Source organism: Ranitomeya variabilis, chromosome 3 (assembly GCF_051348905.1).
Source record: "Ranitomeya variabilis isolate aRanVar5 chromosome 3, aRanVar5.hap1, whole genome shotgun sequence".
NCBI lineage: Eukaryota > Metazoa > Chordata > Amphibia > Anura > Dendrobatidae > Ranitomeya > Ranitomeya variabilis.
Genome location: NC_135234.1, coordinates 508635266 through 508707354, shown reverse-complemented (window position 1 = coordinate 508707354; position 72089 = coordinate 508635266).

Below are 72089 nucleotides of genomic sequence, written 5' to 3'. Positions count from 1 at the left end.
AGGCTCCAACAAAATCTCAAGGGGTGCGGTCTCCTGATCCACAAGCCCGGAGATTAAAGGTGACCCATCCACTGTTTCCATGGTAATTGGAGAGGCTCTTTGCTGAATTTCAATACCATGTTCCTTGGCAAATGAGATATCCATAAAATTGCCACCTGCACCAGAGTCAATCATAGCTGCACCGGAAATCCACTGTCCTGTACACAGGATCTTAATTGGGAGAGAACAGTGAGAGTTCTTTTCATGTAGCTCCTTGGCTGGTGAAGTCATAGAAAGTGAATGGAATACAGCGTTTAAAGGCAGGCTACATTCAGAGATGTCAGATTCATCATCATAGTTGTCATACTCCCCTACTGCTGCTAGCACCTTGTTAGGCCGCTTGGGACACTTGGGACAGTTGATTAGAAAGTGGTCAGACTGGCCATAGTAGAAACATAGACTTTCTCGAAGGCGATGCTCCCGGCGCTCATTACTGTCGCGCCACTGAACAGAATCAATTTGCATGGGCACCTCCTCTACCTCTCGAGATGTTTTACCTGCAGGCTCTTTGGAAGGAAGGGAAAAGTTAGAAATACGGTTATATGCAGCAAACTTCTCCTGCCTACGCTCAATGTCAATGCGCACACAATGCTGTATAAATGTTTCTAGCTCTTGTGGTGATTCAGAACAAGCTAATTCATCCTTCACAATGCTAGACAGACCCCTTTTAAAAATAGGTAATTGAGCATAACTGTCCCAATTAGTATCTACCACTAATCTCCTGAATTCTTTAGCATACTCAATAACAGAACGTTTAGCCTGGCGTAAAGACAATAAAGCAGATTCAGCGGTTGCACGGCAATTATAGTCATCAAACATTAATGCCATAGCGGCCAAAAAATTGTCCAAATTATTTAACCGTGGGTCACGAGACTCAATCATCAGATTCACCCAGGCGAGCGCTCGTGCGGTCAGCAGCATTATTGCACACAATACTTTGGATCTATCATTAGGAAATCGGTCAGCATGCACATCAAAATATAGCATACATTGATTCACAAAGCCACTTAATTTGACGCGATCACCATTAAATTTGAATGGGGGCAACTTAGGTGGGCTAGCTGGTGGCGGTTGAGCAGATGGTAAAGTCGCTTGTGCAGCCATTTGCGTGCTTATGTCCTGAAAAGCCCGTCCATACTGGGACTCTTTGCCAGCAAGTTTGTTTTCCTGGGCTGCCATGCGGGTGCTTAAGTCCTGCAAAGTTTGTCCAAACACTTGTTGATTGTGTTCAAAGCTTCCAAACTTCTTTTTCAGACCTTCCACATCTTTCTGCAGTGATCAAATCATGGAGAACACCTGCTCTAGTCTGCTTTCTGCAGTCATTGTTCCAGCAGTCTCCTCTTTTGAGGCTAGAGTATCCTGTAATGATTATAAGGGATAACTCAGGAGACTCTTTGCATGGAACAAGACAAGTATAGGACACAGTTTTATAAGTGGTAAAGTCTATATTATCACACGCTGATTCAAACAGGTGCAGAGAGAAACTCAAGTCCACAACACTTGGAGTAAATATTAAACGCAGCTTAGCAGTCTATAGGAAACTTAAGAGGAAAATGCAATCACACAGAAAGTCTATGAAGCACAATTATTCTTGAGGATACTTGACACGAATAATTCCTTGGTAGTCCAAACACAGATAGATATGCTTATAAGGCAGTTCAAATAATATCTAAGCACAACCAGTGCAATTTCTTAAGTTCTTGTAGCTTCGACCACTGCACACCAGACAATTCCATGTCTGCCATCCAAGTGCCTGCCCATGTATGTGTATCCTCCCACAAATAAATTACAGCACTCCTCTGTTCACACAGCCTCTGAAGCATGTGCAGTGTGGAGTTCCACCTTGTTGCAAAGTCGATTATTATGTGGTGCTGGGGAAGGTAGATAGTTCAGCATACGGCTGGAGTGTACAAGTGACTGGCGGATGTGCGAGCAAAGTCTTCGCACCTTCTGGAGCAGGGCTGGTAACCTTGGATAATTTTTCAGGAAGCACTGCACCACCAGGTTCAAGGTGTGAGCCAGGCAAGGTATGTGTTTCAGTTCTGAAAGGGCTATGGCAGCTATAAAATTCCTGACTACTTTGCCTGCCTCAAGATGTACACTGCCCAGCAATGACTGAGTTTCTTGCTGCAAGTACTCGGCCAGTACTTCCGCGGTGTGTCTGTTGTCGCCCAAACACTTCATTAGTAACACAGCCTGCTGACGCTTACCACTAGCTGTTTGATAATGGGACACCTCGTGTGCAACACTGGCAGCTGCGGATGGAGTGGTCGTGCGACTGCACTCTGTGGACGAGCTTTCGCTTCTGGAGGAGGAGGAGGAGGGGTGGCGAACGCCTACAGCCAATTGTTTCCTAGACCGTGGGCTAGGCAGAACTGTCCCAATATGGCTGTCCCCAGTGAACCCTGCATCCACCACATTAACCCAGTGCGCCGTGATGGACATGTAACGTCCCTGGCCATGCCTACTGGTCCATGCATCTGTTGTGAGGTGCACCTTTCCACTGACTGATTGCCTCAGTGCATGGACAATGCGGTCTTTGACATGCTGGTGGAGGGCTGGGATGGCTTTTCTCACAAAGAAGTGCCGACTGGGTAGATCATAGCGTGGTACTGCATAGGCCATCAGGTCTTTGAAAGCTTTGCTTTCAACCAACCGGTAGGGCATCATCTCTAACGAGATTAGTCTAGCAATGTGGGCTTTCAAACCCTGTGTATGTAGATGAGAGTATGAGTACTTTCTTTTCCTAATGAGAGTCTCTTGTAGGGTGAGCTGGACTGGAGAGCTGCATATGGTGGAACTAGCGGTGGTGGTGGTGGACATGGCGGATTGAGAGAGGGTTGGTGATGCTATTCTTGATGTTGGCCTACATACAGTGTTTTCTACCAATAACCTTGTGATTCCCTGACTGCTTTGGCCTTGCGACGATACCTCCACATTTGCTGCTTTTGGTGTCCTAACCAGTGGGCTTACAGTAAGGGAAGCAATGGAGCGTTGCTGACTACCTTCATTCTGAGCAGGTGCACCAACGGTAAGTGACGTTTGGTAGTTAGTCCAGGCTTGCAAATGCATGCTGGTTAAATGTCTACGCATCCACGTTGCATTTAAATTTTGAAGAATCTTCCCTCTGCTAAACATCTTTTCTTACAGATAACTTTTGACTGATCATTTGGATCTTGGTTAAAAAATGTCCACACTGCACTCTTCCTACTATCGAATACCTTTTCAGGCATTGCACGCTGTGCTACTTTCACCAGTTGGCCACACTGTCCTAAAACTGTTTTTGTTTTTGACACATGTTTTTGGGCTCATACGTGCCTGCCAGATGACAGCTGTTATGATATAGATGGCTGCTGCGGAGTAGATGGCTTCTGAGCTACTGGCAGCGGCACCCTCTTCCCCCAATGGCTGCCAATCTGGGTCAACAACTGGGTCATCTATCACCTCCTCTTCAATGTCATGTGCACCTTCCTCTGTGTCACCGTGTAAGGTGCTATAGCGTTTGGGACAGGGCACCATAGTCTTATCAGGGTTAGATTCTGGCTCAGTACACTGCGAGGGAAATGTAGTGATCTGAGTCAATAGAACAGCATCATAATCTAGCTGTGGCTGTGCATCAGTGCACTCCATGTCCGATTCATCTTGTAATGGGCAATTAACAATTTCCCTTTCTAACCCAGGCACGATATGTGTAAAGAGCTCCATGGAGTAACTTGTGGTGTTGCCTGACGCATCCTTCACTTTTGGTTTGGATGAAGGACACAAGGAAATGTCTTGTTCCTGACCGGGAGCATCCTCTGACGACTCGCTGCTTTTATATTTTGAACTTTCTGAAGAGGAGGCGAAAGAGCTAGAGGCTTAGTCAGAAAGGAAAGCCAAAACTTTTTCCTGCTGCTCCGGCTTTAAAAGCTGTTTTCCTACTCCCAGATAAGGGAGCCTTCGAGGCCTTGTGTAGCCAGACGATGACGCTGGCTCATCACCTCCAGCCTTAGGTGCTATTTTGCTTTTCCCACTACCACCAGATGCTCCACCACCATCAGTGCCAGCTGGCAACGACCGTCCACGGCCTCTTCCACCAGACTTCCTCATTTTTGGGAAAATGTAACCAAAAGAACAACCATTATATGGTACTGTAAAACAAGGTAGAAGGTGTATATAAACTTGTTGAGAATTTTAATCTCCCTTTTTATTTTGGGGAGACTGAAACAAAACTCAGGCCCAGTGTATAACACAACACAATGTAAGTGGCAGAACATGGCTGGCTGATATACGACAAACTAACAGAACTGATGTATATCCACTTTGTGACAATTCTAATCTCCTTTTTTGGGGGGAGACAGCACCACAACTCAGGCCCAGTGTATAACACAACACAATGTAAGTCGCAGAACGTGGCTGGCTGATATACGACAAACTAACAGAACTGACGTATATCCACTTTGTGACAATTCTAATCTCCCTTTTTTTGGGGGGGAGACAGCACCATAACTCAGGTCCAGTGTATAACACAACACAATGTAAGTGGCAGAACGTGGCTGGCTGATATACGACAAACTAACAGAACTGACGTATATCCACTTTGTGACAATTTGAATCTCCCTTTTTTGGGGGAGAGACTGCACAACTCAGGCCCAGTGTATAACACAACACAATGTGAGTAGCAGCAAGTGGCTAGCTGATATACAACAAACTAAGAGGACTGAGGTATATCCACTTTGGGAGAATTTGAATGTCACTTTTTTTGGGGGGAAGACGGAACCCAAACTCAGGCCCAGTGTATAAAACAACGCAATGTGAGTGGCAGCAAATGGCTGGCTGATATATGACAAACTAAGAGGACTGAGGTATATCCACTTTGGGAGAATTTGAATCCCACTTTTTTTGGGGGGAGACTGAACCCAAACTCAGGCCCAGTGTATAAAACAACACAATGTGAGTGGCAGCAAGTGGCTGGCTGATATACGACAAACTAAGAGAACTGAGGTATATCCACTTTGTGAGAATTTGAATCTCACTTTTTTGGGGGGGAGACTGAACCCAAATTCTGCCCCAGTGTATAAAACAATGCAATGTGAGTGGAAGCAAGTGGCTGGCTGATACACAACAAACTAAGAGGACTGAGGTATATCCACTTTGTGATAAGTTGATTCTCACTTTTTTTTTGGGACACAGAACCCAAACTCAGCCCCAGTGTCCAAATCTTACACATGGTGAACGAATAGAGAACATGGTGCAGGAGTATCTAGAACTGAATATAAATACCATCAAGGAGGGTTTGGACCCTTTCATATTTTGGTCTTCCAAAATGGATGAGTGACCTGAGCTTGCCACACATGCCTTGGAAGTTTTATTGTGCACGGCAGCCAGCATTCTCTTAGAACATGTCTTCAATTCAGCAGGTGGTATCCTGACGGATAAGCCCAGCCAGCTGTCCCCTGAAAGCATATACCTCCTAGCTTTCATCAAGATGAACAAGTCATGGATGTCCAAGGACGTTTACACCCCAATCGCAGACTGTACAGAGTAGATGCATTTTTTATTGCATTATTTAGTGTGATGCATTAATATCAAGTAACTGCAATGTGTGATATATTTAGTGTGGCTTCTGTGCCTGCTGTGGTTGCTACTGCCGATGTTAACTCAAATTTGTGGAAATGTGAACAGTCATTGTTGGTCTACATTTGCTGGGTTAGTTGTAGTGGAACACATAGTTACATAGTTACATAGTTATTAAGGTTGAAGGAAGACTTTAAGTCCATCAAGTTCAACCCATAGCCTAACCTAACATGCCCTAACATGTTGATCCAGAGGAAGGCAAAAAAAACCCATGTGGCAAAGAGTAAGCTCCACATTGGGGAAAAAAATTCCTTCCCGACTCCACATACGGCAATCAGACTAGTTCCCTGGATCAACGCCCTATCAAGGAATCTAGTGTATATACCCTGTAACATTATACTTTTCCGGAAAGGTATCCAGTCCCCTCTTAAATTTAAGTAATGAATCACTCATTACAACATCATACGGCAGAGAGTTCCATAGTCTCACTGCTCTTACAGTAAAGAATCCGCATCTGTTATTATGCTGAAGCCTTCTTTCCTCCAGACGTAGAGGATGCCCCCTTGTCCCTGTCTCAGGTCTATGATTAAAAAGATCATCCGAAAGGTCTTTGTACTGTCCCCTCATATATTTATACATTAACATAAGATCACCCCTTAGTCTTCGTTTTTCCAAACTAAATAGCTCCAAGTGTAATAACCTATCTTGGTATTGCAGACCCCCCAGTCCTCTAATAATCTTGGTCGCTCTTCTCTGCACCCACTCTAGTTCAGCTATGTCTTTCTTATACACCAGAGACCAGAACTGTGCAAAGTATTCTAAGTGTGGTCGAACTAGTGACTTGTATAGAGGTAAAATTATGTTCTCCTCATGAGCATCTATGCCTCTTTTAATACATCCCATTATTTTATTTGCCTTTGTAACAGCTGCCTGACAATGGCCACTGAATATGAGTTTGTCATCCACCCTTACACCCAGGTCTTTTTCATTGACGGTTTTGCCCAGAGTTTTAGAATTAAGCCCATAGTTATACATTTTATTACTTCTACCCAAGTGCATGACCTTACATTTATCCCCATTAAAGCTCATTTGCCATTTATCAGCCCAAGCTTCTAGTTTACATAAATCATCCTGTAATATAAAATTGTCCTTCCCTGTATTGATTACCCTGCAGAGTTTAGTGTCATCTGCAAATATTGAAATTCTACTCTGAATGCCCCCTACAAGGTCATTAATAAATATGTTAAAAAGAAGAGGGCCCAATACTGACCCCTGTGGTACCCCACTGCTAACCGCGACCCAGTCCGAGTGTGCTCCATTAATAACCACCCTTTGTTTCCTATCCCTGAGCCAGCTCTCAACACACTTACACATATTTTCCCCTATCCCCATTATTCTCATTTTATGTATCAACCTTTTTTATGGCACCATATCAAAAGCTTTTGAAAAGTCCATATACACTACATCTACTGACATCTACTGACCTACATTCATTCTCCGAATCCCTCCTCCCTCTCACAGACATAAGTTCCATACACAATGCGGATGACGCTGCCGCTCTATATAACACCACAATAGCTGTAGCTTTGGAATCTGCTGCACCACTTACACATACCAAAGCTCGCAAAATCAACAGACAGCCCTGGCACACCAGCCTGACCAAAGAACTGAGGCGAGCTTCCAGGGCTGCTGAGCGCAAATGGAAAAGATCCCACTCCAACGACCACTTCATCGCATTCAAACAGTCCCTCACTACTTTCAAGACCACACTCGCCACAGCTAAACAAACCTACTTCTCATCTCTCATATCCTCCCTGTCTCACAACCCTAAACAGTTATTCAACACTTTCAATTCTCTCCTCCGTCCCCCAGCACCTCCTCCCTCCCCACTTATCTCAGCTGAAGACTTTGCCTCATTTTTCAAGCAGAAGATTGATAGCATCAGAGACAGTTTTGGTCAACAAGCCCCAGAGCCCTTCCTCCCGACTTCCCAGCCCTCCACCTCCAAAACCAACTTCTCCACCATTACAGAAGATCAACTCTCCACTCTACTCTCAAGATCGCATCTCACCACCTGTGCACTTGACCCGCTCCCATCCCACCTCATCCCAAACCTCACCACAGTCTTCATCCCAACCCTAACCCATCTCTTCAACCTATCACTAACAACTGGTGTTTTCCCCTCAAGCTTTAAACATGCCTCCATCACACCTATCCTCAAAAAGCCCTCTCTTGACCCATCCTCTGTATCTAGCTATCGCCCTATATCACTTCTCCCCTATGCCTCCAAACTACTGGAACAACACATCTACCTTGAACTGTCCTCCCATCTCTCTTCTTGCTCCCTCTTTGACCGCTTACAATCTGGCTTCCGGTCACACCACTCCACTGAAACTGCCCTAACTAAGGTCACCAACGACCTCTTAACCGCCAAGAGCAAGCGACACTACTCTGTTCTCCTCCTCCTCGACCTGTCGGCTGCCTTTGACACAGTGGACCATTCCCTATTATTACAGACCCTCTCATCCCTTGGCATCACAGACTTGGCCCTATCCTGGATCTCATCATACCTAACAGGCCGGACATTCAGCGTCTCCCACTCACACACCACCTCCTCACCTCGCCCCCTATCTGTCGGAGTCCCGCAAGGTTCAGTCCTTGGGCCCCTGCTCTTCTCCATTCACACCTTTGGCCTGGGGCAGCTCATAGAATCTCATGGCTTTCAGTATCACCTCTATGCTGATGACACACAGATCTACATCTCTGGACCAGATATCACCTCCCTACTAACCAGAATCCCTCAATGTCTGTCCACTATTTCATCCTTCTTCTCCGCTAGATTTCTAAAACTTAACATGGACAAAACAAAATTCATCATCTTTCCCCCATCTCATGCGACCCCCCCAACGAACCTAACCATTACAGTAAATGGCTGCCCACTCTCCCCAGTCCCACAAGCTCGCTGCCTCGGGGTAATCCTTGACGCTGATCTCTCCTTCAAACCACATATCCAAGCCCTTTCCACTTCCTGCCGACTTCAACTCAAAAATATTTCACGAATCCGTTCATTCCTCAACCAAGAATCTGCAAAAACCCTAGTCCATGCCCTCATCATCTCTCGCCTTGACTACTGCAACCTCCTGCTCTGTGGCCTCCCCTCGAACACTCTCGCACCCCTCCAATCTATTCTAAACTCTGCTGCCCGACTAATCCACCTGTCCCCCCGCTATTCCCCGGCCTCTCCCCTCTGTCAATCCCTCCTCTGGCTCCCCATTGCCCAGAGACTCCAGTACAAAACCCTAACCATGACATACAAAGCCATCCACAACCTGTCTCCTCCATACATCTGTGACCTCGTCTCCCGCTACTTACCTACACGCAACCTCCGATCCTCACAAGATCTCCTTCTCTACTCCCCTCTTATCTCCTCTTCCCACAATCGCATACAAGATTTCTCTCGCATATCACCCCTACTCTGGAACCCTCTACCACAACACTTCAGACTCTCTCCTACCATCGAAATCTTCAAAAAGAACCTGAAGACCCACCTCCTCCAACAAGCCTACAACCCGCAGTAACCACCGATCAACCAAACCGCTGCACGACGAGCTCTATCCTCACCTACTGTATCCTCACCCATCCCTTGTAGATTGTGAGCCTTCGTGGGCAGGGTCCTCACTCCTCCTGTACCAGTTATGACTTGTATTGTTTAAGATTACTGTACTTGTTTTTATTATGTATACCCCTCCTCACATGTAAAGCACCATGGAATAAATGGCGCTATAACAATAAATAATAATAATAATAATAATCTACTGGGTTCCCTTGGTCCAGTCCGGAACTTACCTCTTCATAGAAGCTGATCAAATTAGTCTGACATGAACGGTCCCTAGTATACCCATGCTGATACTGGGTCATGAGGTTTTTCCTCTTCAGATACTCCAGCATAGCATCTCTTAGAAAACCCTCCAGGATTTTACCCACAGTAGAGGTTAAGCTTACTGGCCTATAATTACCGAGTTCAGTTTTTGTCCCCTTTTTGAATATTGGCACCACATTTGCTATACGCCAGTCCTGTGGTACAGACCCTGTCATTATGGACTCTTTAAAGATTAAAAATAATGGTCTATCAATGACTGTACTTAATTCCTGCAGTACTCGGAGGTGTATCCCATCCGGGCTCGGAGATTTGTCAATTTTAGTGATTTTTAGACGCTGCCGTACTTCCTGCTGGGTTCAGCAGGTGACATTTAATGGGGAATTTTTGTTATCACTGATCATATTGTCTGCCATGGGATTTTCTTTTGTAAATACTGATGAAAAAGTCATTTAGCATATTGGCTTCTCCCTCATCCTCATCCACCATTTCACCTAGACTATTTTTAAGGGGGCCAACACTATCATTTTTTAGTTCCTTACTATTTATGTAGTTAAAGAATATTTTGGGATTATTTTTACACTCTCTGGCAATGAGTCTCTCTGTCTCAATTTTTGCTGCCTTGATTTGCGTTTTACAGAATTTATTTAAATTTCTATATTTATTTAATGCCTACTCACTACCTACTTCCTTTAATTCTCTAAATGCTTTCTTTTTGTCATTTATAGCTCCCCTTACAGCTCTATTTAGCCATATTGGTTTCCTCCTGTTTCTAGTATGTTTATTCCCATACGGAATATACTGTGCACAGGTCCTATCCAGGATGCTAATAAACGTCTCCCATTTTCTTTGTGTATTTTTATGTCTCGGGATATCATCCCAGTTAATTGCACCAAGATCCTCTCTCATCCGTTGGAAATTTGCCCTCCTGAAGTTTAGTGTCCCTGTAACTCCCCCTACTACCCATCTTGTTAAAGGATACATTAAAACTTATTATTTTGTGATCACTATTCCCCAAGTGACCCCCAACCCTTATATTTGATATGCAGTCTGGCCTGTTAGTTAATATTAAGTCTAGCAGTGCCCCTCTTCTTGTTGGGTCCTGAACCAATTGTGAAAGGTAATTGTCTCTCATAGTTGTCAAAAACCGATTACCTTTGCTGGAACTGCAAGTTTCTGTTCCTCAATCTATTTCAGGTTAGTTGAAGTCCCCCATAATAATGACTTCTCCTTGAGTCGCAGCTTCATCTATTTGCTTTACGAGGATATTCTCCATTGATTCCATTATTTTTGGAGATTTATAACAAACCCCTATCAGTAATTTATTATTTTTTCCCCCTCCCCTTATCTCCACCCACAGGTATATTTTCATTAAATTCACATATATTATCACGCCGGATGGGTTTTAAGGACGATTTTACATACAGACACACCCCTCCCCCTCGCTTATCTGTACGGTCATTTCTGAACAGGCTATAGCCCTGCAAGTTAACAGCCCAGTCATGGCTCTCACCCAGCCATGTTTCAGATATCCCCACCATGTCATAATTATGCTCCAACAACATTAATTCTAATTCATCCATTTTTTTGGCGAGGCTTCTGGCATTAGTATACATGCACTTGATGTTTCTCTCTGTACCTCTATTCTTTCTTAAATTATTAACTGTTCTAACCCCACCCCCCATGCCACCGCCACCCCAAACTTCCATATTTGTGCCAAGGTCTCTATCTGCACTATCTTCCCCTCCTATAAATTGAATACCCTCCCCCCAAACCTGTTGTGAATTCCGCTCTTGGGCTCCCTCCGGTGGTTGTAAGTAGCACTTTTGTGAATTCTGCTCTTGGGCTCCCTCCTGTGGTTTTGAGTGGTATAGCTGCTTCTTGGATTTAGCATGAGCAGCTGCTTCCACTGATCATCTTTCTGGCTCGGCTATTTTAGTATGGCCTTATTCCTCAATCAATGCCAGTTGTCAATTGTTCCTGCTTGGAGCCACTGCTCTTTTGGATTTCCCTGACACTCTGTCCAGTTCAGCAAAGATAAGTCCTTGCTTGTCCTTTTGCAGTCCACTTGTTGTGGACTTGATTGTTCAGCACATTCTATGTTTTGCTCATTGGTCCAGCTTATCAGTATGGATCTATTCAGCTAAGCTGGAAGCTCTGGGCTGCAGATTTTGCCCTCCACACCTTTAGTCAGGTGTGGAGATTTTTGCATATCTCTGCGGTGGACTTTTTCTAGTTTTTATTACTGACCGCACAGTGTTCTTTCCTTACTATCTATTTAGCTAGAAGTGGCCTTCTTTGCTAAATCTTGTTTCATACTACGTATGTCATTTCCTTCTCCTCTCACAGTCAATATTTGTGGGGGGTTGTCCTATCCTTTGGGGATTTTCTCTGAGGCAAGATAGCTTTCCTGTTTCTACCTTTAGGGGTAACTAGTTCTCCGGCTGTGACGAGGTGTCCAGGGAGTGACAGGAACATCCCACGGCTACTGCTAGTGTTGTGTTAAGATCAGGAACTGCAGTCTGTATAGTTACCACCTGCTCAGAGCTAGTCGCATGTCGCTCCTAAATTACCAGTCCATAACAGTACAACTGGCCAAAAATAAGTTGAATGCATCTCAAAAGAAGGTAAAGAAAGAGTTCTGAGCCATTTTTTTTTCTTTAGTCTGTTTTGTCTTTTTCCTTCCTCTTAATCTCTGGGTGGATTTAGGCACGGACATGGATGTTCAGGGATTGTTTTCTCGTGTGGATCAGCTTGCTGCAAGAGTTCAGAGTATCCAGGATTATGTTGTTCAGACTCCAGCCTTAGAGCCTAGAATTCCTACTCCAGATTTGTTTTACGGGGATAGATCTAAGTTTTTGAACTTTAAAAATAACTGCAAATTGTTTTTTGCTCTGAAACCCCGTTCCTCTGGTGACCCCACTCAGCAAGTTAAAATAGTTAATTCTCTGCTGCGTGGTGACCCTCAGGACTGGGCATTCTCCCTTGAGTCAGGGGATCCGGCATTGCTTAATGTAGATGCATTTTTTCAATCGCTCGGATTATTGTATGACGGACCTAACTCTGTGGATCATGCGGAAAAAACCTTTTTGGCTCTGTGCCAGGGTAAGGAAGCGGCCGAATTATACTGCCAGAAATTAAGAAAATGGTCTGTGCTCACTAAATGGAATGAGGACGCTCTGGCAGCAATTTTCAGAAAGGGTCTTTCTGAAGCCTTTAAAGATGTTATGGTGGGGTTCCCCATGCCTGTTGGTCTGAGCGAATCTATGTCTTTAGCCATTCAGATCGATCGGCGCCTGCGCGAGCGCAATGTGGTGCACCATATGGCAGCATCCTCTGAACAGAGTCCTGAGCCTATGCAATGTGATAGGATTCTGACTAGAGCGGAACAGAGGGGATACAGACGTCAGAATGGGCTGTGTTTTTACTGTGGTGATTCAGCTCATACTATCTCTGATTGCCCTAAGCGTATTAAGAGGGTCGCTAGATCTGTTACCATTAGTACTGTACAGCCTAAGTTTCTCCTGTCTGTGACCCTGATTTGCTCATTGTCATCTTTCTCTGTCATGGCATTTGTGGATTCAGGCGCTGCCCTGAACTTAATGGACTTAGAATTTGCCAGGCGCTGTGGTTTTTCTTTGCAGCCTTTGCAGAGCCCTATTCCTTTGAGGGGTATTGATGCTACACCGTTGGCCAAGAATAAACCTCAGTATTGGACTCAGCTGACCATGTGCATGGCTCCAGCACATCAGGAAGATTGTCGTTTTCTGGTGTTGCATAATTTACATGATGTTGTTGTACTGGGTTTTCCATGGTTACAAGTACACAATCCAGTGTTGGATTGGGAATCGATGTCTGTGACTAGTTGGGGTTGTCAAGGGGTACATAGTGACGTTCCTTTAATGTCAATTTCCTCTTCCCCCTCTTCTGATGTTCCTGAATTTTTGTCAGATTTCCAGGATGTATTCGATGAGCCCAAGTCCAGTTCCCTTCCTCCACATAGTGACTGTGATTGTGCTATTGACTTGATTCCAGGCTCTAAGGTCCCTAAGGGCCGACTTTTCAACCTGTCTGTGCCAGAACATACCGCTATGCGGAGCTATGTTAAGGAGTCCTTGGAGAAGGGGCATATTCGGCCGTCTTCGTCACCATTGGGAGCGGGATTCTTTTTTGTTGCCAAGAAGGATGGCTCCTTGAGACCCTCTATTGATTATCGCCTTCTTAATAAGATCACGGTCAAATTCCAATACCCTTTACCTTTGCTCTCTGATTTGTTTGCTCGGATTAAGGGGGCTAGTTGATTTACCAAGATTGACCTTCGAGGGGCATATAATCTTGTTCGTATTAAGCAGGGTGACGAATGGAAAACTGCATTTAATATGCCCGAAGGCCATTTTGAATACCTGGTGATGCCTTTCGGGCTTTCTAATGCTCCTTCTGTATTTCAGTCCTTCATGCATGACATTTTCCGCAATTATCATGATAAATTCTTGATTGTGTATTTGGATGATATTTTGATTTTTTTCCAATGATTGGGAGTCTCATGTGAAGCAGGTCAGGATGGTATTCCAGATCCTTCGTGATAATGCTCTATTTGTGAAGGGGTCTAAGTGCCTATTTGGAGTTCAGACGGTCTCTTTTTTGGGGTTTATTGTTTCTCCTTCGTCTATAGAAATGGATCCTGTTAAGGTCCAAGCCATTCATGACTGGATTCAACCTACATCTGTGAAGAGCCTTCAGAAATTTTTGGGCTTTGCTAATTTTTATCGCCGTTTCATTGCCAACTTCTCTAGTGTGGTTAAGCCCCTGACCGATTTGACGAAGAAAGGCCCTGATGTGACAAATTGGTCCTCTGAGGCTGTTGAGGCCTTTCAGGAGCTTAAGCGCTGATTTACTTCTGCCCCTGTCTTGCGTCAGCCGGATGTGTCTCTTCCTTTTCAGGTTGAGGTTGACGCTTCTGAGATTGGGGCAGGGGCTGTTTTGTCACAGAGGAATTCTGATGGTTCCTTGATGAAACCATGTGCCTTCTTTTCCCAAAAGTTTTCGCCTGCGGAACGCAATTATGATGTCAGCAATCGGGAGTTGTTGGCTATGAAGTGGGCATTTGAGGAGTGGCGACATTATGGCGACGTATTGTGGTCTTGACCGATCATAAGAATCTGATTTACCTCGAGTCGGCCAAGCGGCTGAACCGTAGACAGGCTCGATGGTCCCTGTTTTTCTCCCGTTTTGATTTTGTGGTTTCATATCTTCTGGGATCTAAGAATGTTAAAGCGGATGCCCTCTCTAGGAGTTTTTTGCCTGATTCTCCTGGAGTTCTTGAGCCGGTTGGCATTCTTAGGGAAGGGGTGATTCTTTCTGCCATCTCCCCTGATTTACGGCGGGTGCTTCAGGAATTTCAGGCTGCTAAACCTGACCGCTGTCCTGTGGGGAAGCTGTTTGTTCCTGATAGATGGACAAGTAAGGTAATTTCTGAGGTCCATTGTTCGGTGTTGGCCGGTCATCCTGGGATTTTTGGTACCAGAGATTTGGTGGCTAGGTTCTTTTGGTGGCCTTCCTTGTCACGGGATGTGCGTTCTTTTGTGCAGTCCTGTGGGACTTGTGCCCGGGCTAAGCCTTGCTGTTCCCGCGCTAGTGGGTTGCTTTTGCCTTTCCCTGTCCCTGAGAGGCCCTGGACGCATATTTCCATTTTTTTGTCTTTTTCTTCGGCGTTCCATCCTCAGACAAATGGCCAAACTGAGCGAACTAATCAAACCTTGGAAACCTATTTGAGATGCTTTGTGTCTGCTGATCAGGATGATTGGGTGGCTTTCTTGCCGTTGGCCGAGTTTGCCCTTAATAATCGGGCCAGTTCGGCTACTTTGGTTTTGCCTTTTTTTTGTAATTTTGGTTTCCATCCTCCTTTTTCTTCAGGGCAGGTTGAGCCTTCTGATGGTCCTGGTGTAGATTCTGTGATGGACAGGTTACGGCAGATTTGGACTCATGTGGTAGACAATTTGACGTTGTCTCAGGAAAAGGCTCAGCATTTTGCTAACCGCCGTCGGTGTGTTGGTCCTCGGCTTTGTGTGGGGGATTTAGTCTGGTTATCTTCTCGTCATGTTCCTATGAAGGTTTCTTCCCCTAAGTTCAAGCCTCGGTTTATTGGTCCTTATAAAATCTCTGAGATTATCAATCCAGTGTCTTTTCGTTTGGCCCTTCCAGCCTCTTTTGCCATCCACAATGTTTTCCATAGATCTTTGTTGCGGAGATATGTGGTACCCGTTGTTCCCTCTGTTGATCCTCCTGCCCCGGTGTTGGTTGAGGGGGAGTTGGAATATGTGGTTGAGAAAATTTTGGATTCTCGTTTTTCGAGGCGGAGGCTTCAGTATCTTGTTAAGTGGAAGGGTTATGGCAGGAGGATAATTCTTGGGTGGTTGCCTCCGATGTCCATGCTGCCGATTTGGTTCGTGCTTTTAACTTGGCTCGTCCTGATCGGCCTGAGGGCTCTGGTGAGGGTTCGGTGACCCCTCCTCAAGGGGGGTACTGTTGTGAATTCCGCTCTTGGGCTCCCTCCGGTGGTTGTAAGTAGCACTTTTGTGAATTCTGCTCTTGGGCTCCCTCCTGTGGTTTTGAGTGGTATAGCTGCTTCTTGGATTTAGCATGAGCAGCTGCTTCCACTGATCATCTTTCTGGCTTGGCTATTTTAGTCTGGACTTATTCCTCAATCAATGCCAGTTGTCAATTGCTCCTGCTTGGAGCCACTGCTCTTTTGGATTTCCCTGACACTCTGTCCAGTTCAGCAAAGATAAGTCCTTGTTTGTCCTTTTGCAGTCCACTTGTTGTGGACTTGATTGTTCAGCACATTCTATGTTTTGCTCATTGGTCCAGCTTATCAGTATGGATCTATTCAGCTAAGCTGGAAGCTCTGGGCTTCAGATTTTGCCCTCCACACCTTTAGTCAGGTGTGGAGATTTTTGCATATCTCTGCGGTGGACTTTTTCTAGTTTTTATTACTGACCGCACAGTGTTCTTTCCTTACTATCTATTTAGCTAGAAGTGGCCTTCTTTGCTAAATCTTGTTTCATACTACGTATGTCATTTCCTTCTCCTCTCACAGTCAATATTTGTGGGGGGCTGTCCTATCCTTTGGGGATTTTCTCTGAGGCAATATAGCTTTCCTGTTTCTACCTTTAGGGGTAGCTTGTTCTCCGGCTGTGATGAGGTGTCCAGGGAGTGACAGGAGCATCCCACGGCTACTGCTATTGTTGTGTTAAGATCAGGAACTGCGGTCTGTATAGTTACCACCTGCTCAGAGCTAGTCACATGTCACTCCTAAATTACCAGTCCATAACACAAACCCTAGTTTAAACACTCGTCCAACCTTCTAGCCATTTTCTCCCCCAGCACAGCTGCACCTTCCCCATTGAGGTGCAGCCCGTCCCTAGCGTAGAGCCTGTAGCCAACTGAGAAGTTGGCCCAGTTCTGCAGGAACCCAAACCCCTCCTTCCTACACCAATTCTTGAGCCACTTATTAACCTCCCTAATCTCCCATTGCCTCTTTGGCGTGGCACGTGGTACATGCAGTATTTCGGAAAATACCACGTTGGAGGTCCTTGCTTTCAGCTTGCAGCCTAATTTCCTGAAATCGTTTTTAAGGACCTTCCACCTACCTTTAACTTTGTCATTTGTGCCAATGTGCACCATAACTGCTGGGTCCTCAACGGCCCCTCCCAGTAATCCATCCACCCGATCAGCGATGTGTCGGACTCGAGCGCCAGGTAGGCAGCACACCGTTCGACGATCCCTGTCTTTGTGACAGATTGCCCTATTTCGGTCTCAATTATGCTATTTCTATTCTTGTGACAGTTATTCCACTTTGGTGGTGTCAGGCCCTCATTTTTTTAAATGTGAACACTCCTGGTTGAGTGACCATCTGTTGGATTGGATGTAGTGGAAGACCTGTCGAACCCTATTATACTATCTATACTGTTGTGAAATTGTTGCCACTTTTGTGGTGTCTGCCAGTAATTTTTGGAAATATTAACACTCCTAGTTGGGTGTCCATCTACTGGATTGGGTGTAGTGTAAGACCTGTCAGTCCCTATTATACTATTTCTACTGTGGTGAAATTGTTGCCACTTTTGTGTTGTCTGCCAGTAATTTTTGGAAATGTGAACACTCCTGGTTGGGCCTCCTTCATGTGTATTGCCAGTAGCAGTAGGCCTTCGAGACCGTCAGGCCTCCACTTCCTTGGACTCAACTACCTGTGTTACTATCCTTAAATTTTTCTGACAATGGTAGTTTACCAAACTGATAATTGTGCCACCTGATTGTGGCTCAGCATGAAAGCAGTTAGAGGTATTGCATGTGGCATCAGGTCTCCCAGCAAAGGAGTCCTACCTTGATCCCTCACCCACCTCATCTTACTGTGACGTTCAATTGAAAGCTGTAAATGCTGTCCCAGACCCTGATACCTCATGCCTGGCTGATTGCTGCAGTTCCATGCTGCAATTTGTACTGTGGGTGAATTGAGGCAATTTACTTCGTGTCTGTCCCTCATTTGATGTGTTTTGCCCGCATTTAGGGCCGTTATAAGGTGTTGTGAATGCGTTTGTTTTTGCCTACCATTGAGTTGAATGACTTTCAGTTATGTTCGGTGAATAATCAACAAATTAGTCGGCAAATATTGCAAACTCGGCGGTCATAATCCAAACCTTAACATTGAAATATTTGCTCATCTCTAATTATAAATATTTAAATTGGATACATCATAATAAAATGCAATATAATTTAAATCTAGTTTTCATTATAAAACTTCTTTTAAAAACAAAATTGTTTCCTATAAAGAACTTGAATTTCAATTTTCCCACTGGCCACTACAGCCATTAGATAAGGCATTCTGTGTACTTTAGCTGATATAACAGTTTTGCTTTATGGTTGAGAATATTATAATCTCTTTAATATTATTATTAATCTGGGCTAAATTTGATTGTACTATTGAAGGCTTAGATAAAGCAAGTAAAGTAAAGTAACAGTCTGTATCATATTCATAAATTATGTGTCGTATGCATCTTCTCTATGCTTTGAGAGAGGTGACTGTACTTCACCCTGTCATGGAGCCTTTATAATTAAGAAATATCTCTGTTATTTGACACCCATTAATTTTTAATTATGATAAAGTGCACACCTGCTATAGTCTATGCAGGCAATAAACAAATGCATCTATACTGACAAAGTTGAAAAATGTGAGTCTTTAATTTACCATCCCTTTCAGGGTAGCTTTTAAAAACTTTCCTGAATCCTGGCCATTGGATCTTTTGTTAAATTATTGCATTTTTCAAATATCTCCTTTCTTTGGATATAAAAACACAATCACTTGCCTTAAAAATTGCATTACATTTTATACAATTTTTTTAGTTCAAGTTATTGTCATAATTTGTTGAATGCATTTTTTTCAGAAGCGTAACTTTTTCAATGAATCATTTTTAGAACTAGTAATGGGAATTGTTTGCAGCTTTACAACTATAATATACGTAATGGTGGCAAGATAGTGTTAATATCACGCTATAGTTTACTAAACGTTTTCCAGGAAAACTTTCAGTAATTACTTGTTTGTTCCAAAGTAGTCAAAATCTGATTTTATTGCTTTAGGTTTTACTGTTTTGTTTTAAAGTAATATTGAAGAAAAATGAATATAGTTTTTAGCTGGAAAAAAATTGCACCTTAAGGTATTGACTATTGAACTAAAGCAGAAAAATATATTTTTTCACTTCAACATCTCATAGCCACATAGCTTTTTGTAGCATGGCACACATACAAGTGCTTCTCACACAATTTGAATATCATCAAATAGTTAATTTATTTCAGTTTATCAATATAAAAAGTGAAACTCATATATTATATAGTTATTACAAAAAAGAGTGATCTATTTCAAATGCTTATTTCTGTTTATGTTGATGATTATGGCTTACAGAAAATGAAAACCCAATTGTCATTATCTCAGTCAATTAGAATACTTTATAAAACCAGCTTGAAAATTTATTTTGAAATTGACCTACTGAAATTTATGTTCAGTAAATGAACTCAATACTTGGTCGGGGCTCCTATTGCATCAATTACTGCATCAATGCCGTGTGCCATGGAGGCGATGAGCCTGTGGCACTGCTGAGGTGTTATGGAAGCCCAGGTTGCTTTGAAAGCAGCCTTCAGCCAGTCTGCATTGTTGGGTCTAGTGTCTCTCATCTTCCTCTTAATACCCCATAGATTCTCTATGGAGTTAAGGTCAGACTAGTTTGCTGGAAAATCAAGCTCAGTGATACTGTTGTTTTTAAACAATCTATTGGTACTTTTAGCTGTGTGGACAGGTGTCAAGTCCTGCTGGAGAATTAAATTTCCATCTCCAAAAAGCTTGTCGGCAGAGGGAAGCATGAAGTGCTCTAAAGTTTCCTGGTAGGCGGCTGCGCTGACTATGGTCTTGATAAAACACAGTGGACCTACACCAGCAGATGACATGGATCCCCAAACCATCACTAATTGTGGAAACTTCACACTAGACCTTAAGCAGCTTGTGTGCTTCTCCACTCTTCCACTCTGGGATCTTGATTTCCAAATGAAATGCAAAATTTACTTTCATCTGAAAACAACACCTTGGACCACTGAGGAACAGTCCAGTTTTTTGTCTCCTTGGCCCAGGTGATATGCTTCTGGTGTTGTCTATTGGTCATAAGTGGCTTCACACAAGGAATGAGACACTTGTAGCCCATGTGCTGGATACTTCTGTGTGTGAAAAAAATCACAGAGAAAAAAGCAGAGATGGTTACCTGCTGAAGCCTTTTTCACCTGTGTTGTTGCCATCATTAATCGGGTCCTATGTGCCCTGCTGGTGCATTTGTTTGGAGGCTTCAGCAGGTAACCATCTCTGCTTTTTTCTCTGTGATTTTTTTGTCAATTTTCTGGAGGATTTTTAAGTCCTCTTTGTGCGTCTGTGAGCTTATACTTCTGTGTGTGGTGGCTCTTGAAGCAGTCTACACCTTGTGAATCTCCCCCAAATTTTTGAATGGCCTTTTCTTAGCAATCCGTTCAAGGCTGCAGTTATCCTGGTTGCTTGTGTGCGTTATTCTACCACACTTTTTCCTTCTACTCAACTTTCCATTAATATGCTTGGATACAGCACTCTGTGAACAGCCAGCTTCTTTAGCAATGACCTTTTGTGGCTTACCCTCCTTGTAGAATGTGTCAATGACTGCTTTCTTGACATCTGTCCAGTCAGCATTCTTCATCATGATTGTGGAGCCTACTGAAACAGACTAAGGGATCTTTTTAAATGTGTAGGAAGCCTTTGAAGGTTTTTTTGTTAATTATTCTAATTTACTGAGATAATGACTTTTGGGTTTTCATTGGCTGTAAGCCATAATCATCAACATTAACAGAAGTAAACATTTGAAATAGATTATTCTGTTTGTAATGACTCTATATAGTATATGAGTTTCACTTTTTGTATTGAAGAACTGAAATAAATTAACTTTTTGGTGATATTCTAATTTTGTAACAAGCACCTGTATGAAGGAGGCTTTTTGCTATTTTTTATTAATGCTGGAGTTGACTTGCCCTTTATCCTCTTCACAACATATGATGTACATGTTTGATGGGTTATCATGTCAGCTGAAGGTATGCTGAAGACGTCCATGTTTGTCATGACGATTCTCCAGTGAAAGTCAGCCTGCAACTGGCATTAATAGAAGGTCATATTAGCTATATGATGCCCTGTTATGTAAATCACAAGCAATCAGACAATCACAGCTTCAATTACTTTAAGGTTACTATTAAATAGAGTAAAAAGTTAAAAAAAGTTTTTAAAAATATGAAAAAAAGATAAAAAGAGCAAAAAAGTTCAAATCACCCCCCCTTTTGCCCCACTAACAAGAAAGCAATAAAAAAATAGACATGTTTGGTATTGCTGCATTCATAGAAGTCTGATCTATCAAAATATTATGTAAATTAATCCAATTTGCTAAATGAGAAAAATATCAAAACACCAGAATTACATTTTAATGGCCCAACAACATTGCATTTTAATGGCCCCACAACATTGCAATGAGGTGCAATAAAAATAAAACTTTGTATTGACCCCAAAATTATGTCAGTAAAAAGTCAGCTCAGGTCATAAAAAAATAAGCCATCACACAACTCTATATCCTGAAAATTGAAAGAGTCAAAGGACTCGGAAAATGGTGTCACAAGCCAATTTTGTTTTACAAATTACTTAAAAACATTTCACCACTTAAATACAAAAAACCTATATTTTTTTATTGGTGTAATTGTACTGGCCTGGACAATCACATGGCAAGGTCAGTTTAAAAAAATTGTGGAATAGCACTTTTTTTTAGCAATTTCATCAAATTTGGCAATGTTTTCCCCATTTCCCAGTGTATCACATGATAAAATGAATGATGTAATTAAAAAGTTCAACTCGTTCTCTAAATAATAAGCTCTCATATGGCTGTATGGACAGAAAAAAAAAAATTATAGCTTTTGGAAGAAGGGAAGGAAAGAAAGAAAATGAAAAAGTGTAAAATCTCCTGGTTGTCAAGGGGCAACATTTTTAGACTTTTGGCCTAGGAGAAGAACGTATGTTAAGGTCTAGTGATGAGCGAGCATGCCACTACTCGGTACTCGCCAGAGCATCTCACTGCTCGAGATGCTCGGAGCTTGCCGAGTATTTCTGGGGTTGCTCACTGGAGTTCGGGTCCCCGCCCTGCATGTTTGGCATGCTTTAGAGAGCCAATGAACATGCAGAGATTGTCTGCCATACACTGTAATGCTTCTGCCATTTTTTGTGGCACTACCATGATTGGCTGGCCGCACAGCGTCATCAGGTCTATATCAGACCTGGCACCGCCATGCTCATCATAGTCTACTCCGGAACCAGACAGTGTAGTTGCTGCTGAGCTAGGGAGAGATTTGCTTGTGTCTTAGTTAGTGTAGGTATACCAGAATACATTAGACACATATTCATCTCAACTAACAGTTTTTCGGAGGACTAATCCAGCTGCATAGATATCAGTGCTAGGCAGGCAGGCAGTGTATGTGGCAGACTGTGTGCATATAGCAAGAGGGTCCATCCCAGTTCTGTCTGCTGCTGCTGCTTTTACAGATATTTCTAGACATAGCCCCAGGTATCATAGGCCAGGAATAATATTTTGTGGGTTGTTAATCCTAATTATTTGCTTAGCAAGCAATCCATAGAACAATGTTTTTCTGCTCCATTTGCTTGTTGGCATTGCAGAATACAACTATATCATTTCCATATTACAGCGCTAAAAATCCATCTATTTAAAACTGCAGTTTGTCCATCGCATGGATCACATCTAAAAAGTGCGCTCAAAATTCTGCCATTTCTGGCCTCCATTTAAATTTTGTTGCAGTGTGTTAGCAAAGATATTGGCACCAGTTTGCTGTTAAAAATAGTTACCTACAGTCTAGATATTTAAAACAGTGGTTTGTCCGTCACACCGATCACATATAAAAAATGCACTCAAAATTCTGCCATTCCTGGCCTCCATTTAAATTTTGCTGCAGTGTGTTAGCGAAGTTATTGAAACCAGAGTTTGCTGATAAAATAGTTACCTACAGGTCAGCTATCTAAAACAGTGGTTTGTCCGTCATATGGATCACATATAAGTTTGCTGCTAATTCATTTGTAGTCACCGTGGAAAATATTGTCCTCCATTTAAAATTGGCAAGTCACGTGGCAAGGGATGGGGAACTGGATGTGATGGTGATAGTGCATGCAGAGCAGGGCCGGCTCCAGGTTTTTGAGGGCCCCGGGTTAAAGAGTCTCAGTGGACCCCCCGGGCCCCCCCTTTAATGCATACCATGATTCATGATGCACAGATACAGCAGTGAAATATAGGTATAGTACAATGCCAGATTTCACCTCTTGCATGAGTGATAGCTATTGTAAATTCTACGATACCATACAGCAGAGGGGCTTTATATAAGTCAACAAAGGGGTACCGCAGTGAAGGATGTGCCCTAAAACCAGCAAACAGAAAAAGGGGGTGTTGTTAAAAAGGTACTACTGGCCTCTCAGATCCTCAATATTAATCTGACCTGATAGCAAAATGACTATAGTTGCCCATAGGATATGTCCTTGACTTGCCCAAGTAAGTCATAATAACATGTATGAGTTTGGAGCGGCCCCCATGCGCAGGGCAGCGGGGTACTTGGTACCGGGTCCTTCTGTCTCGGTTCTGGGGATGTCACGGTGGCCCGACCCGGTCCGTGGCCCTGCTAAGGGGCGCCCAATTAAAGGAGTAGGCGAAAGTTTGTCAAGTGTTCGTGACACCACCTGTGGTGTTCGGTCAGGGTGACCGACACTGCTAGGGGTCCACTGGGGTGATGGAATGGCAGCTAGATGGTGTAACTTCCCACAGGTGAAGTATGTCCCCAGGGCTTCCCTTGATGAGTAGATGGTGATGGTGTAGGTTGCAGTAAATGACGAGGACACAGGGTTGCAGTCTCTTTACCTTTTTACTGAAGGCTTCGGCATCCACAATCCAGAGCACTGCTAACAGGGCTGGCTTAGACCGGCCGGTCCAAAGGCACATCCAGAGTTCCCTTTGCAGGTGGAAATCAGTAGCCTTCCTACTAGTGCCTGTGTGTTGTAGTACCTCCCTGCTGAGCACCACGGGATAGTCCTCACAACTGTCGTGTATGTTTCTGTTCTCTCTCTCCGTCCCCCAGATGGTTTGGATAGGACGCACCCGTATGACGAGGTAGGCCTGGAGTTATTTTATAGGGACCCTAGAGACGCCCCTCTCCCACAATTGCCTCCGTTGTCTTCATTAGGTGAAAAAGGTGAGACAGCCAACCTAAAGTTAACTGCCCTGCCATAGTTCAGAGTAATGCGTAGAGTCTATTACTCCCTCGGCGTTCCGGCCGCCGGCTACGCGCCTCAGAAGGATGTTGCTGATCTCAGGGCACGACTCCTCCTGGTTCTATCTCCTTTGTGCATTGATCTCGTTTCTCACTTCTCCACAAAATACTCCACTTCATGTCCTTTCTTAGGATGCCGCCGCAATGAGGTGCAGGCGCGGCTCCGTAACGATCTGTCTCGTGCTTGGCCACTGCCAGGATCCCACCCCTGACAGGGACCTCCCTGAATCTTCCCAAGCAATGCTCCCCTCTCACTGGATGTTACCTGGGCAAAACCCAGTCAGCTTCTCCCTAACTTCCAATCCGACCCCCAGTTTTACCAGAGTGTGAAGAGTGGCCTAATACATAGAACCTTTTGCTCCCCCTGGTGGCCGGAGTGTGAAGTGTAGTGTGTGACTGTGATACCTGGTCAGGTGAACTCCTTTAGTGCCATCAGATGTACCATCACTCCCCCTTGTGGAAGAGCAACAATACTGCAACGACCAGGACTCTGGGGCGCTGCAGGTATAACATCCTTTTCTTATAAGCACCAATTATTTGTACCATATAAATGAGATCATGTATATACTATTCATCCTATGGGCAACTATAGGCATTTTGCTATCAGGTCAGATTAATATTGAGGATCTGAGAGGCCAGTAGTAACTGTTTAACACCCCCACCCCCTTTTCTGTTCATTGGTTATAGGGAAAGGAAGAACAGAGAGAGAGAAAGAAAGGAGAGGGAAAGAAAGAACAGAGAGAAAGAAAGAAAGAAAGAAAGAAAGAAAGAAAGAAAGAAAGAAAGAAAGAAAGAAAGAAAGAAAGAAAGAAAGAAAGAACAGAGAGAAAGAAAGGAAGAACAGAGAGAAAGAAAGAGGGGAAAGAAAGAACAGAGAGAAAGAAAGTATGAGGGAAAGAAAGAGCAGAGAAAGAAGGAAAAAAGAAAGTAAGAAAGAAAGAGAAAGTAAGAAAGAAAGAAGGGAAAGAAAGAAGGGAAAGAAAGAAAGAACAGAGAAAGAAAGAAAGAAAGAAAGAAAGAAAGAAAGAAAGAAAGAAAGAAAGAAAGAAAGAAAGAGGGGAAATAAAGAACAGAGAAAGAAAGAAAGAAAGAAAGAAAGAAAGAAAGAAAGAAAGAAAGAAAGAAAGAAAGAAAGAAAGGAAAGAAAAAACAGAGAGAGAAAGAAAGAGGGGAAAGAAAGAAAGTACAGATATAGAAAGAAAGAAAGAAAATAGAGAGAAAGAAAGGAGAAAGACAGAACACAGAGAGAAAGAAAGAAAGAAAGAAAGAACAGAGAGAGAAAAAAGAAAGGAGAGACAGAAAGAACAGAGAGAGAAAAAAGAAAGGAGAGAGAGAGAAAGAACAGAAAGAAAGAACGAACAGAGAGAGAAAGAAAGAACAGAGAGAAAGAAAGAAAAAGAACATAGAGAGAAAGAAAGAAAACAGAGAGAAAGAAAGATCAGAGAGAGAAAGAAAAAAAAATATTAGAGAGGGAAAGAAAGAACAGACAGAGAGAGAGAAAGAAACAGAGAGAGCAAGAAAGAAGAATTCTATAAAGATACTATAGCAGCCCAGCTCCTATTGTAATGCCCACCTGAGTCTCCCAGTGCAGGACATATGATTATCCACTCGCATGGCTGGCATCCCCGATTCCAAGGTGATACCGCTGTCGGAGGAGGACACGGTGATGGACCTGAAGCATTCCCTGAAGTGCCTCCATGGTTCCGTCTCAATTTCCACCCAAAATTACCTAATTTCTGGTCAGCTTCCAGCACGTCACTTCCAGTGGAAAGTCATGTGTGAGTTTTAAAGTGCTCCTCGGGGCTCCGCTGTGTACTCCTGTGTATGTGGGAAAAGTAATCTCCCGGCTGGGACAGCGGGGCAGACTCTCAAAATTGTGACTGTCCCTCTGGATCCGGGACGGTTGGGAGGTATGAAATTTGCTCCTCACCATACACCGACATCGTACACCACAAACCTTATACACACGGTTCCGCTTTGCATGCCTCGCACACACACACGGCTCCACTCAGTACACACATGGCTCCACTCTGTAAACCTCACACATATGCGGCTCTGCTCTGTACACCTTTTACACACGTGACCACACTATGTACACCTCGTACACACATGGCTTCACCCCGTAAACCTTGTACACATGCGGCTCTGCTCCATACACCTCGTACTCAAGCTGCTCTTCTCCGTACATACATGGCTCAGCTCTATTCGCTTCATACACACACGGCTCCGCTCCGTACACCTCGTATACACGCAGCTCTGCTCCGTACACCTTGTACACACGTGGCTCCGCTCCGTATACCTTGTACACACATGGCTCTTCTCCGTATACTTCGTACACACATGGCTCTGCTCTGTATACCTTGTACACACACGGCTCCACTCCGTATACCTCGTACACACTCGGCCACACTACGTACACCTCATACACAGAAGGCTCCACTCCATAAACCTTGTACACAAGCGGCTCTGCTCCATACACCTCGTGCTCATGCTGCTCCACTCTGTACACACACGGCTCAGCTCCGTACACTTCGCACACACACAACTCTGCTCCGTACACCTTGTACACATGCGGCTCTGCTCCGTACACCTCGTACACACGCAGCTCCGCTCCGTACACCTCGTACACATGTGGCTCTGCTCCGTATACTTTGCACACATGTGGCTCCGCTCTGTACCCCTCGTACACACGTGGCTCAGCTCCGTACACCAAGTGCACATGCAGCTCCACTCTGTATACCTTGCACACACCCGGCTCCGCTCTGTACACCTTGTACACACTCGGCTCTGCTACATACACCCTGCAAACCCCTCCTGACCCCACACATAATCTTACCCTCATCCAGAACCATGACAACCAGCACAGCAGACTCCTACATACACGGAGGCCCCTGATCATGTGACTCCTGACTCCTCCCCTCCTGTGACCTCATCACAGGTCCTGTGTACACAGAACAGCCATATATGAGCAACCAGAGCAGATGCAGGAGAGGAGTGACTTCAGCTGCAGGACCTGTGATGATGTCACAATCACGTGACGAGTCACGTGAGCCAAGGAGGGCTGGATGAGGGGATACGGGATGGTTGGGAGCCCTGAATAGAGTAGTATCTGAACCTGCATCTCCGATGCAATTTCAGCTACTACACCAGCAGAATCTGCTGCCCCCTCTCTTAAGGACGGCAGTGCCGCATGAGGCAAAGTGCTCAACTTGCCTCATGGTAGCGGCACCCCTGGGTGACACTGAGCAGTGTGTGCTGTATCCCAGACAGAGTTAGTGGGCCCCCTCTATCTCGCCAGGGCCCCAGCACTTGCCCGGGTGCACCGGGTGCTGATGCTAGCCCTGATGCAGAGGCTGAGGCCGAGGCCGTGGGCAAGCTGAAATTGTGTCACAACAAACACCCGCATCTTCTCGCCCGACCTGTGCCATTTACTAGGGAACAGCAGCACACCACTATTGAACCCAGAGCACTGTCAAAAGGTTGCTGTTTGGATAGCGGATAATACTTCCAGTCACTTTGCCACCACCATCACCACCCTGTATTGCACACGGTCTAGTCATAGTAGCCGTGAGTCGGAACCGCATATTCCTCACCCTGATTCTCCTTTCTTCCACCATGCCAAGTGCCCAAAGACATCTGATCTCAAACTTGAACACTCCAAAGGGATGTTCACTTTTCCATTTATAGATACGGGCCTCTCGCCCAGTCCACTTAAAGCAGGGCAAGAAGAGATTGCATGCAGCAATGCCCAAATATTTGAACAGCCACAGTCACATGATGGCAAAGTTGGGAAAGTGTTACAAGAGGTGAACAATGATGAGACACAATTGCTAGAAAATCAGGAGGAGGACCAGGGTGCGGAAGTGGAAAACAAGGTGGTGGAGGCTATGGTAACTGACCCAATCTGACAGAAGGACATGCAGAGAGAGGACAGGAGCACACAGGGGGAGGGAGGCGTAGCACCGTAACAGGCAGAAAGAAGCAGTGTGGTGGCCGCAGACAGAAGGCAGCAACCGTTCCCCGTAACACCAAAACACCAATACAACGGAAGTTGCCAGTACAACTGTAAGGTCTTCTTGAGTCTGGTTGCTTTTTAAAGACTCTCCCGATAACCCCAAAATGGCCATTTGCACCACCTGCCAGGCCAGCATCAGCAAGGTAGCAAAACTACCAGCCTGACCACACCAGCATGATCGGGCACATGGCAGCAAAGCACTCAACTTTGTGGGCCAAACCCCTGGTTCCAGAAACACCACTGGGGGTGACACCACTGCTTCCTCCGTTGTTGTGCATGCAAACCAATCCCCTGTCCATGGTGCATGCAAAGATGCCTCCTGCCATGCATCTGTCATTGCACACACTCAACTAGCATCATCAGCAAGCATTCAGTTGTCCATACCCCAGTCCTTGGAATGCAAGTGCAAATATACAGGCAACGCCCCACAGTCCACACTACTGAATTCCAACAGTTCAGGACTGCATGCACTCAAAATGTTGCCTTTTAGGCTTGTCGAGATGGAAGCTTTCCACAACCTGATGGCAGTGGCCATCCCCAGCTGCCAATATTTCTTCTGGTGTGCCGTTCCCGCATTTCACAAGCATGTGTCCCACAGCATTAGCCATGCCTTCAACAATGCAGTTATTGGGAAAGTCCACCTAACCATGGACACGTGGACAAGTGCTTGTGGGCAGGGCTGATACATCTCGCTGACGGCACACTTGGTTATCATAGTGGAAAATGGGACCCAGTCAGACCTTGGGATGGAACATGTCCTCCTGACACCAAGGATTGCGGGCCCTAGGTCAATCAGGGATGCCCCAATAGTCTACAGCTCCTGCACCTCCTCCTCCTCTTCAACCTCCATCTCCAAAATGACCACATCCATCACAAGTTGGAAGCACTGCAGCACTGCCTCAGCCAAGCAGCAACAGGCTGTGCTGAAGCTAATTTGCTTAGATGACAAACTGCACAATGCTGAAGAGTTGTGGACAACTCTGAAAGAGCAGGCAGATCTAAACCTACAGAAAGACATGGTCATGTGTGACAATGGTTGGAACCTGGTGGCAGCTCTGAGGTTAGGTGAGCTGACACACATGCCATGCCTGTCACATGTACTTAACCTCGTGGTTCAGCAGTTTCTCAAAACCTACATGGAGCTGCTGGATCTGCTAGTCAAAGTACGCCATCTGTATTCCCATTTTAAAAAGTCAGCTACAGCTTCTGCTGCTGTTACTATTAGGGTTGAGCGAAACGGGTCGGCCATTTTCAGAAGTTGCTGACTTTTGGCAAAGTCGGGTTTCATGAAACCCGACCTGACCCCTGTGTGGGGTCGGCCATGAGGTCGGCGATCTTCTGAATCTGGTATCGGAATTCCGATACCGAGTTCCGATATGTTTGCGATATCGGAAATCGGTATCGGAATCCACATTTAAGTGTAAAATAAAGAATTAAAATAAAAAATGTTGATATACTCACCTCTCCGGAGGCCCCTGGACATCGCCGCTGGTAACCGGCAGCCTTCTTTGCTTAAAATGAGCGCGTTTACGGCCTTCTATGACGTCACGGCTTCTGATTGGTTGCGTGCCGCTCATGTGACCGCCATGCGACCAATCACAAGCCGTGACGTAATTCTCAGGTCCTAAATTCCTCATTCTAGGAATTTAGGACCTGAGAATTACGTCACGGCTTGTGATTGGTCGCGTGGCGGTCACATGGGCGGCCCCGACCAATCACAAGCCGTGACGTCATCTAAGGCCCTGAACGCACTCATTCTTAAGAAGGAAGGCTGCCAGAAAGAAGCAGGGCGCGTCCGAGGGTGAGTATATACCTAATAGGAATATACTCACCCTCGGCTTCTTTCCGGCAGCCTTCCTTCCTAAGAATGAGTGCGTTCAGGGCCTTAGATGACGTCACGGCTTGTGATTGGTCGCGGCCGCCCATGTGACCGCCACGCGACCAATCACAAGCCGTGACGTAATTCTCAGGTCCTAAATTCCTAGAATTAGGAATTTAGGACCTGAGAATTACGTCACGGCTTGTGATTGGTCGCGTGGCGGTCACATGAGCGGCACGCGACCAATCAGAAGCCGTGACATCATGGAAGGCCCTGAACACGTTCATTTTAAGCAAAGAAGGCTGCCCATTACCAGCGGTGATGTCCAGGGGCCTCCGGACGGGTGAGTATATCAATATTTTTTATTTTAATTCTTTATTTTACACATTAATATGGATCCCAGGGCCTGAAGGAGAGTTTCCTCTCCTTCAGACCCTGGGAACCATAGTATCCCATTGCACTGCATTGGGTTTCGTGTTTCGGCCGACCCCGACCCCGACTTTTTTATAGGATCGGCCGATTTCGCTCGACCCGACTTTTTTGAGAAAGTCGGGTTTCGTGAAGCCCGACCCGATCCTATAAAAATAAAAGTCCTCAACCCTAGTTACTATGCTTCAGCAATGTTTGCAGCTTCTGGCTCACTGGCTGGTGTGTGATGTCCCCACGAATTGGAACTCTACACTGCAGATGTTGGAAAGGATTTGTGAGCAGAAAAGGGCAGTCATTGACTACCAGCATCAACAAGGCCATCAATATTCAGTTCAGACTCCACACATAAGATTTTAGGAATGGACATGGATGTCAGACATATGTACCATCCTCCGAAACTTTGAGGACTCCACCACAATGGTAAGTGGAAATGACGCCATAATAAGTGTTACCATCCCGCTTCTCTATGTTCTGAAAAGCTCTCTGGTCACAATCAAAGAGGATGTATTGCAGGTGGAACACGATGAGACGGAGCAAGGAACCATACAGGGTGATTACACACAGCCCAGCCTCATCTCATCCCAAGGTGGATTGGATGACAATGAGGAAGAGGAGGAAGAGGAAGAGGAAGAACAGAAGCTAGTTAGTCGGTATAGATGGCACTAATTGCACAACTGTCATACCATCTGTTTTGCGTGAATGACCTGAGGACAGGGAAGAGGAGAGCATGGTCAGTCATCCTCTTGGTGAGGACATTGAATTCTTGCCTGTTATCAGTCTGGCACGCATGGCTGACTTTATGTTACGCTGCCTTTCCCATGACCCTCATGTTCACAAAATTTTGGGTGACAGTCATTCCTGGTTGGTGACACTTCTAGACACATGCTACAAGGAGAATTTTCTATCTCTTATTCCTGAGGTGGGCAGGTCTACTAAAATGGGGCAGTACCAGAAGGCCCTTGTTTTGGAATTATTAAAAAAATTCCCATCTGAAAAAGCTGGCGGCAGAGGTCACAGTTTGTTGGACAACCAAGGAGTACAGGTGAGAGAGACACAACTCCAATCCAGCAGAGGCAGGGAAACACTGGCAAAGTTCTAGGGGAGTTTTCTCAGACCCTCCCATCGCACTGGCCCTGAGGTGTGGAGTACTCTCACAAGGAGTGCAAAATTTTGGAAGATGCTGAGGGAGTACCTTGCTGACCGTACCAACATCATCCGTGATTCCTCTGTGCCTTATAATTATTTGGTATCCAAGCTGGACGCGTGGCATGAACTGGCTTTCTACGCCTTGGAGGCCCTGGCTTGCCCTGCCCTGCCGCTAGAATTTTGTCAGAGTGGGTTTTTAGTGCCGCTGGTGGAATTATAACTGATAAGCGCATCCGCCTGTCAACTGAAAATGCTGACAGGCTGACTGTTATAAAAATGAACAAGGGCTAGATTGGGCCAGACCTCTCAACACTACTGAATGATAGCAGTGTAACATAAACTCAATTCCAGTGTCTTTTTTTGGGAGGTCTAGTTCCATCCACGTCTTCACACCCACACATGGGTATACACTACCTGATTTTGGCTATTTGCTGTGGTCCTGCTCTTTTTCCTCATCCTCATCGTCACCACCTTATCACCAGGGTGACCGTGGTTCACGATGCAATACCCACATAATTTTTTTAAAGGGTGTTTATGATGCCTGTAAAAAAAATTGGTATGCAGCATGTTCATGTATATCCCCTGGGGTAAAAGTTTGTCAGCCCATACACTTAGTACATGGGCATTACAAAGTCTAGGAGACCCACTACTTTCTAATAGGAACATTTTTTTATGAGGCCCTTCTCTTTGGCAGTCCTTGCATTCACTGCATAGGCAAACACTATGGGAGACCCACTTCCTAATAATGGGAACATTTTTTCATGAGGCCTTCCTCTACGTCTCTTCACAGGGGCATTGGAGTGCCTCCAAATTTTTGGCAGCCCTTACATTCACTGCATAGGCAAACTGTATGGGAGACCCACTTCTTAATAATGGGAATTTTTTTTCATGAGGTCCTCCTCCAAGTTTCTACAAAGGGGCATTGGAGTGCCTCCAAATTTTTAGCAGCCCTTGCATTGACTGCATAGGCAAACACTATGGGAGACCAACTTCCTAATAATGGGAACATTTTTTCATGAGACCCTCCTCTAGGTCACTTCAAAAGGGCATTGGAGCACCTCTAAATTTTTGGCAGCCCTTACATTCACTGCATAGGCAAGCACAATGGGAGACTCACTTCCTAATAATGGGAACATTTTTTCATGAGGCCCTCCTGCATGTATCTTCAAAGGGGCATTGGAGTGCCTCCAAATTTTTGGCAGCTCTTGAACTCACTGCATAGGCAAACAGTATGGGAGACTCACTTCCTAATAATGGGAACATTGTTTTCAGGAGGCCCATCTCTTCAAAGGGGTATTGGGGTGCATCCAAATTTTGGGCAGCACTGCCGCTCACTGCACACACAATAACAGTATAGGAGACCCACTGATAAATAAGGGGAACAACAAAACATATCTGGCTGATGGCTCTTTAAAAATAGTGAGGGCTGACTGCTGGCCCTTTAAGAATAGTAAAGGCCACCTGAGGCCTATAAAAAATAGGCTTTATGACTTTCAGAGTCCCTCCTTCATAAATGAAACAGGTTGTGTCAGATGATGTGTCACACACCACATGGCCAGATAAGGTTGTAAAATGTTAAAATGACATTTCCCAGTGAATGCATTTATCTTGGTTGAAAGCAATGCTAAAGTTCAAAAACACATAAAAAACGCTGTGTGTGAACATAGCCCAAGGTGTAGAGGAGAATATTTGTTTTTGGTTATTTATTTTGCCTTATATACAAGTCATTACCCGGGAAAGGATGTTCCTTAACTTATTTCCCAGGAAAATCCATTTTGGCTTTGTTTTTGTATGTTTTATTGAGAGTCTGTAAAAGTGGTGTAAGACTCTGACAACATTGTTCACAGCAGTGACCTGGGACTTGTAGAAAGAAGAAGCAGCATCCGTTCCAGGTGAAAGAAGTAGTATCAAAAAGAGTCTTTATTCTGCCATAGAAACATACAACGTTTCGGCCATGTTGGCCTTTATCAAGTATAATATATACACCACCTGACCGCCTTAAATAGTGTGGAGCTACAACCAGCACCAATCACATACCAAGGGCAGTCATAATACAATTACAAAAATAAATACAAGAAATACATGTAAACCATCAGCCCCCACCATATCATAAACAGTGTATCATGGGACTCGCATAAAATATACAAAAAACAATGTATCAGAGTGGGTCCAATCAGCTGTAAACCTTGCAGTCCAATCGCAGCGTTGTTGCTTCGGTAGTCATAGTAACCAATCACCGATCGTTCTACTCCCAACTCTGGGGTGTACATCATCGAATCAACGCTGTCATCACGCTGCACAAGCCACCTGTAAAATAACAAATACCTCTCATCATAGACTACTGCACCGTCACCTTAGAGTCCACCGATCGGTGCCGCCAGAGACAGTGCGGGGGCTCGTCACGTGCACGCGGTCGCATGACCGCAGCACAGGCACGCCTCCCAACACATGCGTCGGCCACATCAGATCCAAATACACTCCCAGCGGTGTAAGAGCTCACATACGTACACATCAGAGGAAGGAGGGGCGGGAACACGTCCTATCCCAAACCTCTGCGCGGCGCAGTGTCACTCCTCACACAGCACGGGAAGCAGTGACCTGGGAGTCAGAAATGCTTCCAGTGGTCTTCCCCATGCTGTTCACATGTCATTTGAGCACTCTTCCCATCAATTTCCGCAATTTCTACTCCCTCTGAAGGCCGCCAGGGGGGGGGGGGGGCGCTGTAAAAATGCTCCAGTTTCCCATAGAGTTGTATTGGGCTCATTGCTCGGGTCGAGCACCCGAGCATTCCCATTTGCTCGACGCAAGCAATGAGCACCTGAGCATTTTAGTGCTCGCCCATCACTATTAAAGTCCCACCAAAGAAAGATATGCTTGTTGTGGCTGGTGGGCGCAAAGATATGCTTGTTGTGGCTGGTGGGTGCACAGAGCAAAAAATCGAGTCATAAAATGCAATTCACTGTTAGAAAGACCATACCTAAGATGCCAAACTTATTAATGTTGGATAGTGCATGATGAGTAGAGATTCCTACTGCCATGTATGGAGGGACAGTCTATTTTGTATACTATAGGAAGAGTATTTTATAATTATTGTTTCTTTTTTGTAAATCAGAAAACCAACCTTTTCATTTTCTAATTCTCCTACTCTAAAGTATCAGAAACATACTATGAAATTGATATATATTTTTATAAGCCAAAAACTTTTCAAAGTATTTCAATTATCATATTTATAGAATAAATATAGGCTTCAAAAGCATAACCGTGCATTCAGTCCCTTTCTGTGTTTCTGTTCTGAACACCCATTAACATGGAGCCTTCACTTTATTTTTGGTAAAGCTTTTTTTGTTATTTCAAAAGCCAAATAGGTTTTTTCTTTACAATGTATTTTTATAATTAAGGACAACTTTTGTCTCTACAAATGCTCTTTTAGTGCATGTATCCAGTATTTCTGAAGTGGGTATTGCAATTGATTAAAGAAAAGTTGCTTAAATCAGCACAGTACAAAGCTGCTTCCACAACAATTCTGCCCATGTTTTAGAAATTGGCACATCACTGTTTTCAATTTAGACTGCTTTAAGTCAGCAATGTCAGGGACAGAACCTACTGCAATATTGAATAAGGTGACTTCTAAAGTTACGTGTGCATGGTTTTAATCTCTTAAAATAAGGCTAGAGCTTTGAGAGATAGAGATTCTTCACATTTAAAGTCACAAATACAATATTTTAATTAAAAGGTGCAATATATATATATAGCAGCACACTTTTACATACTGAATGCAACAATTTAGTTATATAGTTTTATGTTCTGGTATGATAAACTAGTTGTAAATTTTCAGTGTTTATTCCCCAAGTGAATGGGATTTCATCATGTGTGAATTTATGTTGACGTAGTTCCTGGGCAGTTCAAAGATTATGGGCATATGATTGGGTTATTTAACTAGTGGGATATCTTGTGATCAGTCATATATAGAACACATAGGTTATCCAGTGCATGCTTAGGGGACAATGAAATGGAAAAAAATGACTGCATGTAGTGCGTCACAATTTCTTGTTTCAATGCTTTGCCCAAAATATGGCATTTAGTTCATATGACCCCATTCCTTAGACTCCTAAATAAATACATACTGTACATATTATACAATAAACAAAAATATATCAGGTGCAAAGGTATAATTCATTATATGACAAAAGATGCAGCACTCACCAGATTCTTGCTGAAGATAGTGTCCTTTATTCACTTTAAGCGATGTGAGACATGTTATACGGAGAGGCGGCAGGAAAGAGGATTAGGTGCGGGGGAGAGGAGAAGGACTACGGCCGTTTCACGCCAAATGCGCTTCCACGGGTCCAGGAAGCGCATTTGGCGTGAAACGGCCGTAGTCCTTCTCCTCTCCCCCGCACCTAATCCTCTTTCCTGCCGCCTCTCCGTATAACATGTCTCACATCGCTTAAAGTGAATAAAGGACACTATCTTCAGCAAGAATCTGGTGAGTGCTGCATCTTTTGTCATTTGAGCAAGTTGGAAAGTTTGTTTACTTTATATGCTAAGCACCACTCAGCGTCTGCAAATTCATAGACTGGTGGCTTGAAGTTTATGCCAAGACGTCTCCCACATTGTTACTGCCTGTGAAGATTAACACATCGAGTGCCGCTCAGTTCCTTTTCTACGGGTCAGTGATAATTCATTATATAATTAGGGAATAAACTGTGTATAATAATAAGATAAAACACTATATGATATACAGTCATGGCCTAAAGTGTTGGCACCCTTAAAATTGCTACAGAAAATGAAATATTTCCCCCCCAAAAAATATTGCAATTACACATGTTTTGTTATACACATGTTTATTTCCTTTGTGTGTATTGAAATAACACAGAAAAAAGGCAAATTGGACATAATTTCTCACAAAACTCCCAAAATGGGCTAGAAAAAAATTGTTGGCACATTTCCAAAATTGTGGGTAAGCAACTTTGTTTTAAGCATGTGATGAGTGTCCAGACTCACATGTGGCAAGTAACAGGTGTGGACAATATGAAAATTACACCTTTTACCAAACCATATAGAAAGGGTTCAGAACCTTCTATATAGTGATGGACAGTGCTATTATATAATAAAGGACATCCTCCTATCTCTGAATACAGAGATGAACGTATAAGTAGCCACTTTGCATCTCTCCATTGAAAATATGAATTAAGTAGCCAGCACTGAGCTTTCCAAATTGAATTGGTCACTTCTTTCCTACCATAAAAAATTGAACTCACTATCCAATGTGCACACCCACCTCATTGAATATATGAATATTTTTCCACTGTACCCCCAATTCATTGCTGACCATGCTCCCCCTCCCAATCTATTAGTCACTGTGCTCTTCCCAGGCTTTTCCAAATATATTGCCTACTGTGTTCTCCCCACTACATAGATAACCAATGTGTACTGCCAACTCATTACTCACTGTTTTTAACCACCCATTTCCTTTGAAATTATGCACACAGGCTGCAGAGCAATTAAAGAAAAAAATATCACTCAGTTTTTGATAATCTTGAGTGACATTACATGAGGCATAGACTTATGAGTCCTAGGGTCCCCTAAAGAGGACTAGCTGAATCATATTATATAAAAGAATGAATAAAATAACATACAATACAAGGTTCAGATTTTGCTACGGTTTTACTATTAAAATTTACGATGGCACCACAAAAATACTGCTAGCTGTTGGTGCAAATTACCTTCCATGAGTAGCAACATAGTTTTTTAGATTTACAGATGCATTTATTCAGAGTTCCCCTTTGAGTCTATTGAACCCATTTTAATCTCTTTAATGAAAACACAACATTTTTATTATCCAAGTGTCTGAGAAATATTTGCTAATGAAGGATGGATTATTTTTTTTACAATATATCTAAAAATTATCCTTTTAATAAGGGCGTCAAAACAGGAACATTTTTTTGAACATGAAGAATTTGTTCCTTCTCAACTAGAACTGAAAAATTGTCCATTTTTTGGGGTCCGTAACTGGTTTGATAATCTCAAAATGATTGGGCAATTACTAAGGCTTTTTATTAAGCCATAAAAAATTATTCCCTTTTAAAGGAAACAAAACTAAACAGCAGTACTGTTTTCATTGTGAAGAAGCTACAGCTTATTGTCACCAAGCCTTTCCAGAAATTAGCCATATTTTGGGAGTTAAATAGTTACCCCCAGCAATGAAGGACGCATCTACATTATAGTTAACAACCACCAATGGGAAACATGCCGCGTCCAAAATAACTGGAAATAAATAAATGTTCAACGCTATATAGATAGAATCAGATAAAGAAATTGCGTATGAAGAACAATTAATATAATTGTCTTTATTGAAAAAAGAGAAAAACAACAGGGGATCTAGTCCCTCTATAAAACATACAGCACATTTAAAATTGGTAGCCACAAGTGTGTCCCAATGATGAGCCAAAAGGATATCGGTGGCACCACTACTGAGTGAATATTATAACAGAGAAGTATAATAAGACCAATACGCCATGTTACTAGCACTGTAAGATGGTACTAAGTAACAATACAGGCACATAATCAAAACAATCGTGTCAGCCATTATATGAAACCACTATGGCGTGTGCCTGTAGCAACTGCACAGAACTATGTATAAAGAGTTAACAGTAACATGAAAAAAGGTTGCACATTCAAAAATGGAAATGCTTAGTACTTTACCAACACTCAGAAGATGGTGCCACGGCCCCTACGCGCGTTTCGGCAGCGTGCCTTTGTCAGGGGGAGTCTGTTTGTTTTGATTATGTGCCTGTATTGTTACTTAGTACCATCTTACAGTGCACCAACTTGCACCCCAAAATAGCATTCACCTCGTAATCGTCCGTAGACGAACCCGATGTCCCGGCAGATAACTCAGAAAACCGGGACATGTATACGGGCTTAAGGAGGGACACATGAAAGGTGTCGTGATACCTAGGCATGGAGGAAGGGCTAGACGGTAGACCACAGGATTAACCTGTTCGAGGACCTTGAAGGGACCCAAGTAGCGAGGAGCAAACTTAGTGGACTCAACACGCAGCCTGATGTTACAAGCAGAGAGCCACACTAAGTCGCCAGGAGCAAAGGTCGGGGCAAGGCGCCGATGTGCATCGGCGGAGGACCTCATTCTCTCCTTGGAGACCCGGATGGCATCCTGAGTGTGGTCCCAAATGTCTTGTGCCTCCACTGCCCAGTCTGCCACCCTGGAGTCAGCAGAGGACACGGGCATAGGCACAGGAACCCGTGGATGCTGGCCGTAATTAAGGAGGAAAGGAGCCTGACGGGTGGAGTCGGTTATAGATAGCGTTGTTAATGGCAAACTCTGCCCACGGTAACAAGGATGCCCAGTCATCCTGCCTGGCAGAAACAAAATGTTGTAAATAAGTGACCAGAGTCTGATTGCCTCTCTCAAACAACCCATTCGTCTCGGGATAATAAGCCAAGGAGAGATTTAACTAATTACTGAGTAGACGATAAAGCTCCCTCCAGAATCGAGACGCAAACTGGGGACCCCGGTCACTGACAATCTTGTCCGGTATACCGTGTAAGCGAAAGATATGCTTGATGAACAAGGCTGCCAGAGCCCGTGCAGAAGGTAGCCGTGGAAGAGGCACCAAATGAACCATTTTGGAAAAATGGTCGGTGATCACCCAGATAATGGTGCAACTATGAGACTTGGGTAAGCCCACCACAAAGTCCTTCCCGACCATCTCCCAGGGCCTGTCCGCCACCGGCAGAGGGTAAAGCAACCCAGCTGGCCGTTGCCGAGGGGACTTGTTCTTGGCGCAAGAGACACACGCCCAAACATAGTCTGTGACATCACGAGCCATATGCGGCCACAGTATGTCCTCACCAGTAACTCAGATGTCCTTTTGGAACCAAAATGTCCACCAACCCTGGACGAGTGTGCCCAAGAGAGAACCTCCGTTCGCAAACTGGATGGTACAAAAGTTTTGCCCGGAGGCACAGACTCTAGCGAAACCGGGGCCACAGTTCTCAGGCTCTCGGTGGAGACAATAAGCCGAGGCTCCTCTTCCTCCTCCACATATGACACAACAGAGCGAGAGAGAGCATAGGCACGAATGTTCTTCTCCCCAGAAAGAAAATGGAGGGTGAAATGAAACCGGGAGAAGAACAAGGACCATCTGGCCTGGCGAGAATTTAACCGCTGGGCTGTCTGCAGGTACACCAAATTTTTATGATCTGTGAAGACTTGGAAGGGAAAATGAGCTCCTTCCAAGAGATGTCTCCACTCCGAGAACGCCAACTTCATGGCTAGCAACTCCCTGTCCCCGATGGAATAATTCCTCTCTGCTGGTGAGAAGGTCTTAGAAAAGAAGAAGCAAGGATGCTTCCGACCTTGAGCATCTTTTTGGAAGAGGACTGCTCCAGCACCAACAGATGAGGCATCCACCTCCATGATAAATGGCTTATCTACATTGGGGCAATGTAGGATGGGAGCGCTAGCGAAAGTGTGACTTTATGGAGTTAAAGGCCTTTTAGACCTCCTCAGACCACAATTTGGGATTTGCCCCTTCTTGGTGAGGGCAACCAAGGGAGCTACCAAAGTTGAGAAGTGCGGAATGAACTGGCGATAATAATTAATGAACCCCATAAAGCACTGCTAAGAGAATGGGGTTCCTGCCAGTCCATCACAGCCTGTAGTTTGGCAGGATCCATAGCCAATCGCTGGGCGGAGATGACATAGCTTAGAGGGAGGGAGATTGCCCGTAGGAGGTCGAAGACTTTGCAAACATCTCTCCGGTGGGAGTCAATATCTGGACAGTGTTCTAGGCCACAGAATGGTGATGTATCCGTAAAAAACGGACGGAATACGGATGGTCCGTATTCCGTCCGTTTTTTTTCTCGCACCCATTGACTTGCATTGGCGAGTCTCGTCCGAGACTCGCAGCAAATCGCAGCATGCTGCGATTTTTTTCTCAGTCCGATTTCGGCTGAGAAAAAAATCGCAAATGAAAAGACACCTATTGAATAACTTTGGTCCGAGTGCAATCCAATTTTTTATCGGATTGCACTCGTCCGTTGTCCTCACCAGTGGAAATGAGCCCTAAGAGGGATGGTCTGGTGTGTTATCTGTGAGGGCAGTGTCGACCCATTCACCACTCGTACCGTAACTGGTTGAGCTAGCATAACCAGGGGTATTGCGTGACGTTGGGCGAAGACAGAAGACATAAAATTGCCCTCCGCCCCAGAATCCACGCAGAGCTCTACCGAGTGGGAGGATGAGCCTATAATAATTGTCCCCTTAAAGGACAATTTGGAGGCAAATGTCGCCGTGTCTAGTAGGGTTGAGCGACTTTCATTTTTTTAAGATCGAGTCTGGTTTTGTGAAACCCGATTTAGTCCAGAGTCGAGTCGAGTGAAGTCGGCCGATTATCGCTAAAAGTCGGGGATCGACCGAAACACGAAACCCAATGCAAGTCAATGGGGAAGCATAACCGGCAGTGAGTGGAGGCCAGGAAAACACCTACAGTGCCCATTTTACTGCCAAAAACATCCATTCTTGTTTTCTGAAGCTTGTCAATCTTAATTAACTTTATAATAATAGTTGGGCACTGGAAATTGGGGGTCATTTGGCAAAAGTTTTGGGGGGTAGGGCTGGTTCAAGGTTTTAGTGGGCCCAGGAAACGTGGACTACGTCATGGCGGTGGAGCAGGGAGAGGTAAGTATTTCAACGTTGCAAGTGCTGTGATCCTGAGCAAGCAGGGGGGGCCCACTCGTTCGCATTGGCACTGGCACAGGGCCCCTCAAAGTACGGCGGTGTGTTTGCATGGCGGGGGCGCCTCCCACCAGCAGCGACACTTTTGCGTACTCTGAGTGGCCCTGTGCCAGTGACGTCGCCAACGAGTATCCCCCCCCCACCTGATGAAGGAACCTGCACTTTCATCTGCACCTTCCTCTTTGTCCCTGTGTAAGGTGGTATAATATGCGGGAAGGGGAACCTTACTTTCAGCAGGGTCAGATTCTGGCTGTGTAGAGTACAAGGGGAATGTAGTGGTCTAGGTCAATGTACCAGCAGACTCATCTAGCAGTGGCTGGGCAATGGGCAGGATGAGGAGGAAACAGATATAGGGCCAAAGAATAAAGTAGGCTAAATGCAGATCAAAATTGGTAACAGGACTAAACAGGCGGCATTGCTTTGTTCAGTGGAGTAGCAAACCCAAGAGCAGCAGACACTGTTTCAAGGGCCTAACCACACTAGTAGGCCAAATGCAGTTTAATATCTGATAGTATAGGCCGAAAGCCAGAATGTGGAAGCTCAGCTTTGTTCAGTTGAGGACAACACCAGGGAGGGGCAGAAACCGTTAGTAGGCCCTAACCACCATTTTGTTTTTTAAAAAACACTTAATGAGAGCCAGAAGGTTGAAGCTCAGCTTTATTCAGTTGAGGACAACACCAGGGAGGGGCAGAAGCCGTTAGTAGGCCCTAAACACCATTTTGTTTTTTAAAAAACACTTAATGAGAGCCAGAAGGTTGAAGCACAGCTTTATTCAGTTGAGGGCAACACCAGGGAGGGGCAGACACCGTTAGTAGGCCCTAACCACCATTTTGTTTTTTAAAAAACACTTAATGAGAGCCAGAAGGTTGAAGCTCAGCTTTATTCAGTTGAGGACAACACCAGGGAGGGGCAGAAGCCGTAAGTAGGCCCTAAACACCATTTTGTTTTTTAAAAAACACTTAATGAGAGCCAGAAGGTTGAAGCCCAGCTTTATTCAGTTGAGGGCAACACCAGGGAGGGGCAGACACCGTTAGTAGGCCCTAAACACCATTTTGTTTTTTAAAAAGCACTTAATGAGAGCCAGAAGGTTGAAGCTCAGCTTTATTCAGTTGAGGGCAACACCAGGGAGGGGCAGACACCGTTAGTAGGCCGTAACCAAAGTTGAAGGCCAAATGCAGTTTAATATCTGATACTATAGGCTGAAAGCCAGAAGGTTGAAGCACAGCTTTATTCAGTTGAGGGCAACACCAGGGAGGGGCAGAAGCCGTTAGTAGGCCCTAAACACCATTTTGTTTTTTAAAAAACACTTAATGAGAGCCAGAAGGTTGAAGCACAGCTTTATTCAGTTGAGGGCAACACCAGGGAGGGGCAGACACCGTTAGTAGGCCCTAACCACCATTTTGTTTTTTAAAAAACACTTAATGAGAGCCAGAAGGTTGAAGCTCAGCTTTATTCAGTTGAGGACAACACCAGGGAGGGGCAGAAGCCGTTAGTAGACCCTAAACACCATTTTGTTTTTTAAAAAACACTTAATGAGAGCCAGAAGGTTGAAGCCCAGCTTTATTCAGTTGAGGGCAACACCAGGGAGGGGCAGACACCGTTAGTAGGCCCTAACCACCATTTTGTTTTTTAAAAAACACTTAATGAGAGCCAGAAGGTTGAAGCTCAGCTTTATTCAGTTGAGGGCAACACCAGGGAGGGGCAGACACCGTTAGTAGGCCGTAACCAAAGTTGAAGGCCAAATGCAGTTTAATATCTGATACTATAGGCTGAAAGCCAGAAGGTTGAAGCACAGCTTTATTCAGTTGAGGGCAACACCAGGGAGGGGCAGACACCGTTAGTAGGCCCTAACCACCATTTTGTTTTTTAAAAAACACTTAATGAGAGCCAGAAGGTTGAAGCTCAGCTTTATTCAGTTGAGGACAACACCAGGGAGGGGCAGAAGCCGTTAGTAGGCCTTAAACACCATTTTGTTTTTTAAAAAACACTTAATGAGAGCCAGAAGGTTGAAGCCCAGCTTTATTCAGTTGAGGGCAACACCAGGGAGGGGCAGACACCGTTAGTAGGCCCTAACCACCATTTTGTTTTTTAAAAAACACTTAATGAGAGCCAGAAGGTTGAAGCTCAGCTTTATTCAGTTGAGGGCAACACCAGGGAGGGGCAGACACCGTTAGTAGGCCGTAACCAAAGTTGAAGGCCAAATGCAGTTTAATATCTGATACTATAGGCTGAAAGCCAGAAGGTTGAAGCACAGCTTTATTCAGTTGAGGGCAACACCAGGGAGGGGCAGACACCGTTAGTAGGCCCTAACCACCATTTTGTTTTTTAAAAAACATTTAATGAGAGGCAGAAGGTTGAAGCTCAGCTTTATTCAGTTGAGGCCAACACCAGGGAGGGGCAGAAACCGTTAGTAGGCCCTAAACACCATTTTGTTTTTTAAAAAACACTTAATGAGAGCCAAAAGGTTGAAGCTCATCTTTATTCAGTTGAGGGCAACACCAGGGAGGGGCAAACACCGTTAGTAGGCCGTAACCAAAGTTGAAGGCCAAATGCAGTTTAATATCTGATACTATAGGCTGAAAGCCAGAAGGTTGAAGCACAGCTTTATTCAGTTGAGGGCAACACCAGGGAGGGGCAGACACCGTTAGTAGGCCCTAACCACCATTTTGTTTTTTAAAAAACACTTAATGAGAGGCAGAAGGTTGAAGCTCAGCTTTATTCAGTTGAGGCCAACACCAGGGAGGGGCAGACACCGTTAGTAGGCCCTAACCACCATTTTGTTTTTTAAAAAACACTTAATGAGAGCCAGAAGGTTGAAGCTCAGCTTTATTCAGTTGAGGGCAACACCAGGGAGGGGCAGACACCGTTAGTAGGCCGTAACCAATGTTGAAGGCCAAATGCAGTTTAATATCTGATACTATAGGCTGAAAGCCAGAAGGTTGAAGCACAGCTTTATTCAGTTGAGGGCAACACCAGGGAGGGGCAGACACCGTTAGTAGGCCCTAACCACCATTTTGTTTTTTAAAAAACACTTAATGAGAGCCAGAAGGTTGAAGCTCAGCTTTATTCAGTTGAGGACAACACCAGGGAGGGGCAGAAGCCGTTAGTAGGCCTTAAACACCATTTTGTTTTTTAAAAAACACTTAATGAGAGCCAGAAGGTTGAAGCCCAGCTTTATTCAGTTGAGGGCAACACCAGGGAGGGGCAGACACCGTTAGTAGGCCCTAACCACCATTTTGTTTTTTAAAAAACACTTAATGAGAGCCAGAAGGTTGAAGCTCAGCTTTATTCAGTTGAGGGCAACACCAGGGAGGGGCAGACACCGTTAGTAGGCCGTAACCAAAGTTGAAGGCCAAATGCAGTTTAATATCTGATACTATAGGCTGAAAGCCAGAAGGTTGAAGCACAGCTTTATTCAGTTGAGGGCAACACCAGGGAGGGGCAGACACCGTTAGTAGGCCCTAACCACCATTTTGTTTTTTAAAAAACACTTAATGAGAGGCAGAAGGTTGAAGCTCAGCTTTATTCAGTTGAGGCCAACACCAGGGAGGGGCAGAAACCGTTAGTAGGCCCTAAACACCATTTTGTTTTTTAAAAAACACTTAATGAGAGCCAGAAGGTTGAAGCTCAGCTTTATTCAGTTGAGGGCAACACCAGGGAGGGGCAAACACCGTTAGTAGGCCGTAACCAAAGTTGAAGGCCAAATGCAGTTTAATATCTGATACTATAGGCTGAAAGCCAGAAGGTTGAAGCACAGCTTTATTCAGTTGAGGGCAACACCAGGGAGGGGCAGACACCGTTAGTAGGCCCTAACCACCATTTTGTTTTTTAAAAAACACTTAATGAGAGGCAGAAGGTTGAAGCTCAGCTTTATTCAGTTGAGGCCAACACCAGGGAGGGGCAGAAACCGTTAGTAGGCCCTAAACACCATTTTGTTTTTTAAAAAACACTTAATGAGAGCCAGAAGGTTGAAGCTCAGCTTTATTCAGTTGAGGCCAACACCAGGGAGGGGCAGACACCGTTAGTAGGCCGTAACCAAAGTTGAAGGCCAAATGCAGTTTAATATCTGATACTATAGGCTGAAAGCCAGAAGGTTGAAGCACAGCTTTATTCAGTTGAGGGCAACACCAGGGAGGGGCAGACACCGTTAGTAGGCCCTAACCACCATTTTGTTTTTTAAAAAACACTTAATGAGAGCCAGAAGGTTGAAGCCCAGCTTTATTCAGTTGAGGGCAACACCAGGGAGGGGCAGACACCGTTAGTAGGCCCTAACCACCATTTTGTTTTTTAAAAAACACTTAATGAGAGGCAGAAGGTTGAAGCTCAGCTTTATTCAGTTGAGGCCAACACCAGGGAGGGGCAGACACCGTTAGTAGGCCCTAACCACCATTTTGTTTTTTAAAAAACACTTAATGAGAGCCAGAAGGTTGAAGCTCAGCTTTATTCAGTTGAGGGCAACACCAGGGAGGGGCAGACACCGTTAGTAGGCCGTAACCAATGTTGAAGGCCAAATGCAGTTTAATATCTGATACTATAGGCTGAAAGCCAGAAGGTTGAAGCACAGCTTTATTCAGTTGAGGGCAACACCAGGGAGGGGCAGACACCGTTAGTAGGCCCTAACCACCATTTTGTTTTTTAAAAAACACTTAATGAGAGGCAGAAGGTTGAAGCTCAGCTTTATTCAGTTGAGGCCAACACCAGGGAGGGGCAGAAACCGTTAGTAGGCCCTAAACACCATTTTTTTTTTTAAAAAACACTTAATGAGAGCCAGAAGGTTGAAGCTCAGCTTTATTCAGTTGAGGGCAACACCAGGGAGGGGCAAACACCGTTAGTAGGCCGTTGTTGTGAATTTGCTTTTTGCTCCCTCTAGTGGTTACTAGTTTTTTGACTCTGGTTTTTCTGTCATTCCTTTTATTCGCACCTGGGTCGTTAGTTAGGGGTGTTGCTATATAAGCTCCCTAGACCTTCAGTTCTATGCCTGGCAACGTAGTTATCAGAGCTAGTCTGCTGTGCTCTTGTCTACTGATCCTGGTTCCAGTTATATCAGCTAAGTCTGCCTTTTGCTTTTTGCTATTTGTTTTGGTTTTGTATTTTTGTCCAGCTTGTTCCAAATCTATATCCTGACCTTTGCTGGAAGCTCTAGGGGGCTGGTGTTCTCCCCCCGGACCGTTAGACGGTTCGGGGGTTCTTGAATTTCCAGTGTGGATTTTGATAGGGTTTTTGTTGACCATATAAGTTACCTTTCTTTATTCTGCTATCAGTAAGCGGGCCTCTCTGTGCTAAACCTGGTTCATTTCTGTGTTTGTCATTTCCTCTTACCTCACCGTTATTATTTGTGGGGGGCTTCTATCCAGCTTTGGGGTCCCCTTCTCTGGAGGCAAGAAAGGTCTTTTGTTTTCCTCTACTAGGGGTAGCTAGATTCTCCGGCTGGAGCGTGTCATCTAGAATCAACGTAGGAATGATCCCCGGCTACTTCTAGTGTTGGCGTTAGGAGTAGATATATGGTCAACCCAGTTACCACTGCCCTATGAGCTGGATTTTTGTATTCTGCAGACTTCCACGTACCTCTGAGACCCTCGCCATTGGGGTCATAACAGTTTGCCAGGCCAGTATTAAATGTTTAATGCGTTGCAGAAGAGGGATTATAAGAAAGAAGATTCTGAGTTTTTTTTTTTTTTTCTTTCTTCTTCCCCTTTACCTCAGAGTGGCTATGCTTGCTGCAGACATGAATGTCCAGACCTTGATTACAAGTGTGGACCAGCTGGCTACTCGTGTGCAGGGCATACAAGACTATGTTATCAGAAATCCTAGGTCAGAACCTAAAATACCGATTCCTGAACTGTTTTCCGGAGACAGGTTTAAGTTTAGGAATTTTGTGAATAATTGTAAATTGTTTTTGTCCCTGAGACCCTGTTCATCTGGAGACTCTGCTCAGCAAGTAAAAATAGTTATTTCGTTCTTACGGGGCGACCCTCAGGATTGGGCTTTTTCGCTGGCGCCAGGAGATCCGGCATTGGCTGATATTGATGCGTTTTTTCTGGAGCTCGGTTTACTTTATGAGGAACCCAATCTTGAGATTCAGGCAGAAAAGGCCTTGCTGGCTATGTCTCAGGGGCAGGACGAGGCTGAAGTGTATTGCCAAAAATTTCGGAAATGGTCCGTGCTGACACATTGGAACGAGTGTGCACTGGCCGCTAATTTTAGAAATGGCCTATCTGAAGCCATTAAGAATGTTATGGTGGGTTTTCCCATTCCCACAGGTCTCAATGATACTATGGCACTGGCTATTCAAATTGACCGGCGGTTGCGGGAGCGCAAAACCGCAAATTCCCTCATGGTGTTGTCTGAACAGACACCTAATTCGGTGCAATGTGATAGAAAAACCGCAAATTCCCTCATGGTGTTGTCTGAACAGACACCTGATTTAATGCAATGTGATAGAATCCTGACTAGAAATGAGCGGAAAATTCATAGACGCCGGAATGGCTTGTGCTACTACTGTGGTGATTCTACACATGTTATCTCAGCATGCTCTAAACGTATAGCTAAGGTTGTTAGTCCTGTCACCGTTGGTAATTTGCAACCTAAATTTATTCTGTCTGTAACTTTGATTTGCTCACTGTCGTCTTATCCTGTCATGGCGTTTGTAGATTCAGGTGCTGCCCTGAGTCTTATGGATCTGTCATTTGCTAAGCACTGTGGTTTTACTCTTGAACCATTAGAAAATCCTATTCCTCTTAGGGGTATTGATGCTACGCCATTGGCAGCAAATAAACCGCAGTATTGGACACAGGTTATCATGTGCATGACTCCTGAACACCGCGAGGTGATACGTTTCCTGGTTTTACATAAAATGCATGATTTGGTTGTTTTAGGGCTGCCATGGTTACAGACCCATAATCCAGTCCTGGACTGGAAGGCTATGTCAGTCTCAAGTTGGGGCTGTCGTGGTATTCATGGGGATTCCCTGCCTGTGTCTATTGCTTCTTCTACGCCTTCGGAAGTTCCGGAGTATTTGTCTGATTATCAGGATGTCTTCAGTGAGTCTGAGTCCAGTGCACTGCCTCCTCATAGGGACTGTGACTGTGCTATAGATTTGATCCCAGGCAGTAAGTTTCCTAAGGGAAGACTGTTTAATCTGTCGGTACCTGAACATACCGCTATGCGTTCATATATCAAGGAGTCTCTGGAGAAAGGACATATTCGTCCGTCTTCTTCCCCCCTTGGTGCGGGATTCTTTTTTGTGGCAAAAAAGGACGGATCTTTGAGACCTTGTATTGATTATCGGCTTTTAAATAAGATCACTGTCAAATTTCAGTATCCTTTACCGCTGTTGTCTGACTTGTTTGCCCGGATTAAAGGTGCCAAGTGGTTCACCAAGATAGACCTTCGTGGTGCGTACAACCTTGTGCGCATTAAGCAAGGTGATGAATGGAAAACCGCATTCAATACGCCCGAAGGTCATTTTGAGTACTTGGTGATGCCTTTTGGGCTCTCCAATGCGCCTTCAGTTTTTCAGTCCTTTATGCATGACATTTTCCGGAAGTATCTGGATAAATTTTTGATTGTTTATCTGGATGATATTTTGGTTTTTTCTGATGATTGGGATTCGCATGTGGAGCAGGTCAGGTTGGTCTTTAAAATTTTGCGTGAAAATTCTTTGTTTGTCAAGGGCTCAAAGTGTCTCTTTGGTGTACAGAAGGTTCCCTTTTTGGGGTTCATTTTTTCCCCTTCTGCTGTGGAGATGGACCCAGTCAAGGTCCGAGCTATTCTTGATTGGACTCAGCCCTCGTCGGTTAAGAGTCTTCAGAAGTTCTTGGGTTTCGCTAACTTCTACCGTCGTTTTATCGCTAATTTTTCTAGCATTGTGAAACCGTTGACGGATATGACCAAGAAGGGCTCCGATGTAGCTAACTGGGCTCCTGCTGCCGTGGAGGCTTTCCAGGAGTTGAAGCGCCGGTTTACTTCGGCGCCTGTTTTGTGCCAGCCCGATGTCTCACTTCCCTTTCAGGTTGAGGTGGATGCTTCAGAGATTGGAGCAGGGGCCGTTTTGTCGCAGAGAGTCCCTGGTTGCTCTGTTATGAAACCTTGTGCCTTTTTCTCCAGGAAGTTTTCGCCTGCCGAGCGAAATTATGATGTGGGCAATCGGGAGTTGTTGGCCATGAAATGGGCATTTGAGGAGTGGCGTCATTGGCTCGAGGGTGCTAAGCATCGTGTGGTGGTCTTGACTGATCACAAAAATCTGATGTATCTCGAGTCTGCTAAACGCCTTAATCCGAGACAGGCCCGCTGGTCATTGTTTTTCTCCCGCTTTGATTTTGTTGTCTCGTATTTACCAGGTTCAAAGAATGTGAAGGCCGATGCTCTTTCTAGGAGCTTTGTGCCTGATGCTCCTGGAGTCGCTGATCCTGTTGGTATTCTTAAAGATGGAGTTATCTTGTCAGCTATTTCTCCGGATCTGCGACGTGTGTTGCAGAGATTTCAGGCTGATAGGCCTGAGTCTTGTCCACCTGACAGACTGTTTGTCCCGGATAAATGGACCAGCAGAGTCATTTCCGAGGTTCATTCCTCGGTGTTGGCAGGTCACCCGGGAATTTTTGGCACCAGAGATCTGGTGGCCAGGTCCTTTTGGTGGCCTTCCTTGTCAAGGGATGTGCGGTCATTTGTGCAGTCCTGTGGGACTTGTGCTCGAGCTAAGCCTTGCTGTTCTCGTGCCAGCGGTTTGCTCTTGCCCTTGCCTGTCCCGAAGAGACCTTGGACACATATCTCCATGGATTTCATTTCTGATCTTCCGCTATCTCAGGGCATGTCCGTTATCTGGGTGATATGTGATCGCTTCTCCAAGATGGTCCATTTGGTTCCTTTGCCTAAGCTGCCTTCCTCTTCCGATCTGGTTCCTGTGTTTTTCCAGAACGTGGTTCGTTTGCACGGCATCCCTGAGAATATTGTGTCAGACAGAGGATCCCAGTTCGTTTCTAGGTTCTGGCGATCCTTTTGTAGTAGGATGGGCATTGATTTGTCGTTTTCGTCTGCTTTCCATCCTCAGACTAATGGACAGACGGAGCGAACCAATCAGACTTTGGAGGCTTATTTGAGGTGTTTTGTCTCTGCTGATCAGGACGATTGGGTGACATTCTTGCCGTTGGCTGAGTTTGCCCTTAATAATCGGGCTAGTTCCGCCACCTTGGTTTCGCCTTTTTTCTGCAACTCTGGTTTCCATCCTCGCTTTTCTTCGGGTCATGTGGAGCCTTCTGACTGTCCTGGGGTGGATTCTGTGGTAGATAGGTTGCAGCGGATCTGGAATCATGTGGTGGACAACTTGAAGTTGTCACAGGAGAGGGCTCAGCGCTTTGCCAACCGCCGCCGCGGTGTGGGTCCCCGACTACGCGTTGGGGATTTGGTATGGCTTTCTTCCCGCTTTGTTCCTATGAAGGTCTCCTCTCCCAAATTTAAACCTCGTTTTATTGGGCCTTACAAGATATTGGAAATCCTTAATCCTGTATCTTTTCGTCTGGATCTTCCTGTGTCGTTTGCTATTCACAATGTATTTCATAGGTCCTTGTTGCGGCGGTACATTGTGCCTGTAGTTCCTTCTGCTGAGCCTCCTGCTCCGGTGTTGGTTGAGGGCGAGTTGGAGTACGTGGTGGAGAAGATCTTGGATTCTCGCCTCTCCAGGCGGAGGCTTCAGTACCTGGTCAACTGGAAGGGCTATGGTCAGGAGGATAATTCCTGGGTGGTCGCCTCTGATGTTCATGCGGCCGATTTAGTTCGTGCCTTTCATGCCGCTCATCCTGATCGCCCTGGTGGTTGTGGTGAGGGTTCGGTGACCCCTCACTAAGGGGGGGGGTACTGTTGTGAATTTGCTTTTTGCTCCCTCTAGTGGTTACTAGTTTTTTGACTCTGGTTTTTCTGTCATTCCTTTTATCCGCACCTGGGTCGTTAGTTAGGGGTGTTGCTATATAAGCTCCCTAGACCTTCAGTTCTATGCCTGGCAACGTAGTTATCAGAGCTAGTCTGCTGTGCTCTTGTCTACTGATCCTGGTTCCAGTTATATCAGCTAAGTCTGCCTTTTGCTTTTTGCTATTTGTTTTGGTTTTGTATTTTTGTCCAGCTTGTTCCAAATCTATATCCTGACCTTTGCTGGAAGCTCTAGGGGGCTGGTGTTCTCCCCCCGGACCGTTAGACGGTTCGGGGGTTCTTGAATTTCCAGTGTGGATTTTGATAGGGTTTTTGTTGACCATATAAGTTACCTTTCTTTATTCTGCTATCAGTAAGCGGGCCTCTCTGTGCTAAACCTGGTTCATTTCTGTGTTTGTCATTTCCTCTTACCTCACCGTTATTATTTGTGGGGGGCTTCTATCCAGCTTTGGGGTCCCCTTCTCTGGAGGCAAGAAAGGTCTTTTGTTTTCCTCTACTAGGGGTAGCTAGATTCTCCGGCTGGAGCGTGTCATCTAGAATCAACGTAGGAATGATCCCCGGCTACTTCTAGTGTTGGCGTTAGGAGTAGATATATGGTCAACCCAGTTACCACTGCCCTATGAGCTGGATTTTTGTATTCTGCAGACTTCCACGTACCTCTGAGACCCTCGCCATTGGGGTCATAACAGGCCGTAACCAAAGTTGAAGGCCAAATGCAGTTTAATATCTGATACTATAGGCTGAAAGCCAGAAGGTTGAAGCACAGCTTTATTCAGTTGAGGGCAACACCAGGGAGGGGCAGACACCGTTAGTAGGCCCTAACCACCATTTTGTTTTTTAAAAAACACTTAATGAGAGGCAGAAGGTTGAAGCTCAGCTTTATTCAGTTGAGGCCAACACCAGGGAGGGGCAGAAACCGTTAGTAGGCCCTAAACACCATTTTGTTTTTTAAAAAACACTTAATGAGAGCCAGAAGGTTGAAGCTCAGCTTTATTCAGTTGAGGCCAACACCAGGGAGGGGCAGACACCGTTAGTAGGCCGTAACCAAAGTTGAAGGCCAAATGCAGTTTAATATCTGATACTATAGGCTGAAAGCCAGAAGGTTGAAGCACAGCTTTATTCAGTTGAGGGCAACACCAGGGAGGGGCAGACACCGTTAGTAGGCCCTAACCACCATTTTGTTTTTTAAAAAACACTTAATGAGAGCCAGAAGGTTGAAGCCCAGCTTTATTCAGTTGAGGGCAACACCAGGGAGGGGCAGACACCGTTAGTAGGCCCTAAACACCATTTTGTTTTTTAAAAAACACTTACTGAGAGGCAGAAGGTTGAAGCTCAGCTTTATTCAGTTGAGGCCAACACCAGGGAGGGGCAGAAACCGTTAGTAGGCCCTAAACACCATTTTGTTTTTTAAAAAACACTTAATGAGAGCCAGAAGGTTGAAGCTCAGCTTTATTCAGTTGAGGGCAACACCAGGGAGGGGCAAACACCGTTAGTAGGCCGTAACCAAAGTTGAAGGCCAAATGCAGTTTAATATCTGATACTATAGGCTGAAAGCCAGAAGGTTGAAGCACAGCTTTATTCAGTTGAGGGCAACACCAGGGAGGGGCAGACACCGTTAGTAGGCCCTAACCACCATTTTGTTTTTTAAAAAACACTTAATGAGAGCCAGAAGGTTGAAGCCCAGCTTTATTTAGTTGAGGGCAACACCAGGGAGGGGCAGACACCGTTAGTAGGCCCTAAACACCATTTTGTTTTTTAAAAAACACTTACTGAGAGGCAGAAGGTTGAAGCTCAGCTTTATTCAGTTGAGGCCAACACCAGGGAGGGGCAGAAACCGTTAGTAGGCCCTAAACACCATTTTGTTTTTTAAAAAACACTTAATGAGAGTCAGAAGGTTGAAGCTCAGCTTTATTCAGTTGAGGGCAACACCAGGGAGGGGCAGACACCGTTAGTAGGCCGTAACCAAAGTTGAAGGCCAAATGCAATTTAATATCTGATACTATAGGCTGAAAGCCAGAAGGTTGAAGCACAGCTTTATTCAGTTGAGGGCAACACCAGGGAGGGGCAGACACCGTTAGTAGGCCCTAACCACCATTTTGTTTTTTAAAAAACACTTAATGAGAGGCAGAAGGTTGAAGCTCAGCTTTATTCAGTTGAGGCCAACACCAGGGAGGGGCAGAAACCGTTAGTAGGCCCTAAACACCATTTTGTTTTTTAAAAAACACTTAATGAGAGCCAGAAGGTTGAAGCTCAGCTTTATTCAGTTGAGGCCAACACCAGGGAGGGGCAGACACCGTTAGTAGGCCGTAACCAAAGTTGAAGGCCAAATGCAGTTTAATATCTGATACTATAGGCTGAAAGCCAGAAGGTTGAAGCACAGCTTTATTCAGTTGAGGGCAACACCAGGGAGGGGCAGACACCGTTAGTAGGCCCTAACCACCATTTTGTTTTTTAAAAAACACTTAATGAGAGCCAGAAGGTTGAAGCCCAGCTTTATTCAGTTGAGGGCAACACCAGGGAGGGGCAGACACCGTTAGTAGGCCCTAAACACCATTTTGTTTTTTAAAAAACACTTACTGAGAGGCAGAAGGTTGAAGCTCAGCTTTATTCAGTTGAGGCCAACACCAGGGAGGGGCAGAAACCGTTAGTAGGCCCTAAACACCATTTTGTTTTTTAAAAAACACTTAATGAGAGCCAGAAGGTTGAAGCTCAGCTTTATTCAGTTGAGGGCAACACCAGGGAGGGGCAAACACCGTTAGTAGGCCGTAACCAAAGTTGAAGGCCAAATGCAGTTTAATATCTGATACTATAGGCTGAAAGCCAGAAGGTTGAAGCACAGCTTTATTCAGTTGAGGGCAACACCAGGGAGGGGCAGACACCGTTAGTAGGCCCTAACCACCATTTTGTTTTTTAAAAAACACTTAATGAGAGGCAGAAGGTTGAAGCTCAGCTTTATTCAGTTGAGGCCAACACCAGGGAGGGGCAGAAACCGTTAGTAGGCCCTAAACACCATTTTGTTTTTTAAAAAACACTTAATGAGAGCCAGAAGGTTGAAGCTCAGCTTTATTCAGTTGAGGGCAACACCAGGGAGGGGCAGACACCGTTAGTAGGCCCTAAACACTATTTTGTTTTTTAAAAAACACTTACTGAGAGGCAGAAGGTTGAAGCTCAGCTTTATTCAGTTGAGGCCAACACCAGGGAGGGGCAGAAACCGTTAGTAGGCCCTAAACACCATTTTGTTTTTTAAAAAACACTTAATGAGAGCCAGAAGGTTGAAGCTCAGCTTTATTCAGTTGAGGCCAACACCAGGGAGGGGCAGACACCGTTAGTAGGCCGTAACCAAAGTTGAAGGCCAAATGCAGTTTAATATCTGATACTATAGGCTGAAAGCCAGAAGGTTGAAGCACAGCTTTATTCAGTTGAGGGCAACACCAGGGAGGGGCAGACACCGTTAGTAGGCCCTAACCACCATTTTGTTTTTTAAAAAACACTTAATGAGAGCCAGAAGGTTGAAGCCCAGCTTTATTCAGTTGAGGGCAACACCAGGGAGGGGCAGACACCGTTAGTAGGCCCTAACCACCATTTTGTTTTTTAAAAAACACTTACTGAGAGGCAGAAGGTTGAAGCTCAGCTTTATTCAGTTGAGGCCAACACCAGGGAGGGGCAGAAACCGTTAGTAGGCCCTAAACACCATTTTGTTTTTTAAAAAACACTTAATGAGAGCCAGAAGGTTGAAGCTCAGCTTTATTCAGTTGAGGGCAACACCAGGGAGGGGCAGACACCGTTAGTAGGCCGTAACCAAAGTTGAAGGCCAAATGCAGTTTAATATCTGATACTATAGGCTGAAAGCCAGAAGGTTGAAGCACAGCTTTATTCAGTTGAGGGCAACACCAGGGAGGGGCAGACACCGTTAGTAGGCCCTAACCACCATTTTGTTTTTTAAAAAACACTTAATGAGAGGCAGAAGGTTGAAGCTCAGCTTTATTCAGTTGAGGCCAACACCAGGGAGGGGCAGAAACCGTTAGTAGGCCCTAAACACCATTTTGTTTTTTAAAAAACACTTAATGAGAGCCAGAAGGTTGAAGCTCAGCTTTATTCAGTTGAGGCCAACACCAGGGAGGGGCAGACACCGTTAGTAGGCCGTAACCAAAGTTGAAGGCCAAATGCAGTTTAATATCTGATACTATAGGCTGAAAGCCAGAAGGTTGAAGCACAGCTTTATTCAGTTGAGGGCAACACCAGGGAGGGGCAGACACCGTTAGTAGGCCCTAACCACCATTTTGTTTTTTAAAAAACACTTAATGAGAGCCAGAAGGTTGAAGCTCAGCTTTATTCAGTTGAGGGAAACACCAGGGAGGGGCAGACACCGTTAGTAGGCCGTAACCAAAGTTGAAAGCCAAATGCAGTTTAATATCTGATACTATAGGCTGAAAGCCAGAAGGTTGAAGCACAGCTTTATTCAGTTGAGGGCAACACCAGGGAGGGGCAGACACCGTTAGTAGGCCCTAACCACCATTTTGTTTTTTAAAAAACACTTAATGAGAGGCAGAAGGTTGAAGCTCAGCTTTATTCAGTTGAGGCCAACACCAGGGAGGGGCAGAAACCGTTAGTAGGCCCTAAACACCATTTTGTTTTTTAAAAAACACTTAATGAGAGCCAGAAGGTTGAAGCTCAGCTTTATTCAGTTGAGGGCAACACCAGGGAGGGGCAGACACCGTTAGTAGGCCCTAAACACCATTTAAAAAAAAAACAAAAACACAGCAGTTAATGAGAGGCAGAAGGTTGAAGCTCAGCTGTATTCAGTTGAGGACAACATCAGCCAGGGGCAGACACCGTTAGTAGGCCGGAACCACCAATGTGTTTAAAAACAGCAGTTAATCAGAGCCGGAAGGTAGAAGCTCAGCTTTATTCAGTTGAGGACAACTTGAATTAGGGACTGCAGACAGACTTAGCAGGCTGTCCCCTGTGTGGACCATGCATCCAATACATTAACCCATTGAGCCACAAAGGACACGTAACCTTCCGTGGCCATGCCTACAGGTCCATGTGTCTGTTGTCAGGTGTACCTTTGTCAGTGTAGGCCTAGTGGAAGGAGGGACCGCAGACAGGCTTCGAAGGCCTAACATAATAAAATGGGCTGGCTGTAGGCACTTTAAAATTGGTTCCAGGGGTACACGGGCAGCAGTGGTCTGGTCAGTGTAGGCCTAGTGGAAGGAGGGACCGCAGACAGGCTTCGAAGGCCTAACACAATAAAATGGGCTGGCTGTAGGCACTTTAAAATTGGTTCCAGGGGTACACGGGCAGCAGTGGTCAGGTCAGTGGAGGCCTAGTGGAAGGAGGGACCGCAGACAGGCTTCGAAGGCCTAAAATAACAAACAATAGGCTCATGGCAGTTTTACAGCGGTTACATGGATACACGGCAGGCAGCTTGGTGGTCAGTGGTGGAGTATTGAAAGTAAGGACCGCAGACAGGCTATCAAAGGCCTAAAATAACAAACAATAGGCTCATGGCAGTTTTACATCGGTTACATGGATACACAGGCAGCTTGGTGGTCAGTGGAGGAGTATTGCAAGGAGTGTCTGTCCCAGTACTCCCAAAATATAAATAGATGTTAATGTCTCGCAAAACAACCAAAACAAAAAAAAAGGTGGCATACTTAGGTACAGGGGTGGGCTCATCTGCTGAGTTTCTGACATAGTAATTTGGCGGTAACTATTTAATGGTGCCAATATAGGACACAGACACAGACTACTTTAAGTTGCATCATAGATGTCTACAAATTTGTATTGTCAGTGCCAGACATTGAATCATGTCAGCGAATAGACTAAAGATTGGTGGAGCTGTGCGACATAATTTTGCACGTGGTACAGCACATTTTGAGCTGGGGGAGGGGGGAACTCTCTTGAGGCCGGCGGGACCGCCCCAGGGCCCCTCATGTTACAACGGTGTGTCTGACGTTGGGTGCGCACCACCACCGCCAGAGACACTACATTGTACTATGAGAGACCCAGTAGCAATGCCGTCAACCAAAAGCGAGCACACCCACCTCTTCAGACAAACAGCAGTCTCACGGGTGCTTGCGCCAAGTCGCGATAATACGGCCCCGTGTGGGGAGTTTGGCCATTTAGGGAGGTGTAAACATGTCGTATGCTGTACAATCAGCTGCAGCAAATTAGACATTAGAAAAGTAATTCACAGGCAAGAGCTTTTCATAGGAAAGCTAGGTGTCGGCCAGGCAAGGTGGGGCAAAAGATTTCGAAATCCAGTTGTGGTTCATTTTAATGAATGTTAGATCGTCAACATTTTGGGTAGCCAGACGAGTCCTTTTTTCGGTTAATATTGAACCTGCAGCACTGAATACTCTTTCTGATAGGACACTTGCTGCCGGGCAAGCAAGCTCCTGCAATGCATATTCTGCCAATTCTGGCCAGGTGTCTAATTTGGAGGCCCAGTAATCAAATGGGAATGACGGTTGAGGGAGAACATCGATAAGGGATGAAAAATAGTTAGTAACCATACTGGACAAATGTTGTCTCCTGTCACTTTCAATTGATGCAGCAGTACCTGTCCTGTCTGCGGTCATAGCAAAATCACTCCACAACCTGGTCAGAAAACCCCTCTGTCCAACGCCACTTCTGATGTGTGCACCCCTAACACTCCTAGTCTGCTGCCCCCTGGAGCTCGTGTGAGAACGATCACGTGCGCTGTGTGCTGGGAATGCCTGAAGCAAACGGTCAACAAGAGTTGATTGTTTGGTTGCTAATATTAGTTCCAAGTTCTCATGTGGCATAATATTTTGCAATTTGCCTTTATAGCGTGGATCAAGGAGGCAGGCCAACCAGTAATCGTCATCGTTCATCATTTTCGTAATGCGTGTGTCCCTTTTTAGGATACGTAAGGCATAATCCGCCATGTGGGCCAAAGTTCCAGTTGTCAAATCTCCGGTTGTGATTGGTTGAGGGGCAGTTGCAGGCAAATCTACGTCACTTGTGTCCCTCAAAAAACCAGATCCCGGCCGTGACACGCAACCAATTTCCAGTGCCCCCGGGAAAGGTTCCGCATTAAAAATATACTCATCCCCATCATCCTCCTCGTCCTCCACCTCCTCTTCGCCCGCTACCTCGTCCTGTACACTGCCCTGACCAGACAATGGCTGACTGTCATCAAGGCTTTCCTCTTCCTCTGGTGCAGACGCCTGCTCCTTTATGTGCGTCAAACTTTGCATCAGCAGACGCATTAGGGGGATGCTCATGCTTATTACGGCGTTGTCTGCACTAACCAGCCGTGTGCATTCCTCAAAACACTGAAGGACTTGACATGTCTTGTATCTTAGACCACTGCACACCTGACAACTCCATGTCTGCCATCCTACTGCCTGCCCGTGTATCCTCCCACAAATAAATAACAGCACGCCTCTGTTCGCACAGTCTCTGAAGCATGTGCAGTGTTGAGTTCCACCTTGTTGCAACGTCTATGATTAGGCGATGCTGGGGAAGGTTCAAAGACCGCTGATAGGTCTGCATACGGCTGGCGTGTACAGGCGAACGTCAGATATGTGAGCAAAGTGCACGCACTTTGAGGAGCAGGTCGGAGAACCCAGGATAAGTTTTCAATAAGCACTGCACCACCAGGTTTAAGGTGTGAGCCAGGCAAGGAATGTGTTTCAGTTGGGAAAGGGAGATGGCAGCCATGAAATTCCTTCCGTTATCACTCACTACCTTGCCTGCCTCAAGATCTACTGTGCCCAGCCACGACTGCGTTTCTTGTTGCAAGAACTCAGACAGAACTTCCGCGGTGTGTCTGTTGTCGCCCAAACACTTCATAGCCAATACAGCCTGCTGACGCTTGCCAGTAGCTGGCCCATAATGGGACAACTGGTGTGCAACAGTGTCATCTGCCGATGGAGTGGTTGGCCGACTGCGTTCTGTGGAAGAGCTGTAGCTTCTGCAGGAGGACGAGGAGGAGGGGGTGCGAACGCCTACAGCCAACTGTTTCCTAGACCGTGGGCTAGGCACAACTGTCCCTAAATTGATGTCGCCTGTGGACCCTGCATCCACCACATTCACCCAGTGTGCCGTGATGGACACATAACGTCCCTGGCCATGCCTACTGGTCCATGCATCTGTAGTCAGGTGCACCTTTGTACTCACAGATTGCCTGAGTGCATGGACGATGCGCTGTTTAACATGCTGGTGCAGGGCTGGGATGGCTTTTCTTGAAAAAAAGTGTCGACTGGGTAGCTCGTATCGTGGTTCAGCGTACTCCATCAGGGCTTTGAAAGCTTCGCTTTCAACTAACCGGTAGGGCATCATCTCTAACGAGATTAGTCTAGCTATGTGGGCGTTAAAACCCTGTGTATGCGGATGCGAGGATAAGTACTTCCTTTTTCTAACCAGAGTCTCATGTAGGGTGAGCTGGACTGGAGAGCTGGAGATCGTGGAACTTTCGGGTGTGCCGGTGTACATGGCAGACTGAGAGATGGTTGGAGACGGTATTGTTTCCGCCGGTGCCCTAGATGCAATATTTCCTCCTACAAAACTGGTGATTCCCTGACCCTGACTGCTTTTGGCTGGCAAAGAAACCTGCACAGAATCTGCCGGTGGTGCGGAAAATGGTGGCCTTACAGTGACGGAAGGGATGTTGCGTTGCTGACTAGCTTCATTGGCCGAGGGTGCTACAACCTTAAGGGACGTTTGGTAGTTAGTCCAGGCTTGAAAATGCATGGTGGTTAAGTGTCTATGCATGCAACTAGTATTTAGACTTTTCAGATTCTGACCTCTGCTTAAGCTAGTTGAACATTTTTGACAGATGACTTTGCGCTGATCAGTTGGATGTTGTTTAAAAAAATGCCAGACTGCACTCTTCCTAGCATCGGATCCCTTTTCAGGGATTGCAGACTGAGCTTTAACCGGATGGCCACGCTGTCCTCCAACAGGTTTTGGCTTTGACACGCGTTTTGGGCCAGATACGGGCCCGGCTGATGGAACCTGTTGCGATGTTGATGCCTGCTGCGGCCCCTCCTCCACCTCCGCTTCTGAACTACTGCCGCCTGCACCCTGTTCCCCCAATGGCTGCCAATCGGGGTCAATAACTGGGTCATCTATTACCTCCTCTTCGAGCTCGTGTGCAACTTCGTCTGTGTCACTGTGTCGGTCGGTGGTATAGCGTTCGTGGCGGGGCAACATAGTCTCATCAGGGTCTGATTGTGGATCTGTACCCTGAGAGGGCAATGTGGTGGTCTGAGTCAAAGGAGCAGCATAGTACTCTGGCTGTGGCTGTGCATCAGTGCACTCCATGTCAGAATCTACTTGTAATGGGCATGGCCTGTTAAATGTTTCACTTTCTAAGCCAGGGACGGTATGTGTAAAGAGCTCCATGGAGTGACCCGTTGTGTCGCCTGCTGCATCCTTCTCTCTTGTTGTAGTTTTTGCTGAGGAGGACAAGGAAGCGACTTGTCCCTGACCGTGAACATCCACAAGCGACGCGCTGCTTTTACATTTACCAGTTTCTGAAGAGGAGGCAAAAGAGCTAGAGGCTGAGTCTGCAATGTAAGCCAAAACTTGCTGTTGCTGCTCCGCCTTTAAAAGCGGTTTTCCTACTCCCAGAAAAGAGAGCGTTCGAGGCCTTGTGTAGCCTGACGACGAAACTGGCTCCACAGCTCCAGACTTAGGTGGAATATTTTTATCCCCACGACCACCTGATGCTCCACTACCACTACCATCATTACCAGCTGACAATGAACGCCCACGACGACCTCTTGCACCAGACTTCCTCATTGTTTTAAAATCTTAACCAAAGTAACTTTATTTGTTGCTGTCAAACAACTTACACGGTGAGCTATAACTTCAGTATGATTTCAATATCCCTTAACAGGTTGGTGAGACCACAAGGAAAATCAGGCACAATGTTACACACTCTGTTTTCTGTGGCACCAAATCACAGAGATGACACACAAGCAGGACTGTCACTCAAGCACTAATGTCAATATTAATCTCCCACCTAATTTTTTTTTTTTTTTTTCAGGGAGACTTTAGAAACCAAATAATATTTAAAAAAAAAAAAAAAAAAAAAAGGCTTTCTATGGCCCACTGAATGAGAGATGGCACGCCTACAGGAGTGGCACACAAGCCCTGACTGAGGCCAATATTTTTCTCCCACTGATTGATGTAGTGTTTTTGTGTTGAGGTAGATTTTAAAACACAAATGAAGAAAAAAAAAATTAGGCTTTCTATGGCCCACAATTACAGAGAGAGAGGTGGCACACCCAGGAGTCAAGACTGGCGCACAAGCTGAAAGGGCAATATTACTCTCCCACTGTTTTTTTAAGTTTTTTTTTTTTATTTTCAGGGAGACTTTAGAAACCAAATAATATTAAAAAAAAACAAAAAAAAAGGCTTTCTATGGCCCACTGAATGAGAGATGACACGCACAGGAGTGGCACACAAGCCCTGACTGAGGCCAATATTTTTCTCCCACTGACTGATGTAGTGTTTTTTTATTAAGGTAGATTTTAAAACCCAAATCAAGGAAAAAAATAAATAGGCTTTCTATGGCCCACAATTAGAGAGAGAGAGGTGGCACACCCAGGAGTCAAGACTGGCGCACAAGCTGAAAGGGCAATATTAATCTCCCACTGGTTTTTTTTTATGTTTTATATTTTCAGGGAGACTTTAGAAACCAAATAATTAAATAAAATAAAAAAAAGGCTTTCTATGGCCCACTGAATGAGAGATGACACGCACAGGAGTGGCACACAAGCCCTGACTGAGGCCAATATTTTTCTCCCACTGACTGATGTAGTGTTTTTTTATTAAGGTAGATTTTAAAACCCAAATCAAGGAAAAAAATAAATAGGCTTTCTATGGCCCACAATTAGAGAGAGAGAGGTGGCACACCCAGGAGTCAAGACTGGCGCACAAGCTGAAAGGGCAATATTACTCTCCCACTGTTTTTTTAAGTTTTTTTTTTTTTATTTTCAGGAAGACTTTAGAAACCAAATTATATAAAAAAAAAAATAAAAAAAAAGGCTTTCTATGGCCCACTGAATGAGAGATGACACGCACAGGAGTGGCACACAAGCCCTGACTGAGGCCAATATTTTTCTCCCACTGATTGATGTAGTGTTTTTGTGTTGAGGTAGATTTTAAAACACAAATGAAGGAAAAAAAAAATTAGGCTTTCTATGGCCCACAATTAGAGAGAGAGAGGTGGCACACCCAGGAGTCAAGACTGGCGCACAAGCTGAAAGGGCAATATTACTCTCCCACTGTTTTTTTATGTTTTTTTTTTTTTTTTTTCAGGGAGACTTTAGAAACCAAATAATATTAAAAAAAAACAAAAAAAAAGGCTTTCTATGGCCCACTGAATGAGAGATGACACGCACAGGAGTGGCACACAAGCCCTGACTGAGGCCAATATTTTTCTCCCACTGATTGATGTAGTGTTTTTTTGTTAAGGTAGATTTTAAAACCCAAATCAAGGAAAAAAATAAATAGGCTTTCTATGGCCCACAATTAGAGAGAGAGAGGTGGCACACCCAGGAGTCAAGACTGGCGCACAAGCTGAAAGGGCAATATTACTCTCCCACTGTTTTTTTAAGTTTTTTTTTTTTTATTTTCAGGGAGACTTTAGAAACCAAATAATATTTAAAAAAAACAAAAAAAAAAAGCCTTCTAAGGCCCACTGAATGAGAGATGACACGCACAGGAGTGGCACACAAGCCCTGACTGAGGCCAATATTTTTCTCCCACTGATTGATGTAGTGTTTTTGTGTTGAGGTAGATTTTAAAACACAAATGAAGGAAAAAAATAAATAGGCTTTCTATGGCCCACAATTAGAGAGAGAGAGGTGGCACACCCAGGAGTCAAGACTGGCGCACAAGCTGAAAGGGCAATATTACTCTCCCACTGTTTTTTTAAGTTTTTTTTTTTTTATTTTCAGGGAGACTTTAGAAACCAAATAATATTAAAAAAAAACAAAAAAAGCCTTCTAAGGCCCACTGAATGAGAGATGACACGCACAGGAGTGGCACACAAGCCCTGACTGAGGCCAATATTTTTCTCCCACTGATTGATGTAGTGTTTTTGTGTTGAGGTAGATTTTAAAACACAAATGAAGGAAAAAAATAAATAGGCTTTCTATGGCCCACAATTACAGAGAGAGAGGTGGCACACCCAGGAGTCAAGACTGGCGCACAAGCTGAAAGGGCAATATTACTCTCCCACTGTTTTTTTAAGTTTTTTTTTTTTTATTTTCAGGGAGACTTTAGAAACCAAATAATATTAAAAAAAAACAAAAAAAAAAGGCTTTCTATTGCCCACTGAATGAGAGATGACACGCACAGGAGTGGCACACAAGCCCTGACTGAGGCCAATATTTTTCTCCCACTGATTGATGTAGTGTTTTTTTGTTAAGGTAGATTTTAAAACCCAAATCAAGGAAAAAAATAAATAGGCTTTCTATGGCCCACAATTAGAGAGAGAGAGGTGGCACACCCAGGAGTCAAGACTGGCGCACAAGCTGAAAGGGCAATATTACTCTCCCACTGTTTTTTTAAGTTTTTTTTTTTTTATTTTCAGGGAGACTTTAGAAACCAAATAATATTAACAAAAAAAAAAAGCCTTCTAAGGCCCACTGAATGAGAGATGACACGCACAGGAGTGGCACACAAGCCCTGACTGAGGCCAATATTTTTCTCCCACTGATTGATGTAGTGTTTTTGTGTTGAGGTAGATTTTAAAACACAAATGAAGGAAAAAAATAAATAGGATTTCTATGGCCCACAATTAGAGAGAGAGAGGTGGCACACCCAGGAGTCAAGACTGGCGCACAAGCTGAAAGGGCAATATTACTCTCCCACTGTTTTTTTAAGTTTTTTTTTTTTATTTTCAGGGAGACTTTAGAAACCAAATAATATTAAAAAAAACAAAAAAAAAAAGCCTTCTAAGGCCCACTGAATGAGAGATGACACGCACAGGAGTGGCACACAAGCCCTGACTGAGGCCAATATTTTTCTCCCACTGATTGATGTAGTGTTTTTGTGTTGAGGTAGATTTTAAAACACAAATGAAGGAAAAAAATAAATAGGCTTTCTATGGCCCACAATTACAGAGAGAGAGGTGGCACACCCAGGAGTCAAGACTGGCGCACAAGCTGAAAGGGCAATATTACTCTCCCACTGTTTTTTTATGTTTTTTTTTTTTTTTTTCAGGGAGACTTTAGAAACCAAATAATATTAAAAAAAAACAAAAAAAAAGGCTTTCTATGGCCCACTGAATGAGAGATGACACGCACAGGAGTGGCACACAAGCCCTGACTGAGGCCAATATTTTTCTCCCACTGACTGATGTAGTGTTTTTTTATTAAGGTAGATTTTAAAACCCAAATCAAGGAAAAAAATAAATAGGCTTTCTATGGCCCACAATTAGAGAGAGAGAGGTGGCACACCCAGGAGTCAAGACTGGCGCACAAGCTGAAAGGGCAATATTAATCTCCCACTGTTTTTTTTTTATGTTTTATTTTTTCAGGGAGACTTTAGAAACCAAATAATTAAATAAAATTAAAAAAAAGGCTTTCTATGGCCCACTGAATGAGAGATGACACGCACAGGAGTGGCACACAAGCCCTGACTGAGGCCAATATTTTTCTCCCACTGATTGATGTAGTGTTTTTTTATTAAGGTAGATTTTAAAACCCAAATCAAGGAAAAAAATAAATAGGCTTTCTATGGCCCACAATTAGAGAGAGAGAGGTGGCACACCCAGGAGTCAAGACTGGCGCACAAGCTGAAAGGGCAATATTAATCTCCCACTGGTTTTTTTTTATGTTTTATTTTTTCAGGGAGACTTTAGAAACCAAATAATTAAATAAAATAAAAAAAAAGGCTTTCTATGGCCCACTGAATGAGAGATGACACGCACAGGAGTGGCACACAAGCCCTTACTGAGGCCAATATTTTTCTCCCACTGACTGATGTAGTGTTTTTTTATTAAGGTAGATTTTAAAACCCAAATCAAGGAAAAAAATAAATAGGCTTTCTATGGCCCACAATTAGAGAGAGAGAGGTGGCACACCCAGGAGTCAAGACTGGCGCACAAGCTGAAAGGGCAATATTACTCTCCCACTGTTTTTTTAAGTTTTTTTTTTTTTATTTTCAGGGAGACTTTAGAAACCAAATAATATTAAAAAAAAAACAAAAAAAAAAGGCTTTCTATGGCCCACTGAATGAGAGATGACACGCACAGGAGTGGCACACAAGCCCTGACTGAGGCCAATATTTTTCTCCCACTGATTGATGTAGTGTTTTTGTGTTGAGGTAGATTTTAAAACACAAATGAAGGAAAAAAATAAATAGGCTTTCTATGGCCCACAATTACAGAGAGAGAGGTGGCACACCCAGGAGTCAAGACTGGCGCACAAGCTGAAAGGGCAATATTACTCTCCCACTGTTTTTTTTAAGTTTTTTTTTTTTTATTTTCAGGGAGACTTTAGAAACCAAATAATATTAAAAAAAAACAAAAAAAAAAGGCTTTCTATGGCCCACTGAATGAGAGATGGCACGCACAGGAGTGGCACACAAGCCCTGACTGAGGCCAATATTTTTCTCCCACTGATTGATGTAGTGTTTTTGTGTTGAGGTAGATTTTAGAACACAAATCAAGGACAAAAATAAATAGGCTTTCTATGGCCCACTCAGTGAGAGATGGCACACACAGGGATGGCACTGTAGCAGAAATGCCAATCTTAATCTCCCACAAAAAAAAAAAAAAAACAGGGACTGTCCTACAATTACTATCTCCCTGCAGTAATCTCAGCCAGGTATGGCAGGCAGCAATAGGAGTGGACTGATGCACAAATTAAATAAAAAGTGTGGACAAACAAAAAACATAGCTGTGCAGAAAGGAAGGAACAAGAGGATATGTGCTTTGAAAAAAGCAGTTGGTTTCCACAGTGGCGTACACACAGCAATACAGCTATCAGGGAGCCTTCTAGGGCAGAGCCCAATGAGCTACAGCGCTGAGGGAAAAAAAAAAAAAAAATTGCTTTCACTGTCCCTGCACACCGAAGGTGGTGTTGGACAGTGGAAATCGCTACAGCACAAGCGGTTTGGTGGTTAGTGGACCCTGCCTAACGCTCTCCCTGCTTCTGACGAAGCGGCAGCAACCTCTCCCTAAGCTCAGAGCAGCAGCAGTAACATGGCGGTCGGCGGGAACGCCCCTTTATAGCCCCTGTGACGCCGCAGACAGCAAGCCAATCACTGCAATGCCCTTCTCTAAGATGGTGGGGACCAGGACCTATGTCATCACGCTGCCCACACTCTGCGTTCACCTTCATTGGCTGAGAAATGGCGCTTTTCGCGTCATTGAAACGCGACTTTGGCGCGAAAGTCGCGTACCGCATGGCCGACAAGCACAGGGGTCGGATCGGGTTTCATGAGACGCCGACTTAGCCAAAAGTCGGCGACTTTTGAAAATGAACGACCCGTTTCGCTCAACCCTAGTGTCTAGTGTACCTCCACCTACTACCACTAGACGCTGACGTTTCCTCGACCGCTGGGGACATCTGGTGGCAAGATGTCCTGACTGCTAGCAAACATGACAGACATTGAGCGCACAAAGGGTCCGGGACTTAGATCCCGCTCGTGACACTTCCATGGCCTCATGTGACTCAGGAACCAGGACCGGAGATTCCGGAGGTTTGGCGAAGGTGGGAGCCAGCCGAAACCTCTGCCTACACTGGGCTCGCTCTAACCTCTGCTCATTAAAAAGGGGGTCAATTCGAGTAGAGACAGTTATTAACTCCTCCAGTGTGTTAGGACTGGCGGAACGCACCAAGTAAAAGGTGAGATAATATAGGTGCGTTCGCAGTCCGGGGTCCACCGTGCAGGTGAGAACCTGCTGCTAGTAAATGGCAGCGTTATATGGCGGTGGACGCGAACCCTGTTATGTCACAGGGCCGCGGTACCGCACAAAAAGCGTAAGCAAGAAGTCACCAAACTCAGTCCCAAGACATGGGATTAGAGTCCGTACAGACTACTTGCGCTTGACACCACTACTGGGTGTAAGAGGTAACAAATAATAATAGCTTGAAGCACAAGAGTGCGAGCTGTGCTGTATTGGCAGGCACCACTAAACACCCAGACGTGGGTTAGGAAGCGCTCTACTGGCGCGTGGTGCCGCACTGGCGGTCACAGCAATAGACGTTGTTTCGTGTGTAACACGTTGTGAGTCTAGTCGGGCGCTAGATAGCAGCCATACACCTTACGCGAGCAGTCATACAATAGGGATGGGATATTTAAAGGACTACTTGCACTCATCAACAAACACACGTATACAATTGTACACTAGCGCACGGCCGTGCGGTCATGCGAACCTTATATAGCTGCAGCATGTACAGGACCTTCCTAAAAGGACCAATAGGAAGCTGCCACAGAAGTTCAGCACCTTCAGGACCTTCCTGGAGGACCAATGGGATCCGCTGCAGTATCTGAGCATGTGACCCTCGATCTCCAACGGGAGATCTCACCCTGGGCATGCTCAGAAGGGTAAAAGCAGGACTTAGTCCCAAAAGCGTCAGCTTGTCGCTGCCCAGCACTGGCTTTAATGGCAGAAGCTGGGAAATCCACAGCAACCCTCAGCACACAGTGAGACCGATCAAGACGCTGGGACCGACGTCTCCGCTGAGCAGGCTCCCCTGCGGCAGAAGAAGAATGGGAGACCGCAGCAGAAATGGCCCGAGATTCCCCCTGTGCAGAAGTGGGAACTTGACCCCTAACACAGTGTGGCAGGAATCTCCCTAGTGGCCGGAGAGTCCTTAACGTGATCAGCCAGGCCCCTCCAAAACATGGGGATAAGGGCTTTATCCGACCACTCCAGCTCAGAAGCTAAAGTATGAAAACGGATGGCAAAATGGCTGACCAAGGACGCACCCTGAGTTAATGCTAGCAGTTTGGAGTTCCATGTCATGGGTGACTTGAGGTCCTAAAAAGACCTGTTTCAGAGTGCTCAGGAATGGAGGAGCACTCTGCACCACATGATCGCCACGCTCCCACAGCGGTGTAGCCCATTCCAACGCCCTGTCCGACAAAAGAGACAGAATAAATCCCACCTTAGCCCGCTCAGTGGGAAAATGTGCAACCAGGAGCTCGAGGTGAATAGAGCACTGACTCACAAATCCCCTACAAGATTTGCTATCTCCAGAAAACTTTTCTGGCATCGGGAGGCAAGATAATGTGGGAACAGGGGTGGCAGTGGACAAGGTTGCTGCAGCCTGTACAGCAACTGCTGTAACATCCACAGCTGAGGTTGAGCTCTCGAGAACCTACCCTCCAGCTGCTGGATATACCGCAAGGATTGCTGAATGTCCGCCATTTGCTAGTCAGACCCTGGCGCTAGTGTTCTGTGAGGGCTAGTGGAATGCACCGAGTAAATAGAGATATTTTTATTGATATTGGTGCGTTTGCAGCCCGGGGTCCACCGTGCAGGAGTACCTGCTGTTAGCAAACGGCGGCACTATATGGCGGTGTGGACTAACTCAGTTAATTCACCAAGTAGCCGTGAAAGCAAAGCACCGTGCCCTGCTAGACTTCACAGAGGCACAGGCTAACTGCCCAAACAGAGAGCAGTCAGTGGTCACGCATGCACACAAAACCCCTCGCCGGAGGTGCCAGCATTCTAGGGGCTTATTTCAGCCGGGTCCCTGAACACACTCTCACGTGACCACACTGGTGCAAAGCACATAACAAAGAACAATACTAGCGGCCATGCGAGCCTTAAATAGTTGCAGCACATACAGGACCTTCCTAGAAGGACCAATGAGATGCTGCCACAGAGCGTGAGCACCTACAGGACCTTCCTGAAGGACTAATGGGCTTAGCTGCAGTATCTGATCATGTGACCCTCGATCTCCACTGAGAGATCTTACTCTGGGCATGCTCAGAACGAGAAAAGCAGGACTTAGTCCCAGAAGCGTCTGCTCGCTGCTGCCCAGCACTGACTTCAATGGCAGAAGCAGGAAAGGCAGCGGTAACTCTTTGTACAGAGTCAGACTGAGCGAGACGCTGGGACCGACGTCTCTGCTGAGCAGGCTCCACTGCGGCAGGAGAAGAATGGGAGACCACAGCGGAGATGGCCCGAGATTCCTCCTGTGCAGAGGCGGGAATTTGACCCTTAACACCCTTGGAGTGAAAGTGACAAATCCATACTGGTTCCCTCTTTGATAGAAGCTGGACATAAAATATTCTCATAGCAAACTGGGCAAGATCTTACCACTGTTCCAATTTGTTGATTGACCCAGAAGTGCACGGGATCATGGCTCAGAGTTAATGATGAGCAAATTTGTTCTTTAAACACTCGCCAAACATTAATATGGCACATCTGGATTCATGATCGTAAACACGAGCTAAATTTTATAAAATCAGAAAAAATGGGTAACATTCGGTAAAAAGTGAGGGAAAATATTTACATTGCCACAAAAGTATTTTCAGAACTTTAGCAATGATAATGGTGGTGTATCATGAGCATTTGGCACGTGTTTGATGAGGGGAGGGGTTTGCAGAGCTCAGAGGCGCGGCATTCTTGTAAACAGTATTTTTTTTTTTACTTTACGTGTGCACATTGTGGCTAGCCAATCAGGGTGCAGGAAACACCCACAATGTCCTGACACAATGGATTGTGTCATTGGCTGCTGAAATTACATGTCCTCTCTATATAAAGAGCGGTCATTTTGTTTTAGTGCAATTTTGACACTGTAACAGTGCAAAGAGGCTGCTCCTGATGCTGCCACTGTTAGCAGCAAGATTTTAGCTAGTTAGCTAGGTGGTTGTATATCAGTCAGACAGTGTAGCTAGTTAGTATAATCACAAAAATGTCCGAAGCTAAGAAACACTTTGGTACTTCCACAATATTGTACAACTCAGGCAGCAGTAATTATACTGCCGACTCAATGAAGCCAACCAAAAATTCATTAAAATGTAACATTTAATATATAAAGTTAAAAAGATCCAAGCGACCGGAAGAAGCAGAGGGCGAAACATGCGTCGGGGCGCCAGAGGGGATCACCCGACGGATCATTTACACGTTGTTCTATTATCTAGTTGGTGGCCTGGGAGAAGGTAACATACTGTGCTTTTTATCCTGTATTTCTGGGTATATTTTGGTTGTGCACATTGATAGCGCAGACGGGGTTTCTATATGGATGCTCTTTAGCACCTTTAATCTGTTTACCGGTCTGTGTTATAGGATGCCTAATGCTGCTATATATCTATATTACAATTGTCTGAACAGTTAGTTCAATTTTCCTATGCATACTGTATTACTAGAAATCTATGTTTAGGGTTATGTTCGGGTGTTCCTCTTTGATTTGGGCTGTATGTTTGTGTAAATTATTATGTGGTAGCTTCGATCTTTTTAACTTTATATATTAAATGTTACATTTTAATGAATTTTTGGTTGGCTTCATTGAGTCGGCAGTATAATTACTGCTGTCTGAGTTGTACAGTGTAGCTAGTTAGTGTTCAGTGTGGCTGTTAAATTTAACTTCCAGCATTTTTTTTGCCATTACTGAGGTCCACAGACAAAGCCTTAAGGGCACAAGTCCTACAAGTGTGTTGTGCACTGCTTCTATTGAACACCATGCACGAGTATAGCATTCTAAATAATATTTTTTCACTAGCTAAATGTGAAACAGCCTGCTGTATCCCACCTTGTCATAAAGTGCTGTGGTGATATGAAACTGTCTGCAGACCTAAGAAACATTAAAAAAAATATAATTTGTCAGTTGCAAAAAGTTAGACAGCCCACTGTATCACACATTGTCATTTTTGGGGGTTGAAATTAAGCTGTAGAGGCCTGATCCAGAGGCCACCCAAAAATTCTTGTCTTACTAACGTCATACAGTAAAGATCCTGACTTTAAAATAGTTTGTAACATCTAGTGTATTATAGAAGCCTGATCCAGAGGCCACAAAATGTCTTCTGTTCTTTGCGTTATGCAGTAGGGGACCTGACTTTAAAATAGTTTGCAGCATTTAGTGTGTTGACCCGGAGGCCACAAAACATTCTTCTGGTACTAGTGTCATACAGCAGGGGACCTGACTTTAAAATAGTTTGTAACATCTAGTGTGTTATAGAGGTCTGATCCAGAGGCCACCAAAAAATCCTTCTGTTCTTGGTGTCATACAGTAGGGGACCTGACTTTTAAATAGCTTGTAGAATCTAGTGTGTTATGGCGGCCTTATCCAGAGGTCACAAAAAACTATTCTGTTCCTAGTGTCACACAGTAGGGGACCTGACTTTAAAATAGTTTGTAGCATCTAGTGTGTTATAGAGGCCTGATGCAGAGGCCACTAAAACTTCTTCTGTTCCAAGTGTCATGCAATAGGCGACCTAACTTTAAAATTGTTTGTAGCATCTAGTGTGTTATAGAAGCCTGATCCAGAAGCCACAAAAAAGTATCTGTTTCTAGTGTCATACAGTAGGGGATCTGACTTTAAAATAGTTTGTAGCATCTACTGTGTTATAGAGGCCTGATCCAGAGGCTACATTCTTCTCTTCTGACTGTCATATAGTATGGGACCTGACTTTTACATAGTTTTAGCATCTAGTGTGCTAT